Here is a 52,671-nt window from a genome sequence, read left to right as displayed (position 1 = left end):
AAGAGAGGAGGGGAGAGTGTAAATGGGTTGAAAACAAAGTCAATAAAAACAGATATCCCTTTATTATTATTTTTTAAACCAACGTGGTTATGTTAATTATGTCTTAATTAATCTAAATGGTATATTCTACATACTTTAGCATTAGTGAGTTGATCAGGCCTTGTTGCACTGCGGTAGCAGGACAAACGGCAAGTTCTGGCAAAGCGCAAGCAACATTCTTCAGAATAAAGAAAGAGCCAGAACTTTGCAGATGTGAATTTGTATCCGTTATTTTTACAATTACAGGTATGTAACATATCTGACAAACTTTCTAATCTCGAAAGAATATGTACAGTGAGGAGAACAAGTATTTGATACACTGCCGATTTTGCAGGTTTTTCTACTAACAAAGCAAGTAGAGGTCTGTAATTTGTATCATAGGTACACTTCAACTGTGAGAGACGGAATCTACAATAAAAATCCAGATAATCACATTGTATGATTTTTAAGTAAATCCTTTGCATTTTATTGCATGACATAAGTATTTGATCACCTACCAACCAGTACGAATTCCAGCTCTCACAGACCTGTTAGTTTATCTTTAAGAAACCCTCCTGTTCTCCACTCATTACCTGTATTAACTGCACCTGTTTGAACTCGTTACCTGTATAAAAGACACCTTTCCACACACTCAATCAAACAGACTCCAACCTCTCCACAATGGCCAAGACCAGAGAGCTGTGTAAGGACATCAGGGATAAAATTGTAGACCTGAACAAGGCTGGGATGGGCTACAGGACAATAGGCAAGCAGCTTGGTGAGAAGGCAACAACTGTTGGCGCAATTATTAGAAAATGGAAGAAGTTCAAGATGACGGTCAATCACCCTCGGTCTGGGGCTCCATGCAAGATCTCACCTTGTGGGGCATCAATGATCATGAGGAAGGTGAGGGATTAGCCCAGAACTACACGGCAGGACCTGGTCAATGACCTGAAGAGAGCTGGGACCACAGTCTCAAAGAAAACCATTAGTAACACACTACGCCATCATGGATTAAAATCCTACAGCGCACGCAAGGTCCCCCTGCTTAAGGCAGCGCATGTCCAGGCCCGTCTGAAGTTTGCCAATGACCATCTGGATGATCCAGAGGAAGAATGGGAGAAGGTCATGTGGTCTGATGAAACAAAATAGAGCTTTTTGGTGTAAACTCCACTTGCCGTGTTTGGAGGAAGAAGAAGGATGAGTACAACCCCAAGAACACCATCCCAACCGTGAAGCATGGAGGTGGAAACATCATTCTTTGGGGATGCTTTTCTGCAAAGGGGACAGGACAACTGCACCGTATTGAGGGGAGGATGGATGGGGCCAGGTATTGCGAGATCTTGGCCAACAACCTTCCCTCAGTAAGAGCATTGAAGATGGGTCGTGGCTGGGTCTTCCAGCATGACAACGACCCGAAACACACAGCCAGGGCATCTAAGGAGTGGCTCCATAAGAAGCATCTCAAGGTCCTGGAGTGGCCTAGCCAGTCGCCAGACCTGAACCCAATAGAAAATCTTTGGAGGGAGCTGAAAGTCCGTGTTGCCCAGCGACAACCTGAAGGATCTGGAGAAGGTCTGTATGGAGGAGTGGGCCAAAATCCCTGCTGCAGTGTGTGCAAACCTGGTCAAGAACTACAGGAAACGTATGATCTCTGTAATTGCAAACAAAGGTTTCTGTACCAAATATTAAGTTCTGGTTTTCTGACGTATCAAATACTTATGTCATGCAATAAAATACAAATTAAAAACCTACAAAATCGGCAGTGTTTCAAATACTTCTCCCCACTGTAACAACATGCTATTTAACAACTTTGTCAAGGTATTATCACGTTAGGAAAGGGTTTGTGTCAAACTGAGTGAGAGAAGATTTAACCAGGTAGGCCAGTTGAGAACAAGTTCTCATTTACAACTGAGACCAGGCCAAGATAAAGCAAAACAGTGTGACACAAACAACAACAGAGTTACACATGGAATAAACAAGTGCACAGTCAATAACACAATATAAAAAAGGAAGTCTATATACAGTGAGTACAAATGGCGTGAGGAGGTAAGGCAATAAATAGGCCATAGAAGCAAAGTAATTACAATTTAGCAAATTAACACTGGAGTGATAGATGAGCAGAAGGTGATGTGCAAAAGAGCAGAAAAGTAAAGAAAAAACAATATGGGGATGAGGAAAGTAGATTGGGTGGGCTATTTACAGATGGGCTGTGTACAGCTGCAGCGATCGGTTAATTGTTCAGATAGCTGATGTTTAAAGTTAGTGAGGGAAAGTCTCCAGCTTCAGTTATCATTTTTTTTTTTTTTTTTTTTTTTTTTTTTTTTGCAATTCGTTCCAGTCACTGGCAGCTGAGAACTGGAAGGAAAGGCGGCCAAAAGAGGTGTTGGCTTTGGGGATGACCAGTGAGATGAACCTGCAGGAGCGCGTGCTACGGACTGAGCTGAGGTAAGGCGGAGCTTTACCTAGCAGAGACTTATAGATGATCTGGAGCCAGTGGGTCTGGTGACTTATATGTAGCGAGGGCCAGCCGACGAGAACATACAGGTCGCAGTGGTGGCTGGAATAATGGGCTTTGGTGATAAAACGGATGGCACTGTGATAGACTGCATCCAGTTTGCTGAGTAGAGTATTGGAAGCTATTTTGTAAATGACATCGCCGAAGTCGAGGATCGGTAGGATAGTCAGTTTTAAGAAGGGATTTTTGGCGGCATGAGTGAAGGAGGCTTTGTTGCTAAATAGTAAGCTGATTCTAGATTTAATTTTCGATTGGAGATGTTTAAAATTAGTCTGGAAGGAGAGTTTACAGTCTAGCCAGACACCTATGTATTTGTAGTCCACATATTCCTTGTCAGAACCGTCCAGAGTAGTGATGCTAGTCGAGCGGGTGGGTACAGGCAGCGAGTGGTTGAAAAACATGCATTTGGTTTTATTATCGTTTAAGAGCAGTTGGAGGCCACGGAAGGAGTGTTGTATGAAATTGAATCTCGTTTGGAGGTTAGTTAGCACAGTGTCCAAAGAAGGGCCAGATGTATACAGAATGGTGTTGTCTGCATAGAGGTTGATTAGGGAATCACCTGCAGCAAGAGCGAAATCGTTGATATATACAGAGAAAAGAGTCGGCCCGAGAATTTAACCCTGTGGTACCCCCATAGAGACTGCCAGAGGTCCAGACAACAGGCCCTCTGACTTAACACACTGACCTCTGTCTGCTAAGTAGTTGGTGAACCAGGCGAGGCAGTCATCTGAGAAACCAAGGCTATTGAGTCTGCCGATAAGAATACAGTGATTGACAGAGTCGAAGGCCTTGGCCAGGTCAATGAAGACGGCTGCACATTACTGTATTTTATTGATGGCGGTTATGAAATTGTTTAGGACCTTGAGCGTGGCTGAGGTGCACCCGTAACCAGCTCAAAAAATGGATTACACAGCGGAGAAGGTACGGTGGGATTCGAAATGGTCAGTGATCTGTTTATTAGCTTTCGAGGACTTAAGAAAGGTGGGGCAGGATGGATATAGGTCTATAACAGTTTGGGTCTAGAGTGTCTCCCCCTTTGAAGAGGTGGATGACCGCAGCAGCTTTCCAATCTTTAGGGATCTCGGACGATATGAAAGAGAGGCTGAACAGACTAGTAATAGGGGTTGCAACAATGGCGGCGGATCATTTTAGAAAGAAAGGGTTCAGATTGTCTAGCCCAGCTGATTTGTACGGGTCCAGGTTTTGCAGCTCTTTCGGAACGTCTGCTATCTGGTTTTGGGTGAAGGAGAAGCTGGGGAGGTTTGAGCACGTAGCTGCGGGGGGATGCGGAGCTGTTGACAGGGGTTTGGGTAGCCAGGAGGAAAGCATGGCCAGCCGTAGAGAAATGTTTTTTGAAATTCTCGATTTATCGGTGGTGACAGTGTTTCCTAGCCTCAGTGCAGTGGGCAGCTGGGAGGAGGAGATCTTATTCTCCATGTACTTTACAGTGTCCCAAACGTTTTTGGAGTTAGAGCTACAGGATCCAAATTTCTGCTTGAAAAAGCTAGCCTTTGCTTTCCTTGACTGACGGCTTGTATTGGTTCCTGTCTTCCCTGAAAAGTTGCATATCGCGGGGACTATTCGATGCTAGTGCAGTCCGCCACAGGATGTTTTTGTGCTGGTCGAGGGCAGTCAGGTCAGGAGTGAACCAAGGGCTATATCTATTCTTAGATCTACATTTTTTGAAAGGGCATGCTTATTTAAGATGGTGAGGAAATTACTTTTAAAGAACGACCAGGCTTCCTCGACTGACGGGATGAGGTCAATATCCTTCCAGAATACCCGGGCCAGGTCGAATAGAAAGGCCTGCTCGCAGAAGTGTTTTAGGGAGCGTTTGACAGTGATGAGGGGTGGTCGTTTAACCGGGGCCCATAGCGGATGCAGGCAATGAGAAAGTGATCATTGAGATCCTGATTGAAAACAGCAGAGGTGTATTTGGAGGGCAAGTTGATCAGGATAATATCTATGAGTGTGCCCATGTTTGCGGATTTAGGGTTGTACCTGGTGGGTTCCTTGATAATTTGTGTGAGATTGAGGGCATTTATGTTTGATTGTAGGACTGGCATTTCCCAGTTTAGGTCACCTAACAGAACAAACTCTGAAGATAGATGGGGGGCAATCAATTCACACATGGTGTCCAGGGCACAGCTGGGAGCTGAGGCGGGTCTATAACAGGTGGCAACAGTGCGAGACTTATTTCTGGAGAAATGAATTTTTTTAAAGTTCGAAGCTCTAACTGTTTGGGCATAGACCTGGAAATGTTTCAGTTTTTGATTTGTTAAAAAAGTTTGAAATATCCAATAAATGTCGTTCCACTTTATGATTGTGTCCCACTTGTTGTTGATTCTTCACAAAAAAATACAGTTTTATATCTTTATGTTTGAAGCCTGAAATGTGGCAAAAGGTCGCAAAGTTCAAGGGGGCCGAATACTTTCGCAAGGCACTGTAGTTGGGGTATGTTTATTTTACATAGGATAAAACGTTTCATTTAATAAATAAACCTAATCATTACTTGACTGTTCTACTGTTGACTGACTACATATGTACTGTCTTCTTCCAGAGATCCAACGTGTTGAAGTGATTTTAACAACCTGAGACATGGCTTCTACAAGACAATCTGCTTTAGAGTACATTACAAATGGAAGGCAACATCTCATTGGAAAGCTCAAGAATCTGCCCCTCATTGTGGAAAACCTGTTCCAGCGCAAGGTTCTTAACGAGGAGGAAGTCAGTAAAATTCAGGCTGAAGTTGACCATTTTGACCAAACCAGAAAAATACTGGACTGGGTCTCGGCCAAAGGAGAGGTTGCATGCTACGAGTTACTGACGATTCTAGACATCACAAGGAAGAGGACCTTAGACAACGCTGACTTAAAGCAATGGATCAGCTACTTCCCCTTCAAGGACGACCCAGAGATGACAGACTACTTTGTTGGTAAGCGATTGTATAGTGTCCTATTAGTACACTATATAGTATACAATTGGCTGAAAATAGCATACCTGTTAAAACGTGTCTTTCAAATATTATTGTAGGTTAATTTAGTGCAACAGGGTTTAGACTTTTGACATCATTCCTTTGGTTCCATGCTGCTGGGGAAGCTATTTGAAGCGCACGGGGGTTAATGTACCTTTTAAGATTGTTCATCAAGAACAAGGACGACCAATGCACTTTTCATTAAGTAAAAAAAAGCCTTCATTATGATGGCATGTTCAGTAGAGATCTGTGTCATCTTGAAGAAGGCTATGCTGAAAACGTGTCAGAGTTTTTATAGATGTTATTCTGTTAAACATGCCATCATAATAAAGACATTTTAAATTTGTTTTTTTACTGCCCCTCGGTCCTTCTTGTTTTTGATGACCATTTATCCCCAAAATATTTTATTTTATTTTATTTTATTTGATCCCCAAAAGATCCCCTTCAATCTATGAAGATCTACCAGTGTATCCTTGTAGTTTTCTATCCTGGATTTCTCTCGTCCTTTAGATTGGCTTTGATTTGTTGGCACAGTGCATTTACTCTCTCTTCCCTTAATACCCTTATTTTAGGTTCAAAACCCTGTCACGGATATCAGACACAGCTGAAATGTAAAGCACGGAAGATCACAGAGGGTGCATGGAATCATAGCTGTAGTCTCCTACCAGATAGATGTAGAAATGGGGGGACTTTCTCTTACACCCCTCTTGTGTTAGATACACATGTGCATTCATCTGACTCTAAAATTAAAGTGAAAAGCAAAAGATGCAAGAAAGCTCGGCCTAAAAAACTAAAGAGCTTCATCCCAAACAGCAAACAGGCCAAACAGGAAACATCCCCTACTGAGCTGCTTAAAACACATGAAAAAATCCTCCTTTTTGGAAAGCCTGGAATTGGAAAAACAACAGTCGCCCATCAAATGTTGAACCTCTGGGCAGAGAAAGATCACAGAGAACTAGATTACATGTTTTATTTTGACGTGAGAGACATTTCACACAGAAAACCCATGAGCCTGGAGGACCTTCTCTTTAACATGTACAGTGAGCCAAACGAAAGTAAAGAAGAAGTGTTACAGGATATTAAGAAGAACTCTGAAAACGTTGTCATCATATTTGATGGAATCACAGACCTCTCCTCTCTGTCGGTAGTAAAGGACCTTGCGGAGAACCTCCTCCCTGACGCAAAGATTGTGACCACATGCAGACCAGATCAATCGGAAGACTTCCTGACAGACTGGCCCACAGACTGGTTCAGAGTGGAGGTGAAAGGGTTCAGTGATGAATCCATCAGGGCTTATTTAACACAGATGCTGAGTGCTGAGCCTGACTCCTTGAGCAGTGTGTTAAACAACCTAGAGTTGTTCAGTCTGTGCCATGTCCCAATGTACGCACTAATGGTTGTTGCTTGTAGTTATTATTCTACCCTAGCGGATTCTAAGCAGCCATGTTCTACAACTAAGATGTACATCAACATCCTCCGTCACTGCATCCAAAAACATAGTGGCAAACGACTGGAAGATCACAACAAGTGTCTCATAAAAAACAGAGAGAAAATATTGTCTTTGGCAGAAATTGCTTTTGATGCAACAAATGAGAAAAACATGAACTTGACAACACTGAGTTGTGAAGAAGGCAGTGTCCATTTTGCCTTCTTGGGGGCATTTATGGTTAAGGTTGAGCCCACTGCATCAGACACTTGCTCTGCGTTTCTCCACTACACAATGCAGGAGTTCTTTGGTGCCCTTTGGCTCTTACAGAATCCAGACAAAATCAGAGAGGTTCTCGAGAAGTGCCCGACTGAAGAATGGAAACACACAAAACACTTAATTCCTTTCCTGTGTGGGCTTCTGAATGAGAGGAATACTAGATTGGTAAACAGTCTAGTTCCAGCTGAACAGATCAAGAAGACATCAGATTGGTTCTTCAAGGAAGTGGTGAACACATTTCTTCCATCTCAAACAAACCAAGATCATGCAGAAGGTGGTGCTCCCGAGTCTGAGAAAGATCTTCTGTTTTTGTGTCAGTGCTTGTATGAATATCAGTCTACTGAGGCCTGTCTGCTTCTCCTGGACAAACTGGACTATCATCTAGACCTGAGTGGAGAACATCTGGATCCTCACCAGTGCTGTGCAGTCTCTTATGTGACCAGTCAGTCTGCAGAGAGAAAAGTTGGCTTGGACCTGAACGGCTGCACTGTGTCAGACCAAGGAGTAAGGCTGATACTGGGCTCTCTGAAGAATGTCAGACATCTTGGGTAATATTTGTGTTATCTAATTCACCAGTTTGTTGCCAATTAACCAGTAAAAGAAAGATGCATTGGGATGAAGCAACCCATCTTTAAAAAAATATATCTTATTTTCTCTTCTATTCAGATACTGAATTATAAGCACTTCCGTTTCCGTTACTATGAAATATAATCAAATGTATAATCTATTATTTAAAAACCATCCTCTGATGATTCATCTGACCCCTCAATGCTCTATCAACTCTGGACAACTTTGCTGAGCAGTGAGACACAGATGGATTTCACCACTTTACTTGGTCTCCGTGGAAAGGAGTTGCACCTTCCAGTCCAGGGTGAAAGACGAGTGTTTGAGAGAGCAGAAGAAGTGATGAAGCAGAGTCTAGAGAGGGTTAATCTCTGTCTACACTGGGATCAGAGAACTGTTCTCAGTGAAGCTCTCAGCAAAACCATTTTAAAGTGTCTACCAAATATCAACAAGCTCAGGTGAGTGCCAATATGAATAAATAATAACACTTAGAATACTACAGTACTTACTATAGAATTCTGTAGTAAACTGTGGTACACTGTAGATTACTATACCACACACTAGTATTCCTCGATCTTTACTATAGACTACAGTACTTACTATAGATTTCTGTAAAGTTTTTTAACTACAGTAAAGTCTGCGTTCTAGAATACTTAAAATTTTTTGACATGACAACAGTATTCAGTCCATTAAAGAGGCAGCAGTCACATTCTCCCTGCTACTATCTGAACATAGACATTCTTATGTTTTATGGGTCACAGGTTTACCCATCTACAACATCAGAGAGGATCCCCTGAAAAACTGGAGACAGAAGAGAAAGCAGTCCTACTAGATTTGTGTCTACAAGCAGCACTAGATCACAGAGAAACAATCCATAGAACTGTGAACACACTGCTGTCACAGTTCTCTGTGTATCAAACTGAGAGATATGACATCCTGCTGGATCTGTACTCTCATGTGAAGTACAATAGGAATCAAACAGCCAGGAGTATCCTTCCCTCATTGAACCCACTTTATCAGTCAGCTTCTGCAGTCTGGTCCATAGACCTCTCAGAGAGAAAGGCCTCCCTCCTCCTAGAAGTGCTGAAACTCCAACCAGAGAAGAAACCAGTAGAGCTGAAGGGCTGGTCAGATGAAGAGAGTGAAGTGAGGAGTGTCCTTCAGTGTTTGCCCTACATCTCACAGCTGAGGTGAGTGAGTTTATCCAACAAGAGTCCATATATCACTGACCTGGTGTAGATAGTATTCATGTTTTACACTGTCTTTATCTTGTTAATACATTAACATGTGAAGAAGCTGTAGAAACTCTAATTCAGTAGGAATTGAAATTGAACAAAATTCCAATTCATAGTTGTATTGTTTTAAAAGATGGAGTCATACGGTGCTATTAGTTTTCAGTTCCCCAACCCTGTTACTCATATCAGTCCTCGTCACTCACCTGTATATCATCTGTGTTTTAAACTGTTTGTTCAGATTTCCTCCGCTGAAGGATAATCTGGAGAGGACAAAGAGAGAGAAGACATTCCTACTGAATCTGTGTCTTCAAGCAGCTCTCCATGAGAGAGGAACCATACAAACAGCTGTAGAGAAAGTGTTGTCACTGTCTGAAGTTTATAACAATCAGAAATGTGATTTCCTGCTGGATCTGTACTCGCATGTGAAGGACTATGAGACTCAAACAGGCAGGAGTGTCCTTCCAGTATTACAGCCAGTTTACCAGTCAGCCAGTCCTGCAGTCTGGTCCATAGACCTCAGAAAGAGAAACGTCTCCCCCCTCCTAGAAGTGCTGAAACTCCAACCAGAGAAGAAACCAGTAGAGCTGAAGGGCTGGTCAGATGAAGAGAGTGAAGTGAGGAGTTTCCTTCAGTGTCTGCCCTACATCTCACAGCTGAGGTGAGTCTGAACATGTGTGGTGGTTAGTGATTATGTGATGCTAGTGGTTATTATCTTGTAGAAACATTTGACATATACAACTTAGTGTTGGTGAATCTGGTAACATTTATCTGCCGATTTCCTGACCTTACAAATGTTACATTACCAAATGTCACACAGAAATTGTGAATTTATCTACATTTTGTGATGCATACCATTTGTCTTTTAGATATCTTGTGAATTTAATCTTTCAGAAATCTTCTAACATGAAACCTGAAAGTTTATACTCAGAATAGCTCATCTAGAGAACCAAATGTCATGCATATTATGGAATCACGTTTCAGGAGAAGACCCAGATGCAGAGGTGTCGAAGTCACAGAAGTTTATTACAAAAATAATGGGCAGGCAAAAAGGCAGGTCAAGACCAGGCAGAGGTCAGTAATCCAGATCAGAGTCCAAAAGGTACAGAACGGCAGACAGTCTCGGGTGGTAAGACAATGTACATAAATGGCAGGTCGTCTCAGGGTCGGCGCAGGCAGAGGTCAATAATCCAGGGTGGTAAGTCAATGTACATAAATGGCAGGTAGCCTCGGGGTCAGGTTAGGCAGAGGTCAACAATCCAGGGTGGTAAGACAACGTACATAAATGGCAGGTAGCCTCGGGGTCAGGGCAGGCAGAGGTCAATAATCCAGGGTGATGTGACAAGGTACCGAACGGCAGGTCAGGGCAGGAATGGTCAAACCGAGAAATCTAGAAAACAGGAACTTTAGAAATGACAGGAGAAAGGGGCAAAACGCTGGTAGACTTGACAAACAAAATTAATTTATTCGATATAGGGGGCGCTCTTTTAATTTATGGATTAAAAAAACGTTCCCGTTTTAAACAATATATTTTGTCACGAAAAGATGCTTGATTATGCATATAATTGACAGCTTTGGAAAGAAAACACTCTGACGTTTCCAAATCTGCAAAGATATTATCTGTGAGTGCCACAGAAGTGATGCTACAGGCGAAACCAAGATGAAATTTCAAACAGGAAATGCCCCAGATTTTGAAGGCGCTGTGCTCCAATGACTCCTTATATGGCTGTGAATGCGCCAGGAATGAGCCTACACTTTCTGTCGTTTCCACAAGGTGTCTGCAGCATTGTGACGTATTTGTAGGCATATCATTGGAAGATTGACCATAAGAGACTACATTTACCAGGTGGCCGCTTGGTGTCCTCCGTTGCAATTATTGCGTAATCTCCACCTGCATGTATTTTTCCATTTGCTTCAGAGGAGAAACCCAACTGGCACGGATTACTTATCATCGAATAGATATGTGAAAAACACCTTGAGGATTGATTCTAAACAACATTTGCCATGTTTCTGTCGATATTATGGAGTTAATTTGGAAAAAAGTTTGGCGTTGTAATGACTGCATTTTCGGGATTTTTTCTTAGCCAAACGTGATGAACAAAACGGAGCGATTTCTCCTACACAAATAATATTTTTGGAAAAACTGAACATTTGCTATCTAACTGAGAGTCTCCTCATTGAAAACATCAGATCTTCAAAGGTAAATTATTTTATTTGAATGATTTTCTTGTTTTTGTGAAAATGTTGCCTGCTGAATGCTAGTCTTAATGCTATGCTAGCTATCAATACTCTTACACAAATGCTTGTGTAGCTATGGTTGAAAAGCATATTTTGAAAATCTGAGATGACAGTGTTTGTGAGCCAATATATTTATTTAATTTCATTTGCGATTTTCATGAATAGTTAATGTTGCGTTATGGTAATGAGCTTGAGGCTATGATTACGCTCCCAGATACGGGATTGCTCGTCGCTAGAGGTTAACAAGCAACAGACGAACAGAGAACATAGGCATATATGCACTGGGGATAATGGGGAAGATGGGCGACACTTGGAGGGGCATGGAGACAATCATAAAGCCATGTGAAACAGATCAGGGTGTGACAGTACCCCCCCCCCCCCCTCTATGGGCGCTACCTGGTTTTCCGGCTTTGGAAACAGGAGACAAAGGGCTGTGAGACATGGGTTTGATCCTAGAAACATGAAAAGTAGGATGTATTCGGAGGGTACGGGGCAACAGACGACGAACAGCAGAGGGGATAGTGATCTTGGAGATGGGGAAAGGACCGATAAACCGGGGTGAAAGTTTGCGGGACTACACCTGGAGAGGCAGATCTCGGGTGAAAAGCCATACCCTCTGCTCGAGACGGGGGAGGTCCGCTTGTCGTTGATACCTGGAGGTGGTCTTGAGAAGAGCCGACCGGGCTCTCTTCCAGGTATGACAACAGCGTACCAACATCTGGGCCAAGGGTACACCGACCACTTTCTCTTACTCCGGGAAGAGCGGGGGATGAAACCCAGGGAACCCTCAGTACCTCTGCAACAGTCCTGTCTGTCTCAGTACCTCTACAACAGTCCTGTCTGTCTCAGTACCTCTGCAACAGTCCTGTCTGTCTCAGTACCTCTACAACAGTCCTGTCTCAGTACCTCTACAACAGTCCTGTCTGTCTCAGTACCTCTGCAAAAGTCCTGTCTGTCTCAGTACCTCTGCAAAAGTCCTGTCTGTCTCAGTACCTCTGCAACAGTCCTGTCTGTCTCAGTACCTCTACAACAGTCCTGTCTCAGTACCTCTACAACAGTCCTGTCTGTCTCAGTACCTCTGCAACAGTCCTGTCTCAGAATCTCTACAACAGTCCTGTCTGTCTCAGTATCTCTACAACAGTCCTATCTGTCTCAGTACCTCTACAACAGTCCTGTCTGTCTCAGTATCTCTACAACAGTCCTATCTGTCTCAGTACCTCTACAACAGTTCTGTCTGTCTCAGTACCTCTACAACAGTTATGTCTGTCTCAGTACCTCTACAACAGTCATGTCTGTCTCAGTACCTCTGCAACAGTCATGTCTGTCTCAGTACCTCTGCAACAGTCATGTCTGTCTCAGTACCTCTGCATCAGTCCTGTCTGTCTCAGTACCTCTACAACAGTCCTGTCTGTCTCAGTACCTCTACAACAGTCCTGTCTGTCTCAGTACCTCTACAACAGTCCTGTCTGTCTCAGTACCTCAACTACAGTCCTGTCTCAGTACCTCTACAACAGTCCTGTCTGTCTCAGTACCTCTGTAACAGTCCTGTCTGTCTCAGTACCTCTACAACAGTCCTGTCTGTCTCAATACCTCTACAACAGTCCTGTCTCATTACCTCTACAACAGTCCTGTCTGTCTCAGTACCTCTGCAACAGTCCTGTCTCAGTACCTCTACAACAGTCCTGTCTGTCTCAGTACCTCTACAACAGTCCTGTCTGTCTCAGTACCTCTACAACAGTCCTGTCTGTCTCAGTACCTCTACAACAGTCCTGTCTGTCTCAGTACCTCTACAACAGTCCTGTCTGTCTCAGTACCTCTACAACAGTCCTGTCTGTCTCAATACCTCTACAACAGTCCTGTCTGTCTCAATACCTCTGCATCAGTCCTGTCTGTCTCAATACCTCTGCAACAGTCCTGTCTGTCTCAGTACCTCTACAACAGTCCTGTCTGTCTCAGTACCTCTGTAACAGTCCTATCTGTCTCAGTACCTCTGCATCAGTCCTGTCTGTCTCAGTACCTCTGCATCAGTCCTGTCTGTCTCAATACCTCTGCAACAGTCCTGTCTGTCTCAGTACCTCTACAACAGTCCTGTCTGTCTCAGTACCTCTGTAACAGTCCTATCTGTCTCAGTACCTCTGCATCAGTCCTGTCTGTCTCAGTACCTCTGCATCAGTCCTGTCTGTCTCAGTACCTCTGCAACAGTCCTGTCTCAGTACCTCTACAACAGTCCTGTCTCAGTACCTCTACAACAGTCCTGTCTGTCTCAATACCTCTACAACAGTCCTGTCTGTCTCAATACCTCTGCAACAGTCCTGTCTGTCTCAGTACCTCTACAACAGTCCTGTCTGTCTCAGTACCTCTGTAACAGTCCTATCTGTCTCAGTACCTCTGCATCAGTCCTGTCTGTCTCAGTACCTCTGCATCAGTCCTGTCTGTCTCAGTACCTCTGCAACAGTCCTGTCTCAGTACCTCTACAACAGTCCTGTCTCAGTACCTCTACAACAGTCCTGTCTGTCTCAGTACCTCTACAACAGTCCTGTCTCAGTACCTCTGCAACAGTCCTGTCTCAGTACCTCTGTAACAGTCCTGTCTCAGTACCTCTACAACAGTCCTGTCTGTCTCAGTACCTCTGTAACAGTCCTGTCTCAGTACCTCTACAACAGTCCTGTCTGTCTCAGTACCTCTACAACAGTCCTGTCTGTCTCAGTACCTCTGCAAAAGTCCTGTCTGTCTCAGTACCTCTACAACAGTCCTGTCTGTCTCAGTACCTCTACAACAGTCCTGTCTCTACCTCTGCAACAGTCCTGTCTCAGAATCTCTACAACAGTCCTGTCTGTCTCAGTACCTTTGCAACAGTTATGTCTGTCTCAGTACCTCTGCATCAGTCCTGTCTGTCTCAGTACCTCTGTAACAGTCCTATCTGTCTCAGTACCTCTACAACAGTCCTGTCTGTCTCAGTACCTCTGCAACAGTCCTGTCTCAGTACCTCTACAACAGTCCTGTCTGTCTTAATACCTCTACAACAGTCCTGTCTCAGTACCTCTGTAACAGTCCTGTCTCATTACCTCTACAACAGTCCTGTCTCAGTACCTCTACAACAGTCCTGTCTCAGTACCTCTGCATCAGTCCTGTCTGTCTCAGTACCTCTACAACAGTCCTGTCTGTCTCAGTACCTCTACAACAGTCCTGTCTGTCTCATTACCTCTACAACAGTCCTGTCTGTCTCAGTACCTCTGCAAAAGTCCTGTCTGTCTCAGTACCTCTGCAACAGTCCTGTCTGTCTCAGTACCTCTACAACAGTCCTGTCTGTCTCAGTACCTCTACAACAGTCCTATCTGTCTCAGTACCTCTACAACAGTTCTGTCTGTCTCAGTACCTCTACAACAGTCCTGTCTGTCTATGTACCTCTACAACAGTCCTGTCTCTACCTCTGCAACAGTCCTGTCTCAGAATCTCTACAACAGTCCTGTCTGTCTCAGTATCTCTACAACAGTCCTATCTGTCTCAGTACCTCTACAACAGTCCTGTCTGTCTCAGTATCTCTACAACAGTCCTATCTGTCTCAGTACCTCTACAACAGTTCTGTCTGTCTCAGTACCTCTACAACAGTCATGTCTGTCTCAGTACCTCTACAACAGTCATGTCTGTCTCAGTACCTCTGCAACAGTCCTGCCTCTCTTAGTACCTTTGCAACAGTTATGTCTGTCTCAGTACCTCTGCATCAGTCCTGTCTGTCTCAGTACCTCTGCAACAGTCCTGTCTCAGTACCTCTGTAACAGTCCTGTCTGTCTCAGTACCTCTACAACAGTCCTGTCTCAGTACCTCTACAACAGTCCTGTCTCAGTACCTCTACAACAGTCCTGTCTCAGTACATCTACAACAGTCCTGTCTGTCTCAGTACCTCTGCATCAGTCCTGTCTGTCTCAGTACCTCTGCAACAGTCATGTCTGTCTCAGTACCTCTGCAACAGTCCTGTCTGTCTCAGTACCTCTACAACAGTCCTGTCTGTCTCAGTACCTCTACAACAGTCCTGTCTGTCTCAGTACCTCTACAACAGTCCTGTCTGTCTCAGTACCTCTACAACAGTCCTGTCTGTCTCAGTACCTCTACTACAGTCCTGTCTCAGTACCTCTGCAACAGTCCTGTCTGTCTCAGTACCTCTGCAACAGTCCTGTCTCAGTACCTCTACAACAGTCCTGTCTCAGTACCTCTACAACAGTCCTGTCTGTCTCAGTACCTCTGCAACAGTCCTGTCTCAGTACCTCTACAACAGTCCTGTCTGTCTCAGTACCTCTGCAACAGTCATGTCTGTCTCAGTACCTCTGCAACAGTCCTGCCTCTCTTAGTACCTCTGCAACAGTCCTGTCTGTCTCAGTACCTCTGCAACAGTCCTGTCTGTCTCAGTACCTCTGCAACAGTCCTGTCTGTCTCAGTACCTCTGCCGATGAGCTTGTTCTGCACACAAATCGTGCAGGTGGCGAAGAACGCAGAGACGTCAGGAACCATTGTAAGCCACCAAAAGCATTATTACACAAAGGCCAGTGTCCGGTGGGAGCCCGGGCGGTAGGCAATCCTGGAGGAGTGAGCCCACTCCAGGACGGAGGAGCAGACATCGTCAGAACAAACATCCGATTATCTGGGGCCCTCCGGTGTTCGGCTGGGAATGCTGCGCTTCCCGGATCTGCTTCCAAACTGAGTGCCTTCGCCAAGCAAGAGGTGTGAATGATGGTCTCGACGTCCGGGGGTGTAGCCGCGGGGTCTGTCCACACAATTAACTTCTTGACGCTACCAATCCCTGTAGCGGGATAATTTCCGTCTGCAACCACTGAATAGCATAGCGCAACAGTCAAATAATATTACTAGAAAATATTAATATTCATGAAATCACAAGTGCAATATTTTGAAACACATCTTTGCCTTTTGTTAATCACCCTGTTGTCTCAGATTTTGAAATTATGCTTTACAGCGAAAGAAATCCAAGCGTTTGTGTAAGTTTATCGATAGCTTAGCATAGCATTATGTACACTTAGCATCACGAAGCTTGGTCACGAAAATCAGAATAGCAATCAAATTAACCGTTTACCTTTGATGATCTACGGATGTTTTCACTCACAAGACTCCCAGTTACACAGCAAATGTTCCTTTTGTTCCATAAAGATAATTTTTATACCCAAAATACCGACGTTTGTTTGTCGCGTTATGTTCAGAAATCAACAGGAAAGAGCAGTCGCGACAACGCAGACGGAAATTCCAAATAGTATCCGTACTGTCCACAGAAACATGTCAAAGTTTTTTATAATCATTTGATAATATATCAACCGAGTGTGTAGCTTTTTCCATAACAGCGGGAGGAACAATGGCCGGTTTACTCAATTGCGCAACTCACTCTGAGTGCCCCCACCTCTCCACTTACTCAATGTGATCCTTCACTCTCATTTTTCAAAATAAAAGCCTGAAACTATGTCTAAAGACTGTTGACACCTTAGGGAAGCCACAGAAAAAAGGAATATTTTTCCAAACATAAAAATAGTGCCCCCTAGCTTCAGGAGGTTAACGGATGTGCCACCCCCTCCAGCCAGTGCCTCCACTCCTCCAATACCATCTTCACTGAGAGAAGCTCACCATTCCCCACATCGTAATTCATCTCCGTGGCGTTGAGGTGATGGGAGAAGAAGGTGCAAGGATGTAACTTGAGTTCCAGGACCACCCCCAGTCCGACATTCGAAGCATCGGACTCCACCACAAACTGGCGGGACGGGTCAGGATGAACCAAGAAGTAAGCAGTGGTGAAACGGTGGTTGAGGTCCCGGAACGGCCGGTCCGCAGCTGGGGACCATGTGAACGGAACCTTGGGTGAGTACAGACAGGGGGGAAGTCAGGGTGCTCTAACCCCGGATAAAGCGGCGATAGAAGTTGGCGAATCCCAGAAAATTTTGCAGCTGCACTCTGGACGTAGGCTGGGGCCAAGCCACCACCACTCTCACCTTCCCGGGATCCATCTGTACACTCCCTGCAGTGATGACGTAGCCCAGGAAGGGGATGTTGGAGCTCTTTCACAAAAAGTTCTCCAGGAAGCGTTGGAGGACCTGTCGGACGTGTTTTTGGGCAGAGCGGGAGAAGACGAGGATGTCGTTGAGGTGGACAAAGACGAACCAGTTTAACATTTCATTGAGAACATTATTAACCAGGGCCTGGAACACAGCTGGAGCATCAACACTACTGGCCGTGTTGAAGGCTGTCTTCCACTCATCCCCTTCCCGTATCTGCACTAGGTGGTAGGCGTTCCATAGATCCAGCTTGGAGAACACGGCGGCCCCTTGGAGAGGCTAGAAGGCCGAGGAGATGAGTGGTAGCGGGTGGCGGTCATTCGCCGTGATGTCGTTGAGACCCTGTGAGTTGATGCACGGGCGCATGGTTTTGTCCTTCTACTCCACAAAGAAGAACCCTGCGCCGGCGGGGGACGCAGTGGGACGGATGAACCCGGCAGCTAAGGAGTCCTCAATATAGGTCTCCATAGCCTTGGTCTCTCGACCATACAGTGAGTACAGTCATCCCCGTGTCAGAGTGGTGCCTGGGAGAAGGTCCCACAGTCATGGGGTCGGTGCCGCAGAAGCAAAGTGGCCCGGTCTTAATGAACACCCCCAGTAGGTGCTGGTACTCTGCAGGAAATGCGGAGAGGTCCGGGGCAACTTTTGTGGCCCCAGGAAGACATCCCGGTGAAGGGAGCGCTGACTTCAGGCAATGAGCAGAATGGGCTCCAGCTCATGCTGGCACCAGCAAACCAGTCAATGAGGGGATTGTGTTGCTGTGCGTTTTGTTGCCAACCTTACTTTGCTACCTGACAACTTTACGGTTTTTACTTTTTAATTACCGTTTATTCTTTGTTTTTCCCTCATTCAACTTTTTTTCATTCAACTTTTTCACTCCGGACACTTTATCTGGACATGGTTCGTAAGGACCTCCAACAGCCGAAGCTAAGTAGTAACATTAACATGATGCCTTCTAATTGCAGTCACTGTACTCATAATATACAGGAGAACGATCACCTTACGGCGAGGATGGAATCAGACGCAATCGTTAGGCAAGGGTAATTTCAGTGTAGGAAAGGATGAAACAGCGTCTGTGCCACCAGTAAGTACAGATATTAATGTCAGAATAAATCCCCCTGCACGGTCCCCGCAGCCGGACAACTTTCTCATGGCTTCTAGAGGGATATGCTGTAGGAATGCTCAACAGGTGTCGTTCATTCAGCCGACAAACTTTCAACCGGTTTTCCCCATTTAAGCAGCGAGTCGTAGTCTGAGGCCGAGCCTTCTCTTGTCTCTACTCCTCTCGTTACGGGGTCTGAGACACCGAAGCTTCCCACCATTAGCTCTGACAAATTGAAAACCCTAGTCATTGACGACTCCATTACCCGCAGTATTAGACTTAAAACAAATCATCCAGCGATCATACACTGTTTACCAGGGGGCAGGGCTACCGACATTAAGGCTAATCTGAAGATGTTGCTGGCTAAAGCTAAAACTGGCGAGTGTAGAGAGTATAGAGATATTGTTATCCACGCCGTCACCAACAATGTTAGAATGAAACAGTCAGAGGTCACCAAGCACAACATAGCTTCAGCGTGTAAATCAGCTAGAAAAATGTGTCGGCATCGAGTAATTGTCTCTGGCCCCTTCCCAGTTAGGGGGAGTGATGAGCTTTACAGCAGTCTCACAACTCAATTGCTGGTTGAAAACTGTTTTCTGCCCCTCACAAAATATAGAATTTGTAGATAATTGGCCCTCTTTCTGGGACTCACCCACAAACAGGACCAAGCCTGACCTGCTGAGGAGTGACGGACTCCATCCTAGGAGGGGTGCCCTTTTCTACGAATATAGACAGGGCTCTAACTCCTCTAGCTCCACAATGAAATAGGGGGCAGGCCAGGCAGCAGGCTGTTAGCCAGCCAGCCAGCTTAGTGGAGTCTGCCACTAGCACAGTCAGTGTAGTCAGCTCAGCTATCCCCATTGAGACCGTGTCTGTGCCTCGACTTGGTTGGGCAAAACTAAACATGGCGCTGTTTGCCTTAGCAATCTCACTAGGATAAACACCTCCTCCATTCCTCCCATTATTGAAAGAGATTGTGATCATAATCTTGATGTGATTGGCCTGACTGAAACATGGCTTAAGCCTGATGAATTTACTGTGTTAAATGAGGCCTCACCTCCTGGTTACACTAGTTATCATATCCCCCGTGCATCCCGCAATGTCGGAGGTGTTGCTAACATTTACGATAGCAAATTTCAATTTACAACAAAAACAATGACGTTTTCGTCTTTTGAGCTACTAGTCATGAAATCTACGCAATCACTTTTTGTAGCCTCTGTTTACAGGCCTCCTGGGCCATATACAGCGTTCCTCACTGAGTTCCATGAATTCCTATCGGACCTTGTAGTCATAGCAGAAAATATTCTAATTGTTGGTGATTTTAATATTCACATGGAAAAGTCCACAGACCCACTCCAAAAGGCTTTCCATCATCGACTCAGTGGGTTTTGTCCAACATGTCTCTGGACCTACTCATTGTCACAGTCATACTCTGGACCTAGTTTTGTCCAATGGAATAAATGCTGTGGATCTTAATGTTTTTCCTCATAATCCTGGACTATCGGACTACCATTTTATTATGTTTGCAATAGCAACAAATAATCTGCTCAGACCCCAACCAAGGAGCATCAAAAGTCGTGTCATAAACTCTCAGACAACACAAAGATTGCTTGATGCCCTTCCAGACTCCCTCTGCCTACCCAAGGACGTCAGAGGACAAAAATCAGTTAACCACCTAACTGAGGAACTCAATTTAACCTTGCGCAATACCCTAGATGCAGTTGCACTCCTAAAAACATTTGTCATAAGAAACTAGCTCCCTGGTATACAGAAAATACCCGAGCTCTGAAGCAAGCTTCCAGAAAATTTGAACAGAAATGGCGCCACATCAAACTGGAAGTCTTCCGACTAGCTTGGAAAGACAGCATCGTGCAGTATCGAAGAGCCCTCACTGTTGCTCAATGTATTTTTGCTACCGTCACAAAGCAGCGTTCTCCAAGAGAGTGAGGATGGCTTTCACTTCAGCAGTGATAAATTCATGAACTTCTTTGAGGAAAAGATCATGATTAATAGAAAGCAAATTACGGACTCCTCTTTAACTCTACGTATTCCTCCAAAGCTCAGTTGTCCTGAGTCTGCACAACTCTGCCAGGACCTAGGATCAAGAGAGACACTTAAGTGTTTTAGTACTATATCTCTTGACACAATGATGAAAATTATCATGGCCTCTAAACCTTCAAGCTGCATACTGGACCCTATTCCAACTAAACTATTGAAAGAGCTGCTTCCTGTGCGTGGCCCTCCTATGTTGAACATAATAAACGGCTCTCTATCCACCGGATGTGTACCAAACTCACTAAAAGTGGCAGTAATAGAGCCTCTCTTGAAAAAAAAAAAACCTTGACCCAGAAAATATAAAAAACTATCGGCCTATATCGAATCTTCCATTCCTCTCATTAATGTTAGAAAAGGCTGTTGCGCAGCAACTCACTGCCTTCCTGAAGACAAACAATGTATACGAAATGCTTCAGTCTGGTTTTAGACCCCATCATAGCACTGAGACTGCACTGGAGGTGGCAAATTACCTTTTAATGGCATCAGACCGAGGCTCTGCATCTGCTCTGCATCTGTCGTCGTGCTCCTAGACCTTAGTGCTGCTTTTGATACCATCGATCACCACATTCTTTTGGAGAGATTGGAAACGCAGATTGGTCTACACGGACAAGTTCTGCCCTGGTTTAGATCTTATCTGTCGGAAAGATATCAGTTTGTCTCTGTGAATGGTTTGTCCTCTGACAAATCAACTGTACATTTCGGTGTTCATCAAGGTTCCGTTTTAGGACCACTATTGTTTTCACTATATATTTTAACTCTTGGGGATGTCATTCGAAAACATAATGTTAACTTTCACTGCTATGCGGATGACACACAGCTGTACATTTCAATGAAACATGGTGAAGCCCCAAAATTGCCCTCGCTAGAAGCCTATGTTTCAGACATAAGGAAGTGGATGGCTGCAAACGTTCTACTTTTAACTTCTTGACTATACTTGAGACGCAGATGTCTCAAGTAGACACCTGGAAATGCAAATGCGCTACGCTAAATGCTAAATGTACTCGTTACAACTCAAACCTTGATCAAAATTCACAAGCAGGGTATTGAATTAAAGCTACACTCGTTGTGAACCTAGCCAACAAGTCAGATTTTTAAAATGCTTTTCGGCGAAAGCATGAGAAGGTATTATCTGATAGCATGCACCACCTGAAAATGCCTGAATGCGACGTAAACAAAGACTCTGCTTATCCGACGCAGCACAAAACGCAGAAATAAAATATAAAACATTCATTACCTTTGACGAGCTTCTTTCTTGGCACTCCTATATGCCCCATAAACATCACTATTGGGTCTTTTTTTCGTTTAAATCGGTCCATATATACCCAAAATAGCTTTGTATGGAAGCTGTGTCATTCAGAAAAAAACATCGTTTTTAAACGCTGCGTAATTTTTTAAAATTAAAAAAGTCGACGATAAACTTTCACAAAACACTTCGAAATCCTTTTGTAATCCAACTTTAGGTATTAGTAAACGTTTATAATCTATCAAAATGATTACAGGGCGATGTATATTCAATAGCTCCTCGTTTGCAAATCAATGGCTGCCAATGTCCACATTAACAACATCCGGGTGAAGACTGGAAGAAACGGAAGCCAGATAGATGGATTTTCCAACAAATAATTCAATTGAAAATGACGACAATGGCGACATCGTGTGGAATTTGTATGAATTGCATGAAGGTCGATATTAAATTTTGTCCTCTTTTAACAACTCATGGAAGTGACTTATGGAATTTATTTTTAGCTTTCAGAGAGCAGTTTTTCTTGCGTTTTTCAATGAAACACACGATCTGTTATAGTCACAGCCGTGATTTAACCAGTTTTAGAAACTTCAGAGTGTTTTCTATCCACACATACTAATCATATGCATATACTATATTCCTGGCATGAGTAGCAGGACGCTGAAAAGTTGCGCGATTTTTAACAGAATGTTCGAAAAAGGAGGGGGTAGAAGTAAGAGGTTTTAAACTTGGACAAAACAGAGATGCTTGTTCTAGTTCCCAAGAAACAAAGAGAACTTCTGTTGAATCTGACAATTAAACTTGATGGTTGTGCAGTCGTCTCAAATAAAACTGTGAAGGACCTCGGCGTTACTCTGGACCCTGATCTCTCTTTTGACGAACATATCAAGACTGTTTCAAGGACAGCTTTTTTCCATCTATGTAACATTGCAAAAATCAGAAACTTTCTGTCCAAAAATGATGCAGAAAAATTCATCCATGCTTTTGTTACTTCTAGGTTAGACTACTGCAATGCTCTACTTTTCGGCTACCCGGATAAAGCACTAAATAAACTTCAGTTAGTGCTAAATACGGCTGCTAGAATCCTGACTAGAACCAAAATATTTGATCATATTTCTCCAGTGCTAGCCTCCCTACACTGGCTTCCTGTTAAGGCAAAGGCTGATTTCAAGGTTTTACTGCTAACCTATAAAGCATTACATGGGCTTGCTCCTACCTATCTTTCCAATTTGGTCCTGCCGTACATACCTACACGTACACTACGGTCACAAGACGCAGGCCTCCAAATTGTCCCTATAATTTCTAAGCAAACAGCTGGAGGCAGGGCTTTCTCCTATAGAGCTCCATTTTTATGGAATGGTCTGCCTACCCATGTGAGAGACGCAAACTCGGTCTCAACCTTTATGTCTTTACTGAAGACTCATCTCTTCAGTGAGTCATATGATTGAGTGTAGTCTGGCCCAGGAGTGTGAAGGTGAACGGAAAGGCTCTGGAGCAACTTGCCGACTCTGCCTGGCCGGATACCCTCTCTCCACTGGGATTCTCTGCCTCTAACCCTATTACAGGGGCTGAGTCACTGGCTTACTGGTGCTCTTTCATGCCGTCCCTAGGAGGGGTGCGTCACTTGAGTGGGTTGAGTCAATGACGTGATCTTCCTGTCTGGGTTGGCGTCCCTCCCCTTGGGTTGTGCCATGGCTGAGATCTTTGTGGGCTATTCTCGGCCTTGCCTCAGGATGGTAAGTTGGTGGTTGAAGATATCCCTCTAGTGGTGTGGGGGCTGTGCTTTGGAAAACTGTGTGGGGTTATATCCTTCCTGTTTGGCCCTGTCCGGGGGTATCATCGGATGGGGCCACAGTGTCTCCTGACCCCTCCTGTCTCAACCTCCAATATTTATGCTGCAGTAGTTTGTGTCGGGGGGCTAGGGTCAGTTTGTTATATCTGGAGTACTTCTCCTGCCTTATCCAGTGTCCTGTGTGAATTTAAGTATGCTCTCTCTAATTCTGTCTTTCTTTCTCTCTCTTTTTCTTTCTCTCTTGGAGGACCTGAGCCCTAAGACCATGCCTCAGGACTACCTGGCATGATGACTCCTTACCTGGCCGTGCTGCTGCTCCAGTTTAAACTGTCTGTGGCTATGGAACCCTGACCTGTTTACAGGACGTGCTACCTGTCCCAGACCTGCTGTTTTCAACTCTCTAGAGACAGCAGGAGCGGTAGAGATACTCGTAATGATCGCCTATTAAAAGCCAACTGACAGTTACTCCTGAAGTGCTGACTGGCTGCAACCTCAACAACTACTGTGATTATTATTATTTGACCATGCTGGTCATTTATGAACATTTTAACATCTTGCCATGTTCTGTTATAATCTCCACCCGGCACAGCCAGAAGAGGACTGGCCAACCCTCATAGGCTGGTTCCTCTCTAGGTTTCTTCCTAGGGTTTGGCCTTTCTAGGGAGTTTTTCCTAACCACCGTGCTTCTACACCTGCATTGCTTGCTGTTTGGGGTTTTAGGCTAGGTTTCTGTACAGCACTTTGAGATATCAGCTGATGTAAGAAGGGCTATATAAATACATTTGATTTGATTTTTGAAATTTTATTTGATTGTGTCGATGGAGCCAATATATTCCCAATACCACGGGAACCTGAGGAGACTTAATTAGCAGGAATTGGATTGTATCGTTGTGGTTCCCGTAGGTTGATGAGTATTATGAGTGACCCGGCCTATAGAGTGCCCACCAAGGGCTCTAACATCCATGGGAATGGAGAGGGGTTGAGTGGGGATGTTCAGCTCAGACACCAGGGTAGCGTCCATAAAACTCTCATCGGCCCCAGAGTCGATGAGTATCTGGAGAGATTTCGACTGGTTCCCCCACAGCATGAAAAGGGTTGTGAGTAAGTTCTCTGACTCTTCGTATGTATGTATCGCCGTTCGGCTGGCCCTGCCTAGTTGCATCAGCTCGGGAAGAAGAGATGAATCGGCAGACTTTGGATACTCTCGGTAGGAACTCGGTAACGGAACCGTCGGGAACTTTCCTGGGAGGCGAAACAGATGGGTGTGTCAGGTGAACTGTTTAGTCCACCCGTTTTAGTGAACCAAAAGTATTTGGCTATGTGTATTAAAGTAATCAAACATTTAGTATTTGATCTTTGAATCTACAAACCGGTTGGATACATTTGCTGTTTGTTTTGGTTTCAGTTTATTTTGTGCCCAACAGAAAGGAATGGTAAATAATGTATTGTCTCATTTTGGAGTCACTTCTATTGTAAATAAGAATAGATGATGTTTCTGAACACTTCTACATTAATGTAGATGCTACCATGGTTACAGACAGTCCTGAATAATGATGAGTGAGAAAATTACAGAGACATAAATATCATAACCTCCAAAGAAATGCAAATGCTATGGTGATTGGTTAGCATGTCTTGGTATATTAAATGGTATATTAAATGCTAACACCTCCCTGTTATTGTAATGGTGAGAGGTTAGCATGTCTTGGGGGGTATGATATAAAATGCTAACACCTCCCTGTTATTGTAATGGTGAGAGGTTAGCATGTCTTGGGGGGTATGATATAAAATGCTAACACCTCCCTGTTATTGTAATGGTGAGAGGTTAGCATGTCTTGGGGGTATGATATAAAATGCTAACTCCTCCCCTGTTATTGTAATAGTGAGAGGTTAGCATGTCTTGGGGGGTATGATATAAAATGCTAACACCTCCCTGTTATTGTAATGGTGAGAGGTTAGCATGTCTTGGGGGTATGATATAAAATACTAACCCCTCCATGTTATTGTAATGGTGAGAGGTTAGCATGCTATGATATTGGTGCCTCTAACTTTTTTTAAAACTTTCTCACTCATCATTATTCACGTTTCACTTTAACCTCATTCAAAGTACAGAGTCAAAACAACAACTAATGTGTCACTGTCCCAAAACTTTTGGATCACACTTTTTCCTAAATGTCTGGTTTGTCTGTTTCAAGTGACTTGCGTTTTGTCTTTTCATTCCAGGCTGAATGTGGGTGTGGCAGTGAAACTGTCCAGACTGGTTATGAGGATAGAGAGAGGTGCTACTTCACTGACTGTCCCAGAACTCTCCTTGGTCCTAAAGAGCAGCCAGACACCAGAGAGAGTGTTATCCAGGGCTCTGAGTAATGTGGTGTCCCTTCTGAGACTCTGGAAGGTTCAGTGTCTGGACCTGACTGACCTCTGGATCCAGGGTCACTCTCTCATTGCACTGCTGTGTCACCAGGGACCTCTCTCTCTTAGGTCAGTCTGAAGTTGATATTTTTTTAAAAGTAGAAATAGTAACTTCATTCATGTGTTTTTCTTCATATTTCTGACAGCCTGTATGTTCCAACCTCCTAGACTAAACTCAGAAACTTTGCAGCAGCTGACTGTAGTTGTGTATGAAGCTCAGGACAAGGAGTTGACTCAGTGGTTCCTAGAGAAGGTTGGTGGAGACCTGACCTCCTGCAGGATGGACTGGGAAGTGCTTCTCTCTCTGCTGCAGCATTCAACCCACAACATCACTGTGGACCTCAGGAAGAACAGGCTTCTAGAGAAGAACATCTCAGATCTTCTCCCCTTTCTGGGAAGGGTTACTCTCAAGAGGTGGTTGAACTTCTTTCTCTGTTCAGACTTTCTAGAAATAATAAAATAACTTTCTATCCAGTGACATGTTGTTCTGAGTTTTCCTCTGTAATATCATTAGGGTTTTATTCAAGGAGATCTTGATTCAATATTTATAGTCTTTAATTATTAATGTTCTATCCAGTCAGTTGTTACTATGTGAGTTATCCTTTATAAAACCTTGACATAACCACAACAATCCTTTCTCCATGTTTGTTCAGGTCCAGTTCCAGCTTTGTAAAGTCCACCATCAGACAGATCTATGACAGAGCCAGTGAATGTGTGTCCAGTTTGTTGAGTTCTTCAGACCATTGGATCAACCTGAACAGCAGAGAGCTGGACAGAGTGGACTGTACCGCTCTGTGTTTTACCCTGCAGCACAGCCACCAAGTCAAAGTCAACCTGCTGTGGACCTCCATACCACCGGGGGAGATAGAGAGCATCCTGCCTCTTCTGGACAGAGTCTCCCAACTCAGGTTTAGTTGGCACTCTTTGACCCTGCTAGAATGGATATAACTATGAGGCTTTCCACTTCCTGATTTGATTTAACCTCTAATTTCACCTCTAAACCTAACCTTAGTGTAACGTACTAACCTTAAAACCTCTTAGGGATCCCCTACGGCTAGAATCCCGTTAACGGGATCGATTTGACAACATCCTGTAAATTGCGGAGTGCGAAATTCAAAAAAACACTTAACTTCATAATTTTAAACCTTCGTGACATGTGTCTTACATCATTTAAAATATACACTTCTTGTTAATCCAGCCGCTGTGTCAGATTTCAAATAGGCTTTACAGCGAAGATTCTGACGACACACAAAATCAATACAAGCAGAGCCGCCGCGAAAGTCAGAAATAGCGATAAAATGTATCACTTACCTTTGAAGATCTTCCGCTGGTTGCAATCATACGATTCCCAGAAACATCACAAATGGTCCTTTTGTTCGATATAACGTCCTTCTTTATATCCAAAAAAAGAAGTTTAGTTTAGCTGGCGCGCTTAACTCAGTAATCAACCGGTTTCTCTCGTTGAAAAATTGCAGACAAAGAAGTTCTAAAAAAAAGCTACCAGCAAACTTAGTTGAAACAAGTCAAACAACGTGTCTATATCACCCTCAGGTTGTCTAAAATGTAAATAAATTATCATATTTCATACGGAAAGGTGTAGCGGATGCTCTAACTGGTGGCAGTGAAGTCAGTTAGCAGCAATTAGCAGTTTAATATAAATCAAAATATGGGCACAAAAACCCGACGTGCACCAGAATGAACGTGCAACAAGCACTACATAAAGCAATCACACACAATGACATAAAATAGAGGAATAAATACAGTGTGATTGGGAATGTAAACCAGGTGTGCAGGGAAAAAGACAAAACAAATGGATAATAAAAAAATGGAGCGGCGAAAGCCGATGACGTTGACGCCGAACGCTGCCTGAACAAGGAGAGGAGTTGACTTTGGTGGCCCTTGACGCGTGACTCCAGCGGCACGCTCACACCGGCCTCGGGGATAACCCGGAGGGCGAGGCGCAGGGAGATCCGGCCGATGACGATGGATCTCCCGTAGAAGTTCAGGGTCCAACACATCTGCCACCAGCACCCAGCACCTCTCCTCTGGACCCCTCCCACTCCACGAGGTACTAAAGGCCCCTCACCCGACGCCTCGAATCCAGGATAGAACGGACAGAGTACGCCGGAGGCCCATGGATGTCCAGATGGGGTGGAGGAACCTCCCACACCTCAAACTCCTGGAGCGGGCCAGCCACCACCGGCCTGAGGAGAGACACATGGAACGAGGGGTTAATACAGTAATCGGGGGGAAGATGTAACCTATAACAAACCACGTTCACACTCCTAAGGACTTTAAATGGCCCCACAAACCGCGGACCCAGCTTCCGGCAGGGCAGGCGGAGGGGCAGATTTCGGGTCAAGAGCCAGACCCGGTCCCACGGTGTGACCACCGGGGCCTCACTGCGGTGACGTGACCATGGGCGGCTTCCCCTGTCTCCTCTGCTCGTCTGAACCAATCGTCCACCTCGGGAGCCTCGGTCTGACTCTGATGCCACGGTGCCAGAACCGGCTGGTACCCCAATACACATTGAAAGGGGGAGAGGTTAGTGGAGGAGTGGCGGAGCGAGTTCTGCGCCATCTCTGCCCAGGGCACAAACGCCACCCACTCCCCCTGACCGGTCCTGGCAATAGGACCGCATGAACCTGCCCACATCCTGGTTCACTCTTTCCACCTGCCCATTACTCTCAGGGTGAAAACCTGAGGTGAGACTAATCGAGACCCCCAGACGTTCCATGAACGCCCTCCAGACTCTCGAAGTGAACTGGGGACCTCGATCAGACGTTATATCCTCAGGCACCCGTAGTGCCGGAAGACGTTTGTAAACAGGGCCTCCACAGTCTGTAGAGCCGTAGGTATCCCGGGCAGAGGGAGGAGATGACAGGACTTAGAGAAACGATCCACAACGACCAGGATCATGGTGGTTCCCTGTGAGGGAGGAAGATCCGTCAAAAAATCCACAGATGTGACCAAGGCTGTTGTGGAATGGGTAAGGGATGTAGCTTACCTCTGGGCAGGTGTCTAGGAGCCTTACACTGGGCGAAGTGTAGGAGCCTTACACTGCCAAGCAGCAGGAAACAAAAACCCTCACATCCTTTGCCAAGGTGGGCCACCAGTACTTCCCAGTTAGACAGCGCACCATCCGACCGATCCCCGGATGACCAGAGATGGGTGACTTGTGGGCCCAGATCAACTGGTCCCGGACAGCAGACGGAACGTACAGACGCCCGACGGGACACTGGGGGGGAGCGGGCTCTGTACGCAATGCCTGCTCAATGTCCACGTCCAGCTCCCAGATGACCGGCACAACCAAGCAGGAAGCCTGGAGTATGGGAGTCTGATTTATGGACCGCTCCTCTGCGTCATACAGTCGGGACAGTGCGTCTGCCTTAACATTCTGGGAACCTGGTCTGTAGGACAGGGTAAAGAACATGGCCCACCTTGCCTGATGAGGATTCAGTCTCCTCGCTGCCCGGATGTACTCCAGGTTGCGGTGGTCAGTCCAGATGAGGAAAGGGTGTTTAGCCCCCTCAAGCCAATGTCTCCATGCCTTCAAAGCTTTAACTACAGCACACAACTCCGGGTCCCCCACATCATAGTTTCGCTCCGCCGGGCTGAGCTTCTTCGAGAAGAAAGCACAGGGGCAGAGCTTCGATGGCATGCCCGAATGCTGAGAGAGCACTCCTCCTATCCCAGGCTCAGACGCGTTGATCTCCACTATGAACTCCAAAGAGGGATCCGGATGGGCCAGCATGGAAGCCGAGGTAAACAGAGCCCGTAGTTGCCCAAAAGCTCTGTCCGCCTCAACCGAACACTGCAGCCGTACATGACCCCCCTTCGGTAGTGAGGTAATGGGAGCAGCCACCTGGCCAAAATCCTGGATAAATCTCCAGTAGTAATTGGCAAACACTAAACATCGATGCACCTCCTTTACCGTGTTGGGAGTCGGCTAATTACGCACGGTTGAAATGCGGTCCCTTAGGAAGTAGACTGCTTGCTGAAAGAACAGGCATTTCTCAGCCTTGACAGACAGGTCATGCTCCAATGGTCGTCCAAGTACCCTGCACACCAAGGACACATGCTTGGCACGTGTAGCGGAGTATTTTAGAATGTCATCGATATACACCACTACACCCTGCCTGTGCAGGTCCCTGTCTCGTCTACAAAGGATTTGAAGACTGATGGAGCAGTCATCAACCCATACGGCATGACGAGGTACCCATAATGCCCTGAGGTGGTACTAAATGCCGTCTTCCACTCGTCTCCCTCCTGGATACGCACCAGGTTGTACACGCTCCTGAGATCCAGTTTAGTGAAAAAGTGCGCCCCGTGCATTGACTCAATCGCCATGGTAACTGTAACTGTATCTCACAGTGATTTTGAGACCTCGATAATCAATGCACGGACGCAGACCTCCATCCATAAACTGGAGGAGAAGGGTGAAGTGGGGGACCAAATATACCAGACGCAGGGATTCAGATACATACATATTTTTACAATTACAGGTTGTAACAGATCTGACAAACTTTCTAATCTCGAAAGAATATGTACAGTGGAGAGAACAAGTAGTTGATACACTGCCGATTTTATAGATTTTCCTACTTACAAAGCATGTAGAGGTCTGTAATCTTTATCATAAGTACACTTCAACTGTGAGAGACGGAATCTAAAACAAAAATCCAGAAAATCACATTGTATGATTTTTAAATAATGAATTTGCATTTTATTGCATGACATAAGTATTGATAAGTATTCATAAGTATTTGATCACCAACTAGTAAGAATTCCAGCTCTCACAGACCTGTTAGTTTATCTTTAAGAAACCCTCCTGTTCTCCACTCATTACCTGTATTAACTGAACCTGTTTGAACTCGTTACCTGCATAAAAGACACCTGTCCACACACTCAATCAAACAGACTCCAACTTCTCCTCAATGGCCAAGACCAGAGAGCTGTGTAAGGACATCAGGGATAAAATTATAGACCTGCACAAGGCTGGGATGGGCTACAGGACAGTAGGCAAGCAGCTTGGTGAGAAGGCAACAACTGTTGGCGCAATTATTAGAAAATTGAAGAAGTTCAAGATGACGGTCAATCACCCTCGGTCTTGGGCTCCATGCAAGATCTCACCTCGTGGGGTATCAATGATCATGAGTGAGGGATGAGGGTGAGGGATCAGCCCAGAACTACACGGCAGGACCTGGTCAATGACCTGAAGAGAGCTGGGACCACGTTCTCAAAGAAAACCATTAGTAACACACTACGCCGTCATCGGTTGAAATCCTGCAGCGCACGCAAGGTCACCTTGCTCAAGCCAGTGCATGTCCAGGCCCGTCTGAAGTTTGCCAATGACCATCTGGATGATCCAGAGGAGGAATGGGAGAAGGTCATGTGGTCTGATGAGACAAGAATAGAGCTTTTTGGTCTAAACTCCACTCGCCGTGTGTGGAGGAAGAAGAAGGATGAGTAGAATCCCAAGAACACCATCTCAACCGTGAAGCATGGAGGTGGAAACATCATTCTTTGGGGATGCTTTTCTGCAAAGGGGACAGGACGACTGCACCGTATTGTGGGGAGGATGGATGGGGCCATGTATTGCGAGATCTTGGCCAGCAACCTCCTTCCCTCAGTAAGAGCATTGAAGATGGGTCGTGGCTGGGTCTTCCAGCATGACAACGACCTGAAACACACAGCCAGGGCAACTAAGGAGTGGCTCCGTAAGAAGCATTTCAAGTTCCTGGAGTGGCCTAGCCAGTCGCCAGACCTGAACCCAATAGAAAATCTTTGGAGGGAGCTGAAAGTCCATATTGCCCAGCGACAGCCCCGAAACCTGAAGGATCTGGGGAAGGTCTGTATGGAGGAGTGGGCCAAAATCCCTGGTATAATGTGTGCAAACCTGGTCAAGAACTACAGGAAACATATGATATCTGTAATTGCAAACAAAGGTTTCTGTACCAAATATTAAGTTCTGCTTTTCTGATGTATCAAATACTTATGTCATGCAATAAAATGAAAATGAATTACTTAAAAATCACACGCTTTGTAAGTAGGAAAACAAAATTGTCAGTGTATCAAATACTTGTTCTGTGTGTCTCCATAACCACCGTCTCCGCTTGCGGATACATGGGACTCCTGGGAAGAGCAGCGTCTACCAGGAGATCTATCGCACAATCGCCCCGTCGATGGAGTGGTAATTGAGTCGCCATCTCTTTACAGAAGGCGAGAGCCAAATCGGCATATTCGGGGGGAATGCGCACAGTGGAGATCTGATCTGGACTTTCCACTGTGGTAGCACCAACGGAAACCACTACACACCTCCCCGATCACTCTCGCGACCACCCTGTGAAGCCCTCTGTTGCCATGAAATGATGGGGTCATGACGAGCTATCCAGGGATTGCCCAGTACCACAGGAAACACAGGAGAGTCAATGAGAAAGAGACTGATTCTCTCCTCGTGCCTTCCCTGCGTCACCTAGGCCAGGGAGATAGTAGCTAGTAGCTTCCCTGATCTGCCCGGACTCCAATGATCGACTATCCAGAGCGTGTACTGGGACAGGTCTAACCACAGGAATAACAATAATAATGGCGAGTGCTGATAAAATTCCCAGCCGTGCCTGAATTGACGAGCGGCAAAAAAAATCAGGAAATCAAACAGTTGGTTAACAGAGGACTCTGGATGAGAGTGGTGCAGACTCACCTGGGGTGACGCCAAAGTGCCCTGCCTGCTGCCTCGACTCCCAAAGGGACCAACCCGGCACCTCTGCGGCCACAGATGGTGCACGTGAAGGCCCCTCCTCCAGCTCCTCCAGCCTCCCTACGCGCAGCCCCTCCCAGTTCCACCGAAGCGGTGGTGTTGGAAAGATGGAACCAACAGAGCCCTCTCTGGACGTCCGTGGGTGTCCAGCAGGTTATCCAACCGGATGGACAGATCCACCAGTTGGTCAAAGGTGATGGTGGCATCCCTGCAGGCCAACTCTCGTCTGACGTCCTCGCGCAGGCTGCATCGGTAATGGTCGATAAGGGCCCTGTCGTTCCATCCTGCTCCGGCAGCTAAGGTCTGGAATTCCAGGGCTCCGTCTCAGGTCGAAGCCGCTCTTCGAAGTGGTCCAACGCCGCGACTCCCCACACTCCAGAGCTCTCCCCGAGAGACATGAGACGAGTACTTCCCGAGGGAGCTGGGTGAATGGTGGCCAGGTACAGGTCCAGTTGTAATATGAACCCCTGGCACCGGTCTGCCGTCCCATCATACTCCCTGGGAAGGGAGAGATGCATGCCACTGGAACTGGATCCAGGAGGTAACGCCGGTTGCGTTGGTCGAGGCGCAGCGGATATGGCACCAAGATGTTGGATCAGTGTGATTGGGAATGTAAACCAGGTGTGCAGGGAAAAAGACAAAACAAATGGATAATAGAAAAATGGAGCAGAGATGGCTAGTAAGCCGGTGACATCGACCGCCAAACGGCGCCCGAACAAGGAGAGGTTCTTCGGTGGAAGTCGTGACAAAAGGACTGTGTTCAATATGAACGCCAAATTAGCGCGGATCCTCCATTGTGCACAAAACCACTGATGTGACCCTTACAGTCATCACACTGTAAGTCAAAATTCCTATTCATTTTTCAAAATAATAGCCTCAAAACCTTGAATAATGACAGTTGACAATTAGTGAAAGCTATATCAATTGGTGGACGGACATAGGAGATTTCTAAAGCTTTACAAAATAAAAGCCTGTGATTTAATGTTAATTTTTTCTGGTCGGATTTTCTTCAGATTTTCGCCATATCAGTTCCCACAGACATTATTTTAACAGTTTTGGAAACTGTAGAGTGTTTTTTATCCAAATCCACCAATTGTATGCATATCCTAGCTTCTGAGTCTGAGAAACAGGAATCTTACTTTGGGCACGCCAGCTCTCCAAACTTCCGTATACTGCCCCCTAGCCCGAAGAGGTTTACCTCAGCTAGGGGTGGAATTGAAGGCATTCGCCTGGGAGTTGACCAGACTAACAGAGTTGTATTGTCTTTATCAGTGCTTTAATGTGTGGTGTTGTGTAAATAAGTCTCTCTCTCTGTAGTGTTGACAGGAGGTTACTGCTGAGTTTCCTCCAGTGCTGTGCTGCCTCTCAGTTCCAGCAGGGGGGACCATCATCACTACCAACAGCAGTATGGCTGCTCAGGTCTCTGCACTTCAGGCTGGACTTCTCCTGCTCCGCCTCTGTGGACCTGTCAGTTCAGGACCAGGAGAAGGCTCTGTGTCTGACCACTGACCATTGCAAGGCCATCAACTCTGTTCTGAAGCAGAACCAACACGGCACCCCGCTGGTTCAGAACCAGGTCCAGCTCATCCTAAGAGACTGTGAGGTGGAGGACAGAGCACTGAGGGAGCTGCTTCCCATCCTGCATATTGTCAAGCTGAGGTTAGACACGCAAAGGCAAACATTTGACCAACTAATTTATCAGTAGGAGTTAACTTCTTGATTCTACTTGAGACGCAGATGTCTCAAGTAGACACCTGGAAATGCAAATGCGCTACGCTAAATGCTAAATGTACTCGTTACAACTCAAACCTTGATCAAAATTCACAAGCAGGGTATTGAATTAAAGCTACACTCGTTGTGAACCTAGCCAGCAAGTCAGATTTTTAAAATGCTTTTCGGCGAAAGCATGAGAAAGTATTATCTGATAGCATGCACCACCTGAAAATGCCTGAATGCGACGTAAACAAAGACTCTGTTTATCCGACGCAGCACAAAACGCAGAAAAAAAATATAAAACATTCATTACCTTTGACGAGCTTCTTTCTTGGCACTCCTATATGCCCCATAAACATCACTATTGGGTCTTTTTTTCGTTTAAATTGGTCCATATATACCCAAAATAGCTTTGTATGGAAGCTGTGTCATTCAGAAAAAAACATCGTTTTTAAACGCTGCGTAATTTTTTAAAATTAAAAAAAGTTGACGATAAACTTTCACAAAACACTTCGAAATCCTTTTGTAATCCAACTTTAGGTATTAGTAAACGTTTATAATCTATCAAAATGATTACAGGGCGATGTCTATTCAATAGCTCCTCGTTTGCAAATCAATGACTGCCAATGTCTACATTAACAACATCCGGGTGAAGACTGGAAGAAACGGATGCCAGATAGATGGATTTTCCAACAATTAATTCAATTGAAAATGACGACAATGGCGACATCGTGTGGAATTTGTATGAATTGCATGCAGGTCGTTATTACATTTTGTCCTCTTTTAACAACTCGTGGAAGTGACTTATGGAAATTATTTTTAGCTTTCAGAGAGCAGTTTTTCTTGCGTTTTTCAATGAAACACACGATCTGTTATAGTCACAGCCGTGATTTAACCAGTTTTAGAAACTTCAGAGTGTTTTCTATCCACACATACTAATCATATGCATATACTATATTCCTGGCATGAGTAGCAGGACGCTGAAAAGTTGCGCGATTTTTAACAGAATGTTCGAAAAAGGAGGGGGTAGAAGTAAGAGGTTTTAAACCTACTCTGTGTCATAATGTTGACTCTCCTTCTTGTCCTCTCAGTCCCAGCAAAGCTCTGCTACTTCAGCTGCTGGACCTTGTGTGTGAGGGGATTGAAGAGGGGCTGCTGAGGCACGCAGAGTCCCTATGCAGAGCCCTGGATGGGGAGCTGGACCTCAGTGAGACCAGGCTGGACCTGAAGGCCTGTGGATCTCTGGCCCTGGTTCTGGAACACTCAGAGGGTCTGTCAGAACTGGACCTCAACCACTGTCAACTCACAGACCACCAGCTACAGCCCCTGATCACACACCTGCATAAAGTACAAGTCCTCGAGTGAGTGGCTTTCACTGTGTGTGTGTGTGTGTGTGTGTGTGTGTGTGTGTGTGTGTGTGTGTGTGTGTGTGTGTGGACGTGTTTAACTATACTTTTGGGGACCAACTGGGGACATTTTGTTGGTCCCCACAAGGTCAAATGCTATTTCTAGGGGGTTTAGGATTAAGGTTAGAATTAGTATTAGGGTTAAAATTAGGTAGAGGATTTGGATCTATGGTTAGGTTTAGGATCTAGGGTTAGGTTTAGGTTTTTAATTAAGGTACGGGTTAGGGTCTGAATTGTATGTACCCACAAGGTTATTTGTACAAGACTGTGTGTCTATCACTACATGATAAATGTCCGATCTCTCTCTCCCTGGCTCTCCCTCTCTCTGTGTGTCTCTCTCTCGCTCTCTTGCTCTGTCCCTCTTTCTCTCTTTCTCTCTCTCTCTCTCTCTCTCTCTCTCTCTCTCTCTCTGTGTGTTGTAGCCTGAGCCACAATGACATCACTGATGCTCTGACTGACAGAATACTCCAACTGGTCTCTACCAACACTTCAATACACACCATACGGTAAGGGTGTGACGGTGAGCAGAGCATGTGTGTGTGTGAGATCATATGGGTGTGTATGTTGCTGGGGGCAACTATTAGAGGATAATAATAACATTAAAATAATAATGTTTTTTTTGTCTCTACAGACTCTTCAACAACAGAATCAGGAACAGAACCGCTTTCCTGACAGACGAGAGGTTTGAGATCTGATTAAACATCAGGTCTTCGTCCAGGAAGAGGAAGAGGAAGATATGGATGTTAGGTCTTAGTCCAGGAAGAGGAAGAGATGGCTGTTAGGTCTTGGTCCAGGAAGAGGAAGAGATGGCTGTTAGGTCTTGGTCCAGGAAGAGGAAGAGATAGCTGTTAGGTCTTGGTCCAGGAAGAGGAAGATATGGCTGTTAGGTATTGGTCCAGGAAGAGAAAGAGATGGCTGTTAGGTATTGGTCCAGGAAGAGGAAGAGATGGCTATTAGGTATTGGTCCAGGAAGAGGAAGAGATGGCTATTAGGTATTGGTCCAGGAAGAGGAAGAGATGGCTGTTAGGTCTTAGTCCAAATCAAAATAAAATGTTATTGGTCACATACACATGGTTACCAGATGTTATTGGTTACATACACATGGTTAGCAGATGTTATTGGTCACATACACATGGTTAGCAGATGTTATTGTGAGTGTAGCGAAATGCTTATGCTTCTAGATCTGACAGTGCATCAGTATCTAACAGGTAATATCTAACAATTCCACAACGAAACCTAATATCTAACAAATTCCACCACAAAACCTAATACACACAGTCTTATAAACAAATGGGATAAGAATATATAAGTATACAATATATGGATGAGCAGTGACAGAGCGGCTAAGATGCAATCGATAGTAAAGAATATATAGTAATATATTATTTTAAATAGATAGTGAAAGATACAGTATACAGTATATACATATTAGATGAGTAATGTGAAATATGTAAACATTCTTAAAGTGGCATTATTAAAGTGACTTCTGTTCCATTTATTAAAGAGGCCAATGATATCAAGTCTGGAGGTAGGCAGCAGACTCTCTGTGCTAGTGGTGGCTGTTTAACAATCTGATGGCCCTGACACAGGAGCTGTTTTTCTCTCTGTCGCAGCTTTGATGCACCTGTACTGACCTCACCTTCTTGATGATAGCAGGGTGAACAGGGAGTGGCTCGGGTGGTTATTGTCCTTGATGATCCTTTTTGCCTTCTTGTGACATCGGGTGGTGTAGGTGTCCTGGAGGGCAGGAAGTTGCCCCCGGTGATGCGTTGTGCAGACCGCACCACCCTCTGGAGAGCCCTGCGGTTGCAGGCGGTGCAGTTGCTGTACCAGACGGTGATACAGCCTGACAGGATGCTCTCAATTGTGCACCTGTAAAAGTTAGTGAGGGTTTTCGGTGACAAGACAATTTTTTTCAGCCTCCTGAGGTTGAAACATACAGTGGGAGATATTAAAAGGTGATTCAAGTAATGCAGTAAAATGGTTCAGAATGTTTTAATGTTGGTTGCTTTAAGGTACGATGCTTGTAGACTGTGTTGGTTAGGTTTAACTTGTTGGTACTACCCATCCCGGGTCCGGGATCGTTGTCATCGACTGACACTAATTAGCATAACGCAACGGACATAAATATTAATAGAAAACGTTGGTTATAATCAATCCTCAAGGTGTTTTTCAAATATCGATTTGATAATATATATATATATATATATATATATATATATAATATATATATATAATATATCTAAAAATGACGTTGTGTGTTGGAAGAGAGCTTTTTTCCTGAACCAGACAGGCTATACAAATGGATATTTTGGGCATACATGGACGGATTTAATCGGGAAAAAGACCAATTTGTGATGTTTATGGGACATATAGGAGTGCCAACAAAGAATATCATCAAAGGTAATGAATGTTTTATATTTTATTTCTGCGTTTTTGTGTAGCGCCGGCTACGCTAATTCTTTTGTTTACGTCCCCTTCAGGTATATTGGGGTGTTGCATGCTATCAGATAATAGCTTCTCATGCTTTTGCCGAAAAGCATTTTAAAAATCTGACTTGTTGGCTAGATTCACAACGAGTGTAGCTTTAATTAAATACCCTGCATGTGTGTTTTAATGAACGTTTGAGTTTTAACGAGTACATTTAGCATTTAGCGTAGCGCATTTGCATTTCCAGGTGCCTACTTGAGACGTCTGCGTCTCAAGTAGGATCAAGAGGTTAAGGTACGATGCTTGTACTACCCATCCCGGGTCCGGGAGCATTGTCATCAATTGACACTAATTAACATAATGCAACGGACATAAATATTACTAGAAAATGTTGGTTATAATCCTCAAGGTGTTTTTCAAATATCTATTCGATAATATATCAACCGGGACTGGTGGCTTCTTAGTAGGAAAGAGAGAAACAATGGCCGCATTTGTCCTTTACGCACAAACACTCTGCGAGACTTCAGCTGACCACTGACGCAATGTTGACGTTCAGGCTCATTTTTCTAAATAAAAGCCTGAAACAATTAGGGAAGCCATAGAAAAAGGAATCTGGTTGATACCTCATTCACTGCTCAATAGAAAGCAGAGCTTCTAAATAAGAGTCCCTTCCGGATTGGATTTTTCTCCGGCTTTCGCCTGCAATATCAGTTCTGTTATACTCACAGACAATATTTTTACAGTTTTGGAAACTTTAGAGTGTTTTCTATCCTAAGCTGTCAATTATATGCATATTCTAGCATCTTGTCCTGACAAAATAGCCTGTTTACTTTGGGAACGTTATTTTTCCAAAAATTAAAATAGTGCCCCCTAGTTACAAGAGGTTAAAGGACAAGGCCTTAGGGTCTGTAGGATGTTGGTAATTACATGTTATAATGATGAAATGGTCTAATGTTAAAATGTTTAAAAATGTTGAATGTTTAGGAAGTTATGGGAAGAAAAGGTTCGAGTGGGATTATAATTGAGTAGGGAATGTTAATGTTTAGAAATAAATGTTTTAAAAGTTCATGATAATGGAGTGTACTAAAGGTGCTGGCTTGCTTTGGGAATCCCCCGGTCAGAGCAGCCAAGAGGAGGCATCGTGTCAAGAAGTCCTGCCTATGTGAGGAAATATGGTGGTTAGTGGGTGCTGAAAGAGCACCTTTTGAGTGATGGCCGCATTAGGTGTTAACCACTGAGCGCATCTTTCGAGGATGTTAGCCACAATGAGTTAACAGAAAGGAAGATGGAGGGTATAAAGGAGGCATGATTTTGGAGAAGGGTACAACTCTCTATTAGCTAGAAGAACCTGCTGGAAGAAGATTCTTGCTGTATTATTATACTCATATCTTATTTATTTATATTATATTTTTATTAATTATTATTTAATTATTTTTTTATTATTTATATTTACTACTGGGGGATATAGGCTGGTCTACTGGGGGATATAGGCTAGTCTACTGGAGGATATAGGCTGGTCTACTAGGGGATAGAAGGGGATATAGGCTGGTCTACTGGGGGATATAGGCTAGTCTACTGGAGGATATAGGCTGGTCTACAAGAGGATATAGAGGGATATAGGCTGGTCTACTGGGGGATATAGGCTAGTCTACTGGAGGATATAGGCTGGTCTACAAGGGGATATAGGGGGATATAGGCTGGTCTACAAGGGGATATAGGGGGATATAGGCTGGTCTACAAGGGGATAAAGGAGAATATAGGCTGGTCTACTTAAGTTTACCTCGTTGATAGAAGTGTGTTAAAGTAGCTGGTAGAGTTTTTAGACGCCAACTGAGGGACTGAGGGGGGAGACAATAAACAGTGTATAAAGTTGTAGAAGGTAAGAACCTGTTTTTCTATGTATTACTGTGCTTCTCATAAAGTTGTAAAATACAAAAAAATATTTTATTGTCACACCCCAAAAAAGGGTATAGTTAAGGGCATTAAAGGTGTCTATCCATTTTATGTACAGTTGATGTTGCTTATTATTGATTGGTGATATTGATTTGTGATTGACTGATTGATCTGGGACTTTTTATGCCTGTTTCTGGGATTTTGAATAAACTTGCTTCATTGTTCTGAAACCCTGTGTAATCAGAGTCATGTCGTTTTACATTCAGTTTCTGAAATATACTTAAATAATTGAGGATTATTTGCAACTGGTTAGTTAGTCTAGAGGAGACCTGAGGAGACCTGAGTGGCTGGTATTGTTAGGTTCTCCCTAGGAGAGGTGGGTGTGGAGTCAGGCGCAGGAGAGATCGAATTGCAAGAAAGGGCGTTTATTTACAAGTCCAAAACAACAGGAACAGGACCACAACAGTAGCCACCAAAACAACAGGAACAGGACCACAACAGTAGCCACCAAAACAACAGGAAAGCAGTCCAGAAAAAACACCTGTTCCACAGAACAAATCAAAACGCAACCCAAACAAATGACAGCTACACAAACAATCCCGCACGAAACCAAGAGGGTAGGGCGAGATTAAATACCCCACTAATAACCTAAACTAGACACAGGTGAACAACAAGACAGACAAAACTAAACGAAAAAGAAAAGGGATCGGTGGCAGCTAGTAGACCCGGCGACGACGACCGCCGAGCACCGCCTGTACAGGGGGAGGATCCACCTTCGGTGGAAGTCGTGACAGGTATAGATAAAATCAAATTGTATTGGTCACATACACATATTTAGCAGATGTTATTGCAGGTGTAGCGAAATGCATGATGGAGTCGTAAGAGGGGGGATTCTGGGCTAAACCAACCCAGTTTACAAGGGGCACCCCGTCATAACGTTCTGCAGCAGAAACTCTGGCCTGGATGATCCTGAAGAGGTGCTGGGTTTATAGAGTGAGGGCAAGGCAGCATAGGCATTAGGCTCTGAGGATAGCCCACTTTACTGTAAGGCCCTTACTGTTGATTCTGAGGCAGAGTCCCTAGCTATAGACTAGTTCAGTGGTAATGTCAGAGCGGCATATCTGTAGGGGTTAATGACAAGGAATTACTGGACTGCAATTGGGAAAGTAGGGTGGGGTTGAGTGGTTAAAACCTCTTAAAGCTTCCCCCCCTACTTCGTGCAATTTCCGCCTGAAGACTCAAAGACCCAAATCTAACAGCCTGTAGCTCAGGCACAGAACCAAGGATATGCATCTTCTTGGTACCATTTGAAAGAAAACACTCTAAAGTTTATGTACATGTGAATTTAATGTAGGAGAATATAACACAATAGATGTGGTTTAGATAAAACAATGAAAAAAAAAACATAATATTTTTATTTTTGTATCATCATCTTTAAAATGAACAAGATAAAACAAACATTCAGATAGGATGATGGGGACAATTTCAGTGAAAAATATAAGAGGGCAAAAGTACTTGTGCAAAGTTTCAGAATGATAACTTGCAAAATGAGTTTGCTACATGACATATATCATGAAGTCACCCAGGTGTCCCACAGAAGTAGCCCAAATGTACCCAAGTGGCCAAATTGGGGAAGGTATACATTTAGAAACAAATAACTATATACAAAATGCCAAAATGGTATTCTAACACACACCCCCCCCCAAAAGAATTGAGAAAAAAAAGGGAGAAAAAAATAAAATAAAATTATTGATAAAAAAATATATGAAAAAAAAATATATATATTTACATTTACAAAATAACATGGGTAACTATTTACACACTTTCAATATTTGGAAGACCCTCAGTCCTCTATCAAATCAAATCTATTTATATAGCCCCAGCCTAAAACCCCAAACAGCAAGCAATGCAGGTGTAGAAGCACGGTGGCTACGAAAAACTCCCTAGAAAGGCCAAAACCTAGGAAGTAACCTAGAGAGGAACCAGGCTATGGGGGGTGGCCAGTCCTCTTCTGGCTGTGCCGGGTGGAGATCACAGTGGTTGTAGAGGGTGCAACAGGACAGCACCTCAAGAGTAAAAATGAACAGTTTAGGGTTCCATAGCCGCAGGCAGAACAGTTGAAACTGGAACAGCGGCAAGGCCAGGTCATGCCAGGAAGTCCTGACGCATGGTCCTAGGGCTCAGGTGCTCCGAGAGAGAGAAAGAGAGAATTAGAGAGAGCATACTTAAATTCACACAGGACACCGGATAAGACCACTCTACCACAGGCTCCACTACAGGCTGCACCACCACAGGCTCCACTACAGGCACCACCACAAGGCACCACCACAGGCTCCACTACAGGCTCCAACACAGGCACCACCACAGGCTCCACTACAGGCACCACCACAAGGCACCACCACAGGCTCCACTACAGGCACCACCACAAGGCACCACCACAGGCACCACCAACACCCTCCCGCGAAGTTGTTGTCCCTCAAAAAGAAACAGCTGCAGCCACAGAAGAGGTGGTCAGACCAACAAAGAACCCTTGTACCCAATACCTCTGACACAGAAGGCTGCTGAGATGAAGATTCCCTCCAGTTCAGAGAAAGAAGAAGAGAAGGAGGTTGAATGGGAGTTCTCTCCCCATCTCCCCTCCACACCCCTCCAAATGTAGTGAAACGGCGGACTTCGTCACCCCCATTGACAAGGAGGAAAACCAGAAAAAAGCCTGAACACAAACAACATTCACAAACTATGTTAAAACGAGACTATAACCCTTTCCGAAACAAGACTGAAGACAGGCTCCCCCGGTGCTGTTCCTCAACCCACAGCCATGACCAGGGGCGACAGGAGATGCCCCCTACAATGACTGGAGACCAGAGGTGTGGATCCAGAAAACTCTGGCAAATCGCTGACATCACAAAGGAGCTGATATAAACCAGAAAAAAGGTGGTGAAGTTTGTAGCCGACATAAATCTCCTCTGCAGACAGTATAAACCATCCACGGCTGAGGTAGACCACATCTTCAGGAAGAAAATGGGACTGCAGTTGTAACAGTATACTTTTTAGACCGTCCCCTCGCCCATACCTGGGCGCGAACCAGGGACCTTCTGCACACATCAACAGTCACCCTCGAAGCATCGTTACCCATCGCTCCACAAAAGCCGCGGCCCTTGCAGAGCAAGGTCTCAGAGCAAGTGACGTCACTGATTGAAACGCTATTTAGCGCCCACGCTAACTAAGCTAGCCGTTTCACATCCGTTACACAGTGGATGGACGTGGAGGGCGACTACGATCTAATTCACCAATGGTTACCAGATGGTGCATACTAGCTTCAACTCACTGTTTTGGGAAATTAAAGGACATGTATCCTCCAAAGTCTGATTGGCCAGCCATCCAGGGTTGCTTTCAAAAGAAGAGTGTCTGGAAGACTACCGAATGAGGCTGGAGACCTTCTTCCGTCTAAACAGTGGGTTGAGGCCAGGAGAAGAGGCCGACAGCCATCTGTTGAAGGTGTACCTTGTGAATGGCTTAAAGGAGGACTCCCAGAAGACGGTGAGAACTACCTGTATCAGCTGGGAGACTGAGCCACTGCAGACGGTTACTGTTAGTGTTTAAATGCTGGAGAGTTGAGACCAAATCACGGACGCTGGACAGAGTGGATTTCAGTTGTAACAAAAGACAGTTTTAATGAGTCAGAGATATCTTGTCCCGCAGTTTTACGTGCACGGACCTAGTTCACATAACTCGGCAAGGAGCCAGGTGAAAAAGAGGCCTTATACTACGGTTACATTCATTTTTATACATAGAATAAAGTAGGTGGAGTCTTGTCGTTTCGGTCTTCTTGACTGGTCGGAGGGTTGGAGGCGGGCCTTGCTCTAGCCAGAGCAGAAGCCCCATTGGTGCACAGCAGAGCCTTATCCTGAGCATCCGACCAATAGAGGGGGTCAGTCTTGTGGTCTTGTGTAGACGTCTGCGTCTCAAGTAGGATCAAGAGGTTAAGGTACGATGCTTGTACTACCCATCCCGGGTCCGGGAGCATTGTCATCAATTGACACGAATTAACATAATGCAACGGACATAAATATTACTAGAAAATATTGGTTATAATCCTCAAGGTGTTTTTCAAATATCTATTCGATAATATATCAACCGGGACTGGTGGCTTCTTAGTAGGAAAGAGAGAAACAATGGCCGCATTTGTCCTTTACGCACAAACACTCTGCGAGACTTCAGCTGACCACTGACGCAATGTTGACGTTCAGGCTCATTTTTCTAAATAAAAGCCTGAAACAATTAGGGAAGCCATAGAAAAAGGAATCTGGTTGATACCTCATTCACTGCTCAATAGAAAGCAGAGCTTCTAAATAAGAGTCCCTTCCGGATTGGATTTTTCTCCGGCTTTCGCCTGCAATATCAGTTCTGTTACACTCACAGACAATATTTTTACAGTTTTGGAAACTTTAGAGTGTTTTCTATCCTAAGCTGTCAATTATATGCATATTCTAGCATCTTGTCCTGACAAAATAGCCTGTTTACTTTGGGAACGTTATTTTTCCAAAAATTAAAATAGTGCCCCCTAGTTACAAGAGGTTAAAGGACAAGGCCTTAGGGTCTGTAGGATGTTGGTAATGACATGTTATAATGATGAAATGGTCTAATGTTAAAATGTTTAAAAATGTTGAATGTTTAGGAAGTTATGGGAAGAAAAGGTTCGAGTGGGATTATAATTGAGTAGGGAATGTTAATGTTTAGAAATAAATGTTTTAAAAGTTCATGATAATGTAGTGTACTAAAGGTGCTGGCTTGCTTTGGGAATCCCCCGGTCAGAGCAGCCAGGCATCGTGTCAAGAAGTCCTGCCTATGTGAGGAAATATGGGGGTTAGTGGGACCGCAGCAACCAGTAATCCGGGTCAACAGCATCAATGTAACAGTACAAATTTAGACCGTCCCCTCGCCCATACCCGGGCGCGAACCAGGGACCTTCTGCACACATCAACAGTCACCCTCGAAGCATCGTTACCCATCGCTCCACAAAAGCCGCGGCCCTTGCAGAGCAAGGGGAACTACTACTTCAAGGTCTCAGAGCAAGTGACGTCACTGATTGAAACGCTATTTAGCGCCCACGCTAACTAAGCTAGCCGTTTCACATCCGTTACACAGTGGATGGACGTGGAGGGCGACTACGATCTAATTCACCAATGGTTACCAGATGGTGCATACTAGCTTCAACTCACTGTTTTGGGAAATTAAAGAACATGTATCCTCCAAAGTCTGATTGGCCAGCCATCCAGGGTTGCTTTCAAAAGAAGAGTGTCTGGAAGACTACCGAATGAGGCTGGAGACCTTCTTCCGTCTAAACAGTGGGTTGAGGCCAGGAGAAGAGGCCGACAGCCATCTGTTGAAGGTGTACCTTGTGAATGGCTTAAAGGAGGACTCCCAGAAGACGGTGAGAACTACCTGTATCAGCTGGGAGACTGAGCCACTGCAGACGGTTACTGTTAGTGTTTAAATACTGGAGAGTTGAGACCAAATCACGGACGCTGGACAGAGTGGATTTCAGTTGTAACAAAAGACAGTTTTAATGAGTCAGAGATATCTTGTCCCGCAGTTTTACGTGCATGGACCTAGTTCACATAACTCGGCAAGGAGTCAGGTGAAAAAGAGGCCTTATACAACGGTTACATTCATTTTTATACATAGAATAAAGTAGGTGGAGTCTTGTCGTTTCGGTCTTCTTGACTGGTCGGAGGGTTGGAGGCGGGCCTTGCTCTAGCCAGAGCAGAAGCCCCATTGGTGCACAGCAGAGCCTTATCCTGAGCATCCGACCAATAGAGGGGGTCAGTCTTGTGGCTGGGTGTATGTGTTCTTGCGACGGAATGTCTTTGTTTATATGAGCTCTGTGTATGAATATTTATATAACAGTGCACTTTATAGGGAATAGGATTCCATTCAGGACTGAATATGTCACTGAGAGACGCAATAAAGTAATTATGATGATGGACACATAGGCAGCTAAAAGGTATGACTGATAGACTCCATTTAGCTATTGGCATTGACTCATTAGGCAGTCAGACTGAGATAGATAGATTTTTTATTTAACTAGATAGATAATGTAGATATTTTGATATATAGACGTGGCTTCTGTATGACAGTAGTGAACGTAATACTACACAGACTACGCTACCTGTTGGCATTGACTCATTAGACAGTCAGACTGAGATAGATAGACCATTTTTATTTATTTAACTAGATAGATAGATACTGTAGATATATAGATAGATAGACGTGGCTTCTGTATGACAGTCGTGAACGTAATACAACACAGACTACGCTACCTGTTGCCCCTATAATGTTTGTTTGGTGTCTGCTGTACATACCTGGTTATTGGTCCTTAGCTCCTGCTGTCAACCCGTCTTCATCATCGAAGACCCACCTACAGAGTTCGCTGTTTTGGCGAGTTTTATCCGTGGTTCCACCCGCCCGGGCCTCTCCTGCCGCTGGTTCTGCTAGACAGTCGGGACTTTCATCAACATCAGAGTGGAACAGCTTGACTTTGAACTCCGAAGGACGAAAGGCCAGAGCTAGCTAGCTGTAAACCACATAGCTAACGTTAAAGTCTCCACAAGCGTCACTGAACTTCCACTAAAGTGCGCTTGTTTACCAAACAGAAAGTCTACAGTGCTGAGAGGTGGAAGCCGTGCACACAGCTTCTGGATGTGTCATTGCAAAGATACTGTTAACTTGTATCTGCGGTAATTGTTTCTTTCAAAGAAAGAGCGACAAGTTAAACTTCCAGTTGTAACTCAGCGCTAAGTAATTAAGTGAAAAGTCAAACTGTCCTGTCATAAGCAGCATTCCCTGGTGGTCTAGTGGTTAGGATTCGGCGCTCTCACCGCCGCGGCCCGGGTTCGATTCCCGGTCAGGGAACACACTTTTTTTTAATTTGAAAGCGAAAGGATGTCAGAAAGTAACACGGTAAACGTTCGCTTTCAAATACAACTGATCAAATGTGGATTTACATTATTTTTTGTAACATTTAAAATTGTTGCGTTGTTTTAATAAAAAATTGTGTTCCCTGACCGGGAATCGAACCCGGGCCGCGGCGGTGAGAGCGCCGAATCCTAACCACTAGACCACCAGGGAAAGCTGTTTGTAACGAAGTGAAAAGTCAAACTGTGCTAACACAAGTAGCTTTCCATGGTAGTCTGGCGGTTCAATTCAGGGAACAGACTGTTTTATTTTTATTTTATTAAAACAACGCTTATATTTTGAATGTTACAAAAGAGTATGTAAATCCCCATTTGATCAGTTGTATTTGAACGTGAACGTTTTCCGTGTTATTTTCTGCCATCCTTGTGTCTGCCTCATGACTTTGTTTCAATGAAGGCTGCAGATTTTAATGTTTGCCATTTTTCTGTTTTTTAGATTTCTGTGTTGTTGTTTCTTGGTTTTACGTTTTTTATTTTTTTTTATTTCACTGTTGCGTGTTCGGACGCTGTGAAATGCTACCACTCCACAGTTTGGAAAGCTTTGTACATTTCCCCTGGTAGTGTGTAACTAAACTACAGATTGAACAATGAGACAGATATTTCACAGGATGTATAAATGTGAAGCATCCGGGTTGACTACCAAATATGGTAGTGAGAGGAAGCCCAGTGCCCAGCAGTGGGAGAAGATGGAGCGAGATGGATTTTGGCCAAATTTCTGCTCATTTTTTTTTATCGATGAAATGTTTGATCTCTGCTCCTTGCATGTTCTGCCCACTAAGATTAATTTGCTTCCATAGGAAACAACAGGCTGTGGTCCATCTTGGATAAATTAGACACATCTTTGATCTTTGATTGGTGTCTAACAGTAGAAACTATTGCCCTCTCGTTTTTTGCCTTCATTAACCTCCTGTCTTATGTAACCATACCAAACGTAACCTGTCATACTAAATGGAGTCTAAATGGATTTACATACAGAATAACATGAAATGGTCTGAGACCAGGGAGGAAGTTCTGTACTATAATTAATAAGTTCTGTACTATAATGAATAAGTTCTGTACTATAATGAATAAGTTCTGTCCTATAATGAATAAGTTCTGTACTATAATGAATAAGTTCTGTCCTATAATGAATAAGTACTGTACTATAATGAATAAGTTCTGTCCTATAATGAATAAGTTCTGTCCTATAATGAATAAGTTCTGTCCTGTAATGAATAAGTTCTGTCCTGTAATGACTAAGTTCTGTACTATAATGAATAAGTACTGTACTGTAATTAATAAGTTCTGTACTATAATGAATAAGTACTGTACTGTAATTAATAAGTTCTGTATTGTAATGAATAAGTTCTCTCCTGTAATAAGTTATATTGTAGTCACTTAAAGAAGAGAAAAGTTGTAAGGTTTTCATCAACAGTACTTCCCATCACAATAAAAACACAACAGGAAACAGGAAATGACATTGTACATTTTTTAATTCTCTATCAGCCATAAACACACTGCAGCATTTTGATTATTATACCATTTTAATAAACTAATACATGCCCTCGTAAATATTTATATATATGTATAATATCACGTATGTATATAAATGCCGTCACCGCGGAAACAGAATGCTGATTGGTTAAATTAAAAGCCGGACCAACCCAGTCACAGTGAACTTCCACTAGTTTTTTTTGCATTTTGTATCACTTTGTTTATTTTTGCTTTTAAATCATTTTTAAACGTCACTCTCACAGTAACCAGTGACATCGGTGAAGTACATACATGACAGGTGGTAGATACATACAGTGGCTAAACGCTCTGAGCGGTGAGTGATGCCGTGTACACATACTGTCAACCTGCTCGACCACACCTCTAGGTCGGGTGTGTCTCTGTCCCGTACCTGCCCTCATATACTTTCTACACGGGCCTTTCCCATTGGCTAGACATACAGATCCCAGCCTACATGGGGCTGTCTGATTGGCTACAAATACTGTATTCTGCCTAGATGGGCCTTTCCCATTGGCTAAACATACCATTTCCTGTGTCCTTGTGCCCAAAGCGTGGAGGTGTGCCCCCCCATGACAGTCAGGAGTGGAGTGCAACGTGGTTGTTGTGAAATAAAGTTCATTTTTCTCTGCTCATGTCGTCACATTCACACACACACAAACACACACAACCACTAACACCTGGTCCCACACTCTCAAGGGCCAATAAGTAATCAATAATCACATTGATAAATCAAACGAGGAACCATCCGAGAAGCTCTCGTACCAACCTCGGGTCTGCTGCACAAATGGCTCCCTGTTCCCTATTTAGTACACTACTATAGACCAGAGCCCTATTCCCTATATAGTGGTACTACTATAGACCAGAGCCCTATTCCCTATTTAGTACACTACTATAGACCAGAGCCCTATTCCCTATATAGTGGTACTACTATAGACCAGAGCCCTATTCCCTATTTAGTACACTACTATAGACCAGAGCCCTATTCCCTATATAGTACACTACTATAGACCAGAGCCCTATTCCCTATATAGTGGTACTACTATAGACCAGGGCCCTATTCCCTATATAGTGAACTACTAGTGACCAGAGCCCTATTCCCTATATAGTGAACTACTAGTGACCAGAGCCCTATTCCCTATATAGTGAACTACTAGTGACCAGAGCCCTATTCCCTATATAGTGGTACTACTATAGACCAGAGCCCTATTCCCTATATAGTGGTACTACTATAGACCAGAGCCCTATTCCCTATATAGTGGTACTACTATAGACCAGAGCCCTATTCCCTATATAGTGGTACTACTATAGACCAGAGCCCTATTCCCTATATAGTGGTACTACTATAGACCAGAGCCCTATTCCCTATATAGTGGTACTACTATAGACCAGAGCCCTATTCCCTATATAGTGGTACTACTATAGACCAGAGCCCTATTCCCTATATAGTGGTACTACTAGTGACCAGAGCCCTATTCTCTATGTAGTGAACTACTAGTGACCAGAGTCCTATTCCCTATATAGTGGTACTACTATAGACCAGAGACCTATTCCCTATATAGTGGTACTACTATAGACCAGAGCCCTATTCTCTATGTAGTGAACTACTAGTGACCAGAGTCCTATTCCCTATATAGTGGTACTACTAGTGACCAGGGCCCTATTCCCTATATAGTGAACTACTAGTGACCAGAGCCCTATTCTCTATGTAGTGAACTACTAGTGACCAGGGCCCTATTCCCTATATAGTGAACTACTAGTGACCAGGGCCCTATTCCCTATATAGTGAACTACTAGTGACCAGAGCCCTATTCTCTATGTAGTGAACTACTAGTGACCAGGGCCCTATTCTCTATGTAGTGAACTACTAGTGACCAGAGCCCTATTCTCTATGTAGTGAACTACTAGTGACCAGGGCCCTATTCTCTATGTAGTGAACTACTAGTGACCAGGGCCCTATTCCCTATATAGTGAACTACTAGTGATCAGAGCCCTATTCCCTATATAGTGAACTACTAGTGACCAGAGCCCTATTCCCTATATAGTACACTACTATAGACCAGAGCCCTATTCTCTATGTAGTGAACTACTAGTTACCAGGGCCCTATTCTCTATGTAGTGAACTACTAGTGACCAGGGCCCTATTCTCTATGTAGTGAACTACTAGTGACCAGGGCCCTATTCCCTATATAGTGAACTACTAGTGATCAGAGCCCTATTCCCTATGTAGTGAACTACTAGTGACCAGGGCCCTATTCCCTATATAGTGAACTACTAGTGATCAGAGCCCTATTCCCTATATAGTGAACTACTAGTGACCAGAGCCCTATTCCCTATATAGTACACTACTATAGACCAGAGCCCTATTCCCTATGTAGTGAACTACTAGTGACCAGGGCCCTATTCCCTATATAGTGAACTACTAGTGATCAGAGCCCTATTCCCTATATAGTGAACTACTAGTGACCAGAGCCCTATTCCCTATATAGTGAACTACTAGTGACCAGGGCCCTATTCCCTATATAGTGAACTACTAGTGACCAGGGCCCTATTCCCTATATAGTGAACTACTAGTGACCAGGGCCCTATTCCCTATATAGTGAACTACTAGTGACCAGGGCCCTATTCCCTATATAGTGAACTACTAGTGACCAGAGCCCTATTCCCTATATAGTGAACTACTAGTGACCATGGCCCTATTCCCTATATAGTGAACTACTAGTGACCAGGGCCCTATTCTCTATGTAGTGAACTACTAGTGACCAGGGCCCTATTCCCTATATAGTGAACTACTAGTGACCAGGGCCCTATTCTCTATGTAGTGAACTACTAGTGACCAGGGCCCTATTCTCTATGTAGTGAACTACTAGTGACCAGGGCCCTATTCCCTATGTAGTGAACTACTAGTGACCAGGGCCCTATTCCCTATGTAGTGAACTACTAGTGACCAGGGCCCTATTCCCTATGTAGTGAACTACTATAGACCAGAGCCCTATTCTCTATGTAGTGAACTACTATAGACCAGAGCCCTATTCTCTATGTAGTGAACTACTATAGACCAGAGCCCTATTCTCTATGTAGTGAACTACTTGTGACCAGGGCCCTATTCCCTATGTAGTGAACTACTAGTGACCAGAGTCCTATTCCCTATATAGTGAACTACTAGTGACCAGAGTCCTATTCCCTATATAGTGAACTACTAGTGATCAGAGTCCTATTCCCTATATAGTGAACTACTAGTGGCCAGGGCCCTATTCCCTATATAGTGAACTACTAGTGACCAGAGCCCTATTCCCTATATAGTGAACTACTAGTGACCAGAGCCCTATTCCCTATGTAGTGCACTACTAGTGACCAGAGCCCTATTCCCTATGTAGTGCACTACTAGTGACCAGAGCCCTATTCCCTATGTAGTGAACTACTAGTGACCAGAGCCCTATTCCCTATGTAGTGCACTACTAGTGACCAGAGCCCTATTCCCTATGTAGTGAACTACTAGTGACCAGGGCCCTATTCCCTATGTAGTGAACTACTAGTGACCAGAGTCCTATTCCCTATATAGTGAACTACTAGTGACCATGGCCCTATTCCCTATATAGTGAACTACTAGTGACCAGGGCCCTATTCTCTATGTAGTGAACTACTAGTGACCAGGGCCCTATTCCCTATATAGTGAACTACTAGTGACCAGGGCCCTATTCTCTATGTAGTGAACTACTAGTGACCAGGGCCCTATTCTCTATGTAGTGAACTACTAGTGACCAGGGCCCTATTCTCTATGTAGTGAACTACTATAGACCAGAGCCCTATTCTCTATGTAGTGAACTACTTGTGACCAGGGCCCTATTCCCTATGTAGTGAACTACTATAGACCAGAGCCCTATTCTCTATGTAGTGAACTACTTGTGACCAGGGCCCTATTCCCTATGTAGTGAACTACTAGTGACCAGAGTCCTATTCCCTATATAGTGAACTACTAGTGACCATGGCCCTATTCCCTATATAGTGAACTACTAGTGACCAGGGCCCTATTCTCTATGTAGTGAACTACTAGTGACCAGAGCCCTATTCCCTATATAGTGAACTACTAGTGACCAGGGCCCTATTCTCTATGTA

The 52,671-nt window shown here is 44.4% G+C and overlaps 1 protein-coding gene and 2 non-coding genes across 3 annotated transcripts; 2 read left to right on the top strand and 1 right to left on the bottom strand.

Moving 5' to 3' along the window:
• Nucleotides 1–7,054: 7,054 nt before the first annotated feature.
• Nucleotides 7,055–37,899, top strand: LOC139394226 (uncharacterized). The gene is made up of 11 exons (XM_071142249.1): nt 7,055–7,763; nt 8,019–8,237; nt 8,541–8,969; nt 9,253–9,672; nt 25,706–25,963; nt 26,063–26,308; nt 26,548–26,802; nt 33,966–34,307; nt 35,453–35,722; nt 36,190–36,273; nt 36,399–37,899. The coding sequence occupies exons 1-11, from the start codon at nt 7,111–7,113 to the stop codon at nt 36,460–36,462; spliced, it is 3,240 nt and encodes a 1,079-aa protein (XP_070998350.1). The 5' UTR covers nt 7,055–7,110; the 3' UTR covers nt 36,463–37,899.
• A 9,034-nt stretch (nt 37,900–46,933) lies between these two features.
• Nucleotides 46,934–47,005, top strand: trnae-cuc (transfer RNA glutamic acid (anticodon CUC)). Its single transcript has one exon. It is a non-coding gene; the product is annotated as a tRNA-Glu (tRNA).
• Nucleotides 47,006–47,149: 144 nt separating this feature from the next.
• trnae-cuc (transfer RNA glutamic acid (anticodon CUC)) lies at nt 47,150–47,221 on the bottom strand. The gene has a single exon. It is a non-coding gene; the product is annotated as a tRNA-Glu (tRNA).
• Nucleotides 47,222–52,671: the final 5,450 nt, after the last annotated feature.

This window comes from Oncorhynchus clarkii, unplaced genomic scaffold (genome assembly GCF_045791955.1).
Source record: "Oncorhynchus clarkii lewisi isolate Uvic-CL-2024 unplaced genomic scaffold, UVic_Ocla_1.0 unplaced_contig_1469_pilon_pilon, whole genome shotgun sequence".
Lineage (NCBI taxonomy): Eukaryota > Metazoa > Chordata > Actinopteri > Salmoniformes > Salmonidae > Oncorhynchus > Oncorhynchus clarkii.
Note: the sequence above shows the minus strand (reverse complement) of the source record. Positions and strands in the feature narration are given on the sequence as shown.

Excerpts from the sequence above, each read along its gene's own strand:
- LOC139394226 (XM_071142249.1), top strand. The coding sequence starts at position 7,111 with ATGAACTTGACAACACTGAGTTGTGAAGAAGGCAGTGTCCATTTTGCC. Across the intron at positions 26,309-26,547 it reads GGAAGGGTTACTCTCAAGAG|GTCCAGTTCCAGCTTTGTAA; the intron begins GTGGTTGAACTT and ends ATGTTTGTTCAG. Across the intron at positions 34,308-35,452 it reads CTGCATATTGTCAAGCTGAG|TCCCAGCAAAGCTCTGCTAC; the intron begins GTTAGACACGCA and ends TTGTCCTCTCAG.